The sequence below is a fragment of the Chrysemys picta genome, unplaced genomic scaffold (assembly GCF_011386835.1).
Source record: "Chrysemys picta bellii isolate R12L10 unplaced genomic scaffold, ASM1138683v2 scaf79, whole genome shotgun sequence".
Lineage (NCBI taxonomy): Eukaryota > Metazoa > Chordata > Testudines > Emydidae > Chrysemys > Chrysemys picta.
The window spans coordinates 1-55,131 of NW_027052786.1; the positions used below are offsets into that span (position 1 = coordinate 1).

General features: G+C 47.2%; 3 protein-coding genes across 4 annotated transcripts; 1 reads left to right on the forward strand and 2 right to left on the reverse strand.

Moving 5' to 3' along the window:
- The first annotated feature begins 3,419 nt into the window (after nt 1-3,419).
- LOC135977924 (olfactory receptor 5AR1-like) lies at nt 3,420-5,890 on the forward strand. The gene is made up of 2 exons (XM_065579077.1): nt 3,420-3,733; nt 4,922-5,890. The coding sequence occupies exon 2, from the start codon at nt 4,946-4,948 to the stop codon at nt 5,888-5,890; it is 945 nt and encodes a 314-aa protein (XP_065435149.1). The 5' UTR covers nt 3,420-3,733; nt 4,922-4,945.
- Nucleotides 5,891-8,541: 2,651 nt separating this feature from the next.
- On the reverse strand, nt 8,542-9,480 carry LOC135977925 (olfactory receptor 5AR1-like). The gene has a single exon (XM_065579078.1). The coding sequence runs from the start codon at nt 9,475-9,477 to the stop codon at nt 8,542-8,544; it is 936 nt and encodes a 311-aa protein (XP_065435150.1). The 5' UTR covers nt 9,478-9,480.
- Nucleotides 9,481-18,733: 9,253 nt separating this feature from the next.
- Nucleotides 18,734-25,766, reverse strand: LOC101938381 (olfactory receptor-like protein COR8). Of its 2 annotated transcripts, XM_065579076.1 has the most exons (2): nt 25,284-25,766; nt 18,734-19,663 (listed from the first exon to the last, which is right to left on the reverse strand). In XM_065579076.1, the coding sequence occupies exons 1-2, from the start codon at nt 25,293-25,295 to the stop codon at nt 18,734-18,736; spliced, it is 942 nt and encodes a 313-aa protein (XP_065435148.1). In that variant the 5' UTR covers nt 25,296-25,766. The 2 variants fall into 2 exon arrangements, with proteins under 2 accessions (XP_065435148.1, XP_005315348.3); XM_005315291.4 differs by lacking the exon at nt 25,284-25,766 and having other exon boundaries at nt 18,734-19,672.
- Nucleotides 25,767-55,131: the final 29,365 nt, after the last annotated feature.

Below are 55,131 nucleotides of genomic sequence, written 5' to 3' on the forward strand. Positions count from 1 at the left end.
AATAAATACATTTCAATCTGAGGCAGGCAGCAGCCTTTTAAGTCAGGTCAATACCCCGACATGAAACATTTCAATTTTGGAATGTCCAAGTGTTTCATGTTGATCAAAAATTTCAAACAAAACATTTTGACGTTTCCAAAAGGCCATTTTTCAGAATTTCCATTGTGTTCAAAATGTTAATATTTTAACTTTTTTGCCTTGATTTGGGGATGCAGACACATGTTGAAAAGTCAGTTTTTCCTATGGCATGGAAATGCTGAATTTCACTCAGCGCTACCCTGTAGCATAGCCTCGGTTGCAGCACCATGGGGTAAAGGTGTTTTATTCTAGGCTAATGCTAGGGAGAAAGCACTCATGCAATGTGATAGGGAGCTTTGGGGTGCAATGGCTAGTCCATGATCCCTGCTAAAGGGCCTGGTGATGCAAAGATTGGGGGTTCACCTGAATCAAGACTTTCAAAATTTCCTTTATGGCCTGTGTTACACAGGAAGTCAGACTAGCTGGTTACAATGGTCCTCTCTGGCCTATAATGTATGGACCTATTCCAGTATATGGCACCTTTATATTGGTATAACATCATCAACACTGATGCTTATACCAGTATAATTATATCAGTAGACAAACACATCCCTAGCAGATATAGCAAGACCTGTAAATCTTTTGGCTGTAGGCTAGATCTAAGTGTTGGCATGTGGCCGAGATGAAACCTGTACTCCTAAATCTAATTGCCACTTTGGGCATCTCAATTCAGAACTAGGCCCCATTGCTATTCCTGAAATCCCCACTCCGCTGAGGCCAAACCCTATAGGTGTCTAAACTCACTTGGCACCTACATTTTTGCAGTAAAAGCTCCTTTGTGCCTGTTTTAGCCTCTGAGTATGCACACGGCTACCTCTTCCTGAGCATGGAGATGCCTGGCCCTTCCACCTCACAGAAGAAGAGATTTGACCACCTCTCCTGTGGGCACTCTAGCCGCTGAAGTATGGGATATTCTGGTGTGGTTCTCCCTCAGTCTCTCCTGTTGGAGCTGTTCTACTTTGGACTCTGATTTATTATCCCCAACCTCCAGGAGACATAAAAGACATTTTAACTATCTCTTCTGAGGTTCATGCTGCTTCAGGGATTTTGTCCCAAGTTGCCACCGATCCAAATAAGAATCACTTGTGTCAGCCACACACCATTCTACTGGGATCGGTGATAACACACCTCTTTCTCCACAGGTCGGCTTAATCCACTCAGCTCTGACAGACTAGGAATAAATATTCTCTCGATCTTTTAGACGTTAAATTAGATTCCCTGTCATCAGCTTTTCAGATATTTTGCTTGATATTTATTTTTGGCTTTTCTGCTTCAGAATAAAACACAGTGGAAAAAGGTACATGATGCTACAGGATTGCTTATGTTGACGGTATCTATTTGCAGAAAAACCAAATAGTGTAAGATAAATAGCAGACAGAGAAAACCATAAAATATAATCTCTTGTTTTCTTATGTCTTATTTTGCCATCTCATTTATTTAGTCTCAAATGTGTTCTTTTGCATGATGAATTGTGGTGCTAGCTCAAAAATTCTAGAGCAGATCTGGTGCTGGAGTGACCATTTGAAGAACTGAAGTTCTCTATTTACACACAGAATGGGTACAGCATAAATTAAAGTCAACTCAAGATTCCAGTCTACAATAGTACATCTCCTCCTGACAGTCTGCAGGGCAAGGCTGATGCACACCAGCAGGTAAGAGGACCAGACAGAGTCCTCAGAAAACTTTCTGTCACACACCTGGTTGTGTGCCTGTTCTGGGGAGGAACATAATATTTCTGTCTCCGCTTAGTATCACTTGTAACTCAGTACTTTCGGTTCTGTCATTGACACTGGGGATCAAGCCCAGGACCTCGGGATCTAAAAAAATGAACTACCTGGTTTAAAATATCTGTTTGTGTTAGCTCTGTGTGGTCCAGCCTCTGGAGGGGGACAGAGAACTATGAACTATGAAGTGTGAGCTTAGGGTTACACGATCAAGCACCTTTATCAGCTCTATATTTAATAATAAAAAAAAGAATCCAGCATTTACTACTGGGGGAGCTGGTCGGGTTCCCTGTATTAGGTTACCGAGCACTTTCCATTCTCACAGCTCCTTGCAGTCTTGTTTTCGAGAAGCTAAAACACCTCCATTGTTTGCAGCAAGTTTTTGAAATTCAGTTGGGAGAAAGCCCTCAGACTTGAGAAGAGCGTTTTTGGTTTTGTTGTTTTTTGTTTTTTCCCCATTAAATTCTATTCAGGTTTAGCTGAGTTATAGCTTTTGACAACCACTGTCACCCCTTTCTTGCTTCAGTTGTGAGCAAAATTTGAGCTTCCTGCCAGTATAATACCTGTATTCTAAACAGATGGGCCCGTGTTACCACCAAAAAAAGCAGCAGATGTTGACAATGTTGCACCTGGAATAGTGACTGCTTCTGGACCTGCTCAACCAGAGTTGATTGGGGCAGGAGAGCGCCACCTCTGCATTACATACGTGGCCCAGTGGTTCATTCCCGTCTCTGGGGATTTTATGTGGGCAGGCTCTCCCCTAGCTTCCCCAGAGGAAGAGAGAGGCAGAATACTGGGCCAGGCGCCCCACAGATCCTACCCATCTCCCCGGTCAGCTATAAGAAAACAGCCTGCTCTTGCAAAGGCCTGTAGTGCAAGTGGTAGAAGTCTGTAATGCACTGCAGGTGGTTACAGGTGCAAACCAAGAGGATGCAGAATGGAGGTGTTGTGATGGAATTGAGTTTTGCCTTTTTATAAACCCAGGAAATTACATATGCAAAACTATATTAACAGAACATCATTTAGGTTGTCTACTCAGTCACCCAAGAGTTAGTCTGTTCTATACACTGAACAAGGCAGGGATCCAGTGGTTCTAAGAAAAAACAGCCTGTGATAATGTAATTAAAGACTATCATAATGCAAACACCCACGAGGGCAGAATTAAGGTTGCATGGGCAACCACAAATCTGGCATTTCCTAATTTTCAATTGTGGAACTTTCCAACCTTAATAAAGTCTTTTGAGCAGGTTTTTTTTTTTTTTTGGTACGTTTTATTTCGGAGGGTGGGGGAGAGGTTGATTCATAGTATAAATATTAAGAACAGTTACATTAGGTATGATACAGACATTTGCAAGGGATGTAAACCTTCATGCTTCAGAGCACGAGGCAACCGCTAATTGCCTGGATGTGGGGTGAAAATACCCCTATAGGCATGTTATTGAATAACTTCCTACTGTGAGGGCTTTGCCCCTTTATCTGAAGCACACAACAAAGACTACTAATGCATAGACAATACTCAATTAGATGCATCATTTGTCTGATCTGGTATGGAAATTCCTATGTTCCCTATATTTTCTAAAAATAATTTCATTTCTTTTTACTCGTCTAGCACAGGTGTAAAGACAGAGGGAATATGCAGAATCCAGAGACCTATGTTTTTCCAGTAACTAGGAAACTCACAAATTATCTCCAACTCATTTTCTTTCTATCCTAAAGATTACAGTCGGACATGAGATGCTTTGGTCCCATCTGCACACATCTCACATTGCGTTACCATGTCACTGGCTAGATTCTGATCTCAGTCACACAAGTGTGAATGTATAGTTCAGCTGAAGTCAATTGGTTAATGAGGAGTCAAACCAGTCCATATCTTCCTCCACCAAATACAAACCACAATGGAATTTACTGCGTGTACACCTACACCATGACTGGTAAGAAATCTCATTATTATTATCTTTTGAGCATCTTTGTGCATGTAGCAGTGAAATTCCATAGAAACATAACAGCCATACTGGGTCAGACCAAAGGTCCATCTAGCCCAGTATCCTGTCTTCCGACAGTGGCCAATGCCAGGTGCCTCAGAGGGAATGAACAGAACAGGGAATCATCAAGTGATCCATCCCATCACCCATTCCCAGCTTCTGGCAAACAGAGGCTAGAGACACCATCCTGCCCATCCTGGCTAATAGCTGTTGATGGACCTATCCTTCATGAATTTATCTAGTTCTTTTTTAAATCCTGCTATAGTCTGGCCTTCACACCATCCTCTGGCAAGGAGTTCCACAGGTTAACTTAGTATTTATCCCTAGGAGATGCATTTTCTCATTTCGAGGCTCTGTGAATCTGAGTCAAAAGTAATCATAGAATCAGTTACAGTCCACACCACCTACAAGTGTTATTACCTCTAGGAGGATTTGTAACAGGGAGAAAAAATAATGCACGTGGTTACAAAGAATGTCTGTAAAACATACACTGACTCCAATAGGACAGTGACACTTTAGTGATACCAAACTTTTTCACTGGGGCTGCCTCATATTAGGCCCTAAATCTATATTTAGGCACCTATATAAACGGGGCACTGAGCATCACTTGTGCCCTTTGAGGTCATTTTGATTAGGAAGAGAAAATCAATGACCAGGAATAAACATTGATTACTTGCATACATTGATAGATTATTTGCCTCCCTTCTAAACTAAACACTCCCAATCTATATATCTCTTATTTTATAGAAGATTTGACCCACTGGATGGTTTCATACACATTAAAACAGAGTAGGGTGACCAGAGGGGAAGTGTGAAAAATTGGGATGGGGGTGGGGGGTAATAAGTGCCTATATAAGAAAAAGCCCCCAAAATTGAGACTGTCCCTATAAAATCGGGACATCTGGTCACCCTAACACAGAGTCCACAATATTTCTGTAGCTGGAACATGTCCTATCTGTAATGGAAAGCATGTGGGGAATACAAAGAGAACATTCCCTAGGAGTGTCCTTCGATGTATTTCAGCTTTCTTACGTTTATACACCGTTTCCCAGAAACAATCACAGGGATTATGAGGGATCTGTACTCAGTACTTTATTGGCCAGTGATTAATTTTAATCTTTTTTTTTTTTTCACCAGCAGAGGAGAGCGTTTCTGGAATAAATGGCAGAGAGAAACCACACCACGGTGACCGAGTTCATTTTCGTAGGATTCACAGATCATCCAGATCTACAGATCCCCCTCTTTATGTTGTTCCTAGTGATGTATGTGGTCAGCCTGATGGGGAATCTTGGGATGATAGCGTTAATCATGGTTGAAACCCGACTTCATACCCCCATGTACTTTTTCCTAAGCCAGATGTCCATTGTAGATATTGGATATTCCACTGCCATAGCTCCCAGGTTGCTAATGACCTTTCTAGCAGAGACTAGAACCATTCCTTTGATTGAGTGTGCGGCACAACTATTCTTCGTCTGTTTCTTTGTGACCAATGAATGTTGCCTCCTGGCTGTGATTGCGTATGACCGCTTTAAAGCTATCTGTAATCCACTGCTATACAGAGCCATTATGTCCAAGAGACACTGTGTCCTGTTAGTGGCTGGTACATATGTATGTGGCTCTGTGAATTCAATTGTGCAAACTCTATTTATATTCAGTCTGTCCTTCTGCAGCTCCAATGTTGTCAACCATTTCTTCTGTGATGTGCCCCCCATGCTGAAGCTGTCCTGCTCTGACACCCATGTCACTGACCTTGTACTTTTCACTTTCTCTACTGTAATTGTCACGACTACTTTCCTGGGTGTCCTAATCTCCTACATGTGCATCCTTCTGGCCATTCTCAGGATCCGTTCTGCCAAGGGGAGACGCAAAACCTTTTCCACTTGCGCCTCCCACCTGACAGTCGTCACTATGTTTTATGGGACGCTGATATGTATATATTTAAGACCCAGTTCTAGCTACGTGGTGGACCAAGACAAGGTTACCTCTGTGTTTTATGCCCTTGTGATCCCCATGTTGAATCCCCTGATCTACAGCCTGAGAAACAAGGAGGTAAATGATGCCTTTAAAAGGGTGATATACAAGAAGATTTTTTATTGGTCATTATAATCATTATATTTTAACCAATAAACAGTAGATGGAATAAGAGTGAGTTCTCTGTATCATTATCCTTATTTCTATGACTCAGCCACTCCATGTGATGTACAGAAAATCATATAATGGAACCCAGTCAAATACAATATTAGAAATTGCTGTTTTTAAGATCCATGAATGAGGGTCTGTGACACTATGCAGAATCAGCAAGATGCTCTGACATTTGGCTTAAAGGACAATTGCTGTTGCCTGTTATGTTTTAGGCCAGGTTGGAGTTCCGGTGAGAGGATGAGAAGATTGTATGTATCCTTCCTCGGTTCTGAGATTTCACCCAGTGGAGGGCACTGTTAAACATACTGAATCAAAGCAACCAGAACTGAGGTAACGATTATCAAAGCTCAGCTTAGGTCGATCGGCCATGTTCTCGGAATGTGTAATGATAAATTCCCCAGAAAAGTCCTCTCTGGTGAGCTTAGGGACTTAGTCTGAATAATGCAGAGTTGACCTTCATCATGCAGAGCTAGCCTGCACCAAATCAGAGTATCTTCTCTCACCGCTGCATCATGCCGACATGAAGAGGACATTGTTTTACTCCTGAGTTCTCAACAGAGGAGGTTGTTTCCAGTCATCACAACCAGCTGCCCTGTCTTCACAGCTAGATGGAAGGGGAGCATCCCAAAACTTAAGAGGGATCTCAAACCTTTTTTTCTGTTTAACATGGGGTCACAGGCTGGAGAATGTTGAGAACCACTGGTTTTACTCATTGAAAACTGTTGCTGTTTTATGTAGGGCTTTTGTTTATTTATCTTCTCTCCAACCTATGAAAGAGTTTCTCTGGCAGTCCTGAAATTACACCTCTACCCCAATATAACGCTGTCCTTAGGAGCCGAAAAATCTTACCGCGTTTTAGGTGAAACCGCATTATATTGAACTTGCTTTGATCCGTCGAAGCATGCAGCCCTGCCCCCCCAGAGCACTGCTTTACCGCGTTATATCTGAATTCGTGTTATATCGGGTCGCATTATATCGGGGTAGAGGTGTATATCAATGGTCTGCTTTGTTTGGCTTTCTTTGGACTTTGTAAACAGTGAGACAGGTTCGTCCCTGAAGTAACTCCCTTGTCTTGAGAGAATGATATGGGGACAGATCAAGAATGAATGTAGTCCAATCAATTTATAATGATGTACGATTGTGATGTACTAGTACACATTATGAAGTACTAGTGTGATGGGGCTATCAATATTCATAGCACTAGCAAGCTTCCTACACACAGTGACATTTGAATATTCATACTGGATATGCTCTGGTTAGTCCAAGGAAGTTTTGCCTGAATCATCGATCACTTAAATCCACTTCTTGTGCTCCTAGGAATACTGCTTATGATTTTTCCATATATGTACAAAATGGAATGACGCTATAGTGCCATAACATAAAAGGACTATTTTCCTTTCAACACGTTAATACCGGTACAGGATTGGAAACCCCATCGTGCAATCAACCACTGCCCATGAGCAAATACACATTTTCAATGAGCAGTTAGACATCCAGTTCCCTGGACAACTCCCTGGAATGGGAGTTTGGTGCCTTTATATCCCCACTTAAACTCCTGCAGTCTGAACCAATATTGACTGAAGTCAATCGGAGTCTTTTCATTGGCTTCAATGAGCTTTGGATCTGTTCCTTGTTGGGCGTGGTTGAAAATTTTCCACCTAAACTTTCAGTTGATGGGGAAGAAATGGAACGGTTGCCTGGTAGGGGTATCTGGTCATCGGAAGAGGCTGATCATGAGGTCACCTGACAGAGTAAGATGTTTATAAAAGGGCAGAAGCTGCTCTATTTGGGCTCTACCTGGCCATGTTTGACCAGCTAGAACTGAGAGGAGCTGCCTGTAGGAGCTAGATGAGGAGGGAGAGGAGCAGTCTGTCTGAACACAGACGGCTACCCAAGGGGACTCCCAAGGAAAGGATGAGCTGGTGAGGTCCATTGAAGTTAGGATGTGTGTCCTTTTCTAAATGGGCTTGTGCTTTATTGGTGGAGTATTAGCTCTACAGTGTTAGATTCTGGTTCAGAGTGTCCCTCTCTGTGTTACATTCTTTGCACATACTGTGTGGCCCTGTGGGAGAGTTCAGCTGTAACCCACAAGGCTCACACTGTTCGGTGGCATTCTAGGACAGGCAGTGTTTAAGCTACGGCAGAGTCTGAACAGTCACCCCTGAGCCCAGGGACTAGCCAGCTAGATAGCAGGTTCTAGCTCTCCAGAAAGGGCGCTAGGCTGAGGACCTGCACCCTGATTGTGTGCCTAGGAACCCAGAGACTGCAGCAGTGACTGGCTCCATTCAGTCTCTGGCAGCTTAAAACATCTGGGGATCCAAGCTGGGATTCCCCTCAACACAAGCTGGTGGGTATCCAGCAAGGTGAGCTGAAGGGGGTCTGTGACAAATGCTCCCTTTCAATAGTGATCTTTGCAGCCTCTTGGTCATTCCTGAACCTAGGAAACTGAATTTCCAAGATGAACAGGCCTGGATTCCATTTTCTGTTTTGTTTTGTTTTTGGAAGAAGCCACAGAATACAGTTAAAACAAAGGAAATCAGAGCTATGACACAGAGAATTCACTATTTATTCACCACTTGTTTATTGATAAGCACAAATCCCAATAATTATATTAACTATGAACAAAACTTCTTGTTTATCATCTTCCTAAAGGCGTCCTTCACCTCCTTGTTCCTCAGGCTGTAGATCAGGGGGTTCAGCATGGGAATTATGAGTATATAAAACACAGAGATGATCTTGTCTGGGTCTGTGGTGTAGCCGGAACTGGGTCGTAAATACATGAAGATCACAGTCCCGTAGAAAATTGTGACGGCCGTCAGGTGGGAGGCGCAGGTGGAGAAGGTTTTGCATCTGCCCTTGGCAGAGTGGATCTTCAGGATGGCAATGAGGATGTACATGTAGGAGAATAGTACAATGAGAATAGTAGTCATGACCACTATACTGGACAAGGTGAAATGCACCATGTTAGCGATGTGGGTGTCGGAGCAGGACAGCTTAAGGACTGGGGGGATGTCACAGAAGAAATGGTTGATGACATTGGAGTCACAGAAGGACAGGGTAAATATAAATGGAGTCTGAACAACTGCATTCACAAAGCCGCATATGTACGAAGCAACCACTAGTAATACACAAAGTCTCTTTGACATGACGACGCTATAGAGCAAGGGGTTACAGATGGCTATGAAGCGATCATATGCCATTACCGCCAACAGGCAAGCTTCATTGGTCAGAAAGTTACAGACAAAGAAAAACTGTGCTGCGCACGCAGCGAGGGAAATGGGTTTGGCCTGAACCACAAAAGTCATCAGCAACCGAGGAGCAACAACCGAGGAATTACCAACATCGGCAAGAGACAAATTGCTGAGGAAATAGTACATGGGGGTGTGGAGTCGGGAGTTGAACCTGATCAACATGATCATCCCTAGATTCCCCGCCAAGGTGATAACATAGATCATTAGGAACGACACAAAGAGGGGGACCTGAAGCTCCGGATGATCCATGAATCCCTGGAAAATGAAGTCTATAACCACGGTGTGATTTCCCTCCGCCATTTCTTCCAACCATGATCTCCTTTACAGGGGAAAAGTGAAATGTGCAATTAAACAGGAGCCAAGAAAAGACCAAGAGTGGATCCTCCACACTCATTCTGACTTCCCTCGTGAAATATTGCACCAACCCGAGGCAGTGGGAATACATCAGGGGACAATCCTAGGGAATACACTGTTTGCATTACATTCACACTGTCCACTACATCTCAGGCTTTGTCATGCTGAGAATTAGCGCATACTGTGTATTAAAGTGCATCCAACCTGATAGCCTATACAGTCAGAGGCAACAAAGAAAGGTAATGTTCCGTATGAAAAGGAAAGTCAATGAATATACAGAGAGACAAGTGAATGGTCTAGAGTTCATTCACTAGCCCTGCTTTTCTGTTCCTGATCCCACGGCCATCATTGGGAGCTCTGGGACTCCTCCCCTTTGAAAACTAGACCTGGAAAGAAATTTCAATTGCATTTTTTTTCCAGGAGAAATGCAGATTCAGAAACACCAAAATCTTTTTAGTTTACATGACTTGTAAGTTTCAACATATCCTTCATTTTTTTAAATTAAACAATCATTTAAAAATGCTCAAAAGGAAAACAAAACTTTTTTTTAACCTGAAACATTCTGTTTGACCCTGATTTTTTTTACTTTAACATTTGCTGAAAATTTCAAATAAATTCCATGACCCAAAATGATTTTTTCTGACTTTTTGAAATTGTTACAAACCAAAAAATATGTTATTCACACAGCTCTATTGAAAACACAGGCCAGTTTAAATGCATTAACTAAATATGGATTTAGACCCCTAACAGTGGACATCTATAACAGAGATCTGTTATAAACCCACAGGGGTAACACATACTTTTTGCAGATGTGCATTATAACTATTTTCTCCCACACACTGCAAATCTTTCTACATGGCAGTGATGCTTTTAGCTGGCATAGACTAAAAGCCTTTTCCGTGTAGATTCAGCAGGGAATGTGCTATGGTATCAGGCAACCTAGTCTGCAAGCTGCTGGTCTTGGCTTATCCAGCACTAGGCACTGACAAGTTCTTGTCTGGGTGTAGACCTGGGCAGGTCTCAAGCACTGACAGAAAATGGAAGCACATAGGCAGAATTCAGGGAGAATGGTACCACTAGTGTTCCCTGGGTGATAGGGATGGGTTAGCTAGAGCGTGCAGAGAGCTGCATGGGCAACTGGCTTGAAGATAAACCAGAGCCTGGCCTCACATCCTGTTGTCTGATAGCACTGGTCAGCCTGAGTGGACAGAGACTGCACACTGGATAGAAAATGCTTCTGTGATTAAGCTCTCCCCGTAACTCTGATGCATTGATACATGACAGCCATTGCCCCAGAACACGAGCAGAACAGGGCAGGAAATGGTTTTCCTATCCCATGACAATTTTTGAGATATTGACAGTTTTTCCTGTCTTGAATTGTGACGGAGTCAAAACATTGAAATTTTTTGCTAACCAAAAATCAGGAGAAGAACTAAATTCCGGTCAATTGAAATATTTGATTTGGATACATTCTAGACCATTTTGGTTTGGTTGCAAACATTTTTTTTAGCTGCAATTAGCTGAAATTTCAAAATGACTTTTCACGTTGAATCATGAAAATGGATTTTTTTTTATTTTGAAACAAAAACATTTCAACAATTTATAAGCTCCCCCCCAAAAATGTTGAAAAAAATTGCCCAAACCAATCCTTTCCTGCAAACAGTTCCAGTTTTGATGAATGAGTGATGAAAAATGTGTTTAGTGGGAACATACCTGACCAGCTCTGATCACAACATTTTCTCTGAAAGCGATGATACAGACAGACTCCCAGCAAATGGGTGTTTGATACGTTCCATTATGATCTCCATTTGCTTCAAGAAAAGTTTGCAGATGATACTAAACTGCTCAAGATAGTTAAGACCAAAGCAGACTGTGAAGAACTTCAAAAAGATCTCACAAAACTAAGTGTTTGGGCAACAAAATGGCAAATTAAATTTAATGTGGATAAATGTAAAATAATGCACACTGGAAAAAATAACCCCAACTATACATACAATATGATGGGGGCGAATTTAGCTACAACAAGTCAGGAAAAAGATCTTGGAGTCATCGTGGATAGTTCTTTGAAGATGTCCACGCAGTGTGCAGAGGCGGTCAAAAAAGCAAACAGGATGTTAGGAATCATTAAAAAGGGGATAGAGAATAAAACTGAGAATATCTTATTGCTCTTATATAAATCGATGGTACGCCCACATCTCGAATACTGCATACAGATGTGGTCTCCTCATCTCAAAAAGGATATACTGTCACTAGAAAAGGTTCAGAAAAGGGCAACTAAAATGATTAGGGGTTTGGAACGGGTCCCATATGAGGAGAGATTAAAGAGGCTAGGACTCTTCAGCTTGGAAAAGAGGAGACTAAGGGGGGATATGATAGAGGTATATAAAATCATGAGTCATGTGGAGAAAGTGGATAAGGAAAAGTTATTTACTTATTCCCATAATACAAGAACTAGGGGTCACCAAATGAAATTAATAGGCAGCAGGTTTAAAACAAATACAAGGAAGTTCTTCTTCACACAGCACACAGTCAACTTGTGGAACTCCTTACCTGAGGAGGTTGTGAAGGCTAGGACTATAACAGAGTTTAAAAGAGAACTGGATAAATTCATGGTGGTTAAGTCCATTAATGGCTATTAGCCAGGACGGGTAAGGAATGGTGTCCCTAGCCTCTGTCTGTCAGAGGATGGAGATGGATGGCAGGAGAGAGATCACTTGATCCTTGCCTGTTAGGTTCACTCCCTCTGGGACACCTGGCATTGGCCACTGTCGGTAGACAGGATACTGGGCTAGATGAACCTTTGGTCTGACCTGATACGGCCGTTCTTATGTTCTTATGTTATGTTCTTACCTCTTAATTAGCCCAATTACTTCAGCTGAGCGACTCTGGGTGCATATCTGTGTGCATGAGAACAGTATGCGGTCAGCAATGTTGCTGAAATTAATATGAGACGTATGCCGATGGCAGTGAAGTATCATTCCTGTTTCGGATTTTTAGTCTAGATAGAAAGTTACCTGAAAATAGCTTGGGTAATTCCTATTTATTAAACAAACTGCTCTCAATCCCGCCAGTTCCTTCTGTCATGTTACCTGCGTCAGGGGTTTAAAAAGTTAAGTTATTTAAATTAAATATACAGAACACAGGAATTTCCAGAACAGGTCCCCTAATGATCTATTTCTTCACTGTGATAGTCATTACAGTATGCTTCAGAGTTAGGTGCAAGCCACCATCATAAGCATTATGGAATAACATGGTTCTGGGGGAAGTTTCCTCCTCAGTCTAGACAGTAACCTGCATCAAGCCCCATGTCCCAAAGCCTGAGGTTTTTTATCTTTAAACGTTGTTGCCATTCCACTGTAAAATACAAATATTCTTAATATTCATACCTATGTCAAATCCTTTTTTGGATGATTAAGTAGATAGATATAAGGGTGAGTGGGGACAGATTCGATAGATTAATTACATGGCTCCAATCTACAGTGACTTCAATGGAATTATGGCCCACTTACACCAGCTGAAACTTTGACCCATTAATTCCAACGGAGCTGAACTGACTGACGCCATTCTGAGATCTGACCCATTGCTGGCTAAGGGGCTGTTGGAGGCTATTGGAATTGAAATCCTATTTTTGGTCTCAGAACAGGCACCGTGAGGAAAGCGCTTTGCACCCTTCCCACGGACTCGTCCCTGTTTTCCCTTCCTCCCAATGTGAATTCTGACCGGCGGAGAATATCTGAAGACCATGGATGTTCTGGGTCTGATTTAGGCTGCACATATGCTGTGTATAGACTGAGAACGTCCAGCCCTATGGAAGTCATTCCATGCCCTTAAACCAGTAATAAATCCACTTTCAAAAAAAGTCAGAATTCTTGGCACTTTAGGAAAAGTGAAAGTCTTTTCGACTGAATAAGTTACACAAAACATCAAATATTAGACATCCAAATGCCTTATTTTCAATTTTCTCCCTTACTCTATTTTGTTCTTGCCAAAATAAATATCTCCAACAGTCAGGAAACTGTATTTTATGCTAAAGAAAAAACAAAATAAACAAGGTTGAAATAGCCAAAAATCAGAGTGCAGAAAAATCTAACTTCAAAAGAATAATCAGAGATAATGTTTATTCCACTTCTGTTGGAGCCATACTCATGAGACTTACCAGCGGAGAGAGAGCTATTTCATTCTTCTCTCTAAACACTGGCGTGTTGATGATACAGAGTATTTATATTTGCTTCAGTGGCCATTAGGGACAGCACCTCAAGACTCAGAATCACAGCCGAGGCAGAAATGAGATAATTAAAAATCCTGTACGTCCTTCTGGAGATTGGGGATAATCACAAAGATTTGTTGTCTCCAATAGTTGGGCATAAGTTCAAGTGTCTTCTGTATTCTCCTTCTTTTAGTTTCCAGATGAGCTGCCCCCATTGCCCTGAATCAAAGAAATTCTCAACTGGTAGCCCCACCATTGCCAGGAGTACATTGTGACATATATTTGATAAAGTTTTTGATCTCAGTTGGCATGTTCTGTGTCTCTGGACTGATGGCTAGATGAAGAATTTATATCATTCTTCGCACAGGCAATATGGGACACCAGTTTCCACAGATCATTTCTTGGCCTGCAATAACCTGAGCAGAGTGGCTAATAAGATTGTGTCCCATCCCTGTGTTTCTCCAGAAGTGACACGGCAGTGAAAGTTAACACTACAGACAGAAGCTGCATTTTCTATCTTTGCTGTTCTTGTCTTTTCCTTTTTGTGTTTGTTTATCTTGTTTTGTCTTCTAAAAAGCAGGATCAGACGTCAACAACAACAGCAGCATTAATAACAGTTCTAGACCATCTCAACTAACTAAAAAGTGAGAAAGCCAAGCAGTAGGCATGAGCACAACATAACCCCGGAAAAATCTAGAGAGAGCTTCTGTCACTGCGGCTACATAAGCTGGGGGTGGTAAAGTAAAAAAATTGGTCCTTTCTTTCTTAGGCCCTCCTGAGTTCAGGGAAACAGGAGACTGCATTAAAACAAAATACCAGAGCCCATCAGTTTCTACTTCCCACTGGAACATCCCCAGGGCCCTGCAAAGTAGCTAGCTGCTTGGCCCATGTATTCCGTTAACATTAATACCACAATTCATAACACTCATTGACTGGATACAGCCGCATGCTCAGTTACAGTTGGTGTAAGAATATTATAGAACGTTGACATATTTTTCTAATAAAATTATATGGAAATTTTCCATAAGGAATTGGCTTCAGGTTTGAATACAGTATAAAACCTCTTCTACTGGAGGCTGGGGGAGATGCTTGTTTATTCACTGAGTGGATTATTTTAGTTTGGAACCAAAGATTAAACCTGGGCAGGAAATGGTTTTCCTGTCCCATGAAAATTTGGGAGATTTTAAAAATGTCCCATCCCCAAAGCTGATATTTTCCTTTTTTCCACAAACCAAAAAGCTGGGGGAAAGTTGATTTTGATCAATCAAAATATTTTGTTCCAATAGTTCAAATTAAATGAACATTAAACAAAATAATTAGCTAATTAACATTTTGAAACATTAATTTTGAACTAAAAAAAGGCAACTTTTCGTTTTGAAAATGTCAAAAATGAACATTTAGACAATTTTAAGCTTCTTTTTTCTTTCAATTTTTTTAAAATGAGTAATTCATTGAAACTGGAATTTTCCCACAAGAATATTTCGTTTTTGACTAATCAGTATTTTCCAGTGCAGAAAGCACTGGGCTTAAATTGCAGCAAGGGCGGTTTAGGTTGGACATTAGGAAAAGTTTCCTAACTGTCCGGGTAGTTAACCACTGGAATAAATTGCCTAGGGAGGTTGTGGAATCTCCATCATTGGAGATTTTTAAGAGCAGGTTGGACAAACACCTGTCAGGGATATTCTAGATGGTGCTTAGTCCTGCTATGAATGCAGGGGACTGGACTTATGACCTCTCGAGGTCCCTTCCAGGCCTATGATTATATGATTGATCCAATATTGTGCTCTAATATTTTTCATTGAAACTTTATTAATGCAAGATAAAAAGAACCCCCATGAATGGGGTTGGGTAGCAGGTCAACTCTTGAATCCCGGAGGAAGTTGCATCTGAGTGTGCTTCAGTGGATTTATGTCCTCTCACCATTAATCACAACGGGCTAAACTCTATTATCCCTTGGCTCAAGTCTACCTCGCAGAGTTTAAGTGTAAGGCATTTCCCTGGGGTAGAAAGTATCCTAACTACAGCTGGCCAAAATTCTTTGGCTGAAACTTTTTTTCAGAGAAAAATGCATATTCAGCTACACCAGAATGTTTGCTCAATTGTATCGGGTTCTTCGGGATGGAAAAACATCAAATAAATTCATTTCCCCACTGCTAAACCTTGCTGTTCAGTGTCCCACCTCTGCATGGAGGGGTGAAAGTAAAGCTCTAAATCAGTGTTGGTGAGAACAGGGGCTTGTTTGCGTTGGGAAGCTATTCCTGAGCAAGGTAATATGTGAATTTAAGGCACTAGGGCTATTCCTGAATAGCTCCTGGTATGGACACTCTTAATTTACTGGATTAAACTAAACCAGAAAATGGCATTCTTCTATGTGGCCATGTAGGGAGTTACATTAGCTAGCTGTAGAGTCCGGTTCCTAACGCAATAGAATTGTGTCAGTGGTGAGAATAGGGCTAATCAGTGTATAGCAATGATGAGAAAAAAAAATGTATGATCAAAAGAGCTCTGTGAATAGCTGATTTCTTGGGTTGCTGGCTAGTCTGAAACATAAATGAAAAACTTAGTTTCTGGTTGACCCAAATTGATTTTTTTTTTTTTTCAATTTTTTTGGCTGACTGACAAGTTGAATGAAATGTTTTGTTTGATCAGTTGGTGTTTTTGCAATTGTTATTTTTTTAAATAAAATTGAAGTAAATTTTGAAACAAAAAGTCTTTTAAATGGGAAACTTAAAATATTTAGACCTTTTAGCTTTTTCTGAGGTTTTAGATCAAAGCAAAACAATTAATTTCATTTGACACAGATTCATAAAATATTTCAGTTAACCCAAATCTGCGTTGCTCAGAAAAAAAGTATTTTGGTCCAACTCCCCTCTCCCCCCAGTTCTAATGAACAATATATCGTGTTGCTCAGAGTAAAACTATCCCAATTCAAATTAGTCACGAGGCTCATATTTTCAACAGTGAGGGTGGTTAATGGCTGGAATGAACTACCATGGGAAGTGACGGTTTATCCAGCTACAGCTGCTGTGAAATCAAGACCCGATGGCTCTCTGGAAGATACACTTAATAAATGCCAGTTAATGGGCTTAATACAGAGGGTAACTGTATAGAATTGTGACCTGAGTTATACAGTCAGACTAAACGATGTCATTGTCCTTTCTAGCCCTTAAAATATATGATCAATTTATAGCATTGGTGTAAGTAAACCTATAAAATCACTATTTGGCATTGACAACAAGGAGTCCTGTGGCACCTTAAAGACTACTAAATGTATTTGGGCATGAGCTATCGTGGGCTGGAACCTTCTGGGTTCTCTTTGCTGAAACAGACTAACATGACTACCCCTCTGAAATATATAGCATTGGTGGGAGTAACATTACATGAGCATTATTATTGATACTACTTCATTAATTCATTAGTATTGGGCTTAATCCCAACCCCATTCTGTTAGGTGCTGTACCAACATATAACAAAAAAACAACCTCTGGCCAAAGGAGCTTGTAATCTAAGCTGAAAATAAGAGACAACGGTACAGATGACAAACAGATGGGGAGCAACACAAGGTGACAACAAGATGATTGAGAATAAAGCTGAATAACAAGTTGCTAGAGCCTTGTCAGAATTTGATTTTTAAGTTTTTTAGAATTTTAATTGATAATATCAATGTTTTATTTTTAAGCCTTTTTTATTTTAAATGTTTAAATCTTTACAATTGCGGGAAATTATGGGGGATCAGACAATGGGAGGTCAGACATAATTTTGTTAATGACAGCCGACACTGAGATTCAAAAAGTTAAAGCTTTATAACTGTTAAAACACAAATTGTCAACATCACATGTCAAAATATACAAAATAAATATCCTTAAATCAAACTCTAATACATTCTCAAGCTGCAGTTTTTCTCATTCTGCCTATCTGTAAATTTCAATTATTACTGATGGCAATATTTTTTTCATGGTTTGTGTGCATATGATGAAATCAATAATGACCAACATTTATTGAGAAAAATCTATTCCTTCCAAGCCTAAGTATATACGATAACACTGGTTAAGAATAGATGGATATAGCACTAGTATGAATATAGATGTGATCAATATAAAGACAAGTGCAAAGTACTTCACTCTAGAAGGAAAAATCAAATGCATAATACAATGTGGGGAGTAACTGGCTAGGAGAAGTGCTGCTGAGATGGATCTGGGAGTTCAAGTGGGTCACAAGTTGAGTATGAGCCAACAATGAGCTGCAGTTGTGAAAAGGGCTGTCTGGGATGTATTACCAGGTGTGTTGTGTGTAAGACCAAGGCAGTGATTGTTTGGCTCTGCTTGGCACTGGTGAGGCCTCAGTTGAAGTTCTGTGTCTAGGTTTGGGAGCCACGCTTTAGAAAAGACGTGGGCAAATAGGAGAGAGTCCAGAGGGGAACAACAAAAATGACAAAAAGGGTTTACAAAACCTGATCTATTAGGAAAGTTTTAAAAAAATGGACATGTTTTGTTTTGAGACAAGAAGACTGAGGAGGGACCTGATAACAGTCTTCAACTACGTTAAGGGCTGTTCTAAAGGGGATAGAGATCAAATGTGGCAGCCCGTATGAGGCCCAGACACTAACGAGAGCACAAGCTTTGAATTCTCATAGTGCAAGTTACATACTGAGCATTAATTAAAGCAACACATTAAGAAATTAAACCTAGAAGCAAGTTTATTTTATTTTTCATCTCAGATAACCTTGCAGGGCACCATTTCAAATAGATTAATGGTCAAGAAACAAGGAAGGGTGTCTATATTCCAACAGCCACATAATGACAGGACATTAGGTAACATTGTTCCTCTCAAGCAATTGTAAAACATAATTTCCACATGCCACATCAGTTCTTTGAGTTTCATTTAATTCTTGTACAACATTTGTGGTACACAAATCAAGGCAGTAACACATAGACCATACTCCTACCCTTCTTCCAATTGTTCTTCTCAATTGACTGGAATTGTCATGGTGACAAATTAGCTGAGAATGTTTTTCCAGTCTATCACCCTCTTAAGAGCATCCTTTACCTCCTTGTTCCTCAGGCTGTAGATCAGGGGGTTCAACATGGGGACCACCAGGGTATAAAACACAGCAGAGATTTTCTCCTGTTCCAGTGAGTAGCTGGAACTGGGTTGTATGTGGCTTAAGCTCACAGGTCCATAGAACATGGTGACAGCTGTCAGATGAGAGGCACAGGTGGAGAACGCTTTGCGCCTGCCCTTGGCGGAGCGGATCCTCAGGATACAGAAGAGGATGTACAGATAAGAGATTATGACAAACAGGAGGGTGGCCATGGCAATAACTCCAGAGAATGTTACAAGCAAAATCTCATTGATGTGATTATCAGAGCAGGCAAGCTTCAGCAATGGGTTAGTGTCACAAAAGTAATGATTGATGATGTTGGGCCCGCAGAACGACAACCTCAGCAAGCCACATGTGTGGGTCAGTGAGTTCATGAGCCCCCCTACATATGAGCTGGCCACTAGATGAATACAGACTCTCTTAGACATAACAGCGGTGTAGAGCAGAGGGTTACAAATGGCTACATAGCGGTCGTATGCCATCACGGCCAGCAGGACCCCTTCTGTGGTCACAAACACGACGAAAGAGAAGCGTTGGGCAATACAGGCAGAGTAAGAAATGCTTTTACTCCCCACTAAGAAATTCACCAGCATCCTTGGAGCGAAGACTGAGGAGTAGCAGAGGTCAACCACAGACAGGTTACTGAGGAAGAAGTACATGGGGGAATGGAGTCGGGGATCAACCCTGATCAACACAATCATCCCAAGATTCCCAACCAGCGTAAGAATGTAGATCACCAGGAACGCCGCGAAGAGGGGTATCTGCAGCTCCTGACGATCCGTCAGCCCCAGGAGGATGAACTGGGTCACTATGCTGTGATTGCCCTCAGCCATTTATACAGGGGTGCATGAAACCATACCTGCTGGATAACAAGAGTGAGCAGCATGGAAGAAGGAAATTTCATGGCATGAATTAAATCTGAATGACACCGCCGGGCTTGAATGTGGGTAGTGAATATCTTACAGGAAACCAGCCGCCGTGATGTCTGGGAAGAGTTGGGATGGACCTTTAGATTTACACTCACTTTTTAATAGGGCTGAGATTTTCAAGGCTGTCTAGGAGATTTAGACATCCAAGTCTCCATAAAATTGACTGGAATTAGGCATCAAGTTCCCCATAGGGAGTTTCCAGATTCATGTCCATTATCACAAATGTTCTCCAATGAAATATGCCTGGCATGTGTTTGAGTTTGAGCTTGGTACTTTATATTGTCTGCTCACTGAGGGTAAATTAGAAAGCACTCATACTTTAAATCCTTCCAGATTAGGGTGACCAGACAGTAAATGTGAAAAATCGGGACGGGGGTGGGGGTAATAGGAACCTATAGAAGAAAAAGACCCAGAAATCGGAACTGTCCCTATAAAATCGGGACATCTGGTCACCCTATTCCAGATAATCCTTTTAGATGACTACAATGTCTGTTATGTCCTAGTCACTTGGTTACTACTGCTTTGTAATACATCCCCTGGCAGTGTTGCTAATCTCAAGCATTTGAAAACCATGAATTAGGCTTCCAAACATCATGCAATTGGCTTAAAATCTTGAGATCTTTAAAAAATAATACACACGGGGTTTAGAGATGGGGCAGGAAGGATAATTCTGTTTTGTGCAAGATTTTTATTTTTCAGAATTTGGTTTAGGAACAAACCCACGGTTTTTGAAAAGTTTCTGAAAAAGGGAACGGATCCCTGGAGTCATGGACACTGACAATTTTGGATGTTCCCAGCCCCTGGAAGCTCTGAGGTTGCTAGCAGGCCACTGGGCAGGTTGCAAAGGAGCTGGGCAGGTGAACTAGCAGAAACCAGGCAGGATTCGGATGCAGGCAGAGTTTCCTCAATTCCATGGTGCTGCAGTGAAATTGGCCCTTCTTCACGAAATGTCCCAATTTCACTCAGTCAGCAAATTGCAATGGAACAATGTTTCTGGGCCCTGGAGAGAGTCACGTTTTCAAGCTTTTCTTAGCAACCCTTAGGGCTAGAAACATACTTAAAAAAAATCGGAGATTCTTAACTGATCACATGACTGAAGGACCTGGGGCTTTAAGAGAAGCACCAAATATCATGAGAATTGGCAACTGTGCCTTCAATCTATGCTATCCTTGCTCTAGGAGATTTCTGGCCACTTGACTCCAGTCCCAATTTCTTATGCCTACTAGTGGTACACACTGCCAGGTCCTTCATCTCTCTAGGTCATTCGCCGTGACACAGGAATATGATACAGGTGGGAAATGGTGAAGAAATAATTTTGGCACAGAAGCGACAATGGAAAGCAATGTGCAAGGCAAGGATCTGAAGGAGGGGGAGGGAGGATGCTTGAAGAGGGAGCATAGGGGGGTTGCATGAAGCCACAGGTGAGAGAATGAGATAAAAGGAGAAATTGCTGTATAGAAGAGGAGTGTGGGGAGAGTGGAGAGAGAAAGAAAGAAGAAATAAGGCTGAAGAGACATGAAGGCAAAACTATGTAACGCCTCAAAAGTGAGACTTTCTCCATTTGTTTCCTTCTTCTGGCTTCCCCTTCCCCATTTTATCAAACACAACCAGCTTGTTTTCAATCCAAGGCCCTTCACAGGCTATCAACACCGTGAGGCTCATCTGCTATTGCAGTGTCATCTACCACCTCCGCCCTTCCAATGCTACCCATTGGTTACATTTTTCAAACAAACACGGGCATGACTGGGGCTGCTGCAGTGCAAATAATTATTGTTATTTCCCCCTTATGGTTCGAGATCGGCCACACCAGAACCCACCGGATCCCAGTGTCCATCTTCCCCCCTCCCCCACTCACACGCACACACAACACTGGATAATGGTCAGACTGGCACTAGGGGCACGATTCTGAGATCGGCCATTAATTCCTGGCTCTGCTACAGGCTTCCTATGTGATTCTGGACAAAGCAAAGATTTCCTCTTTGCCTCAATTCCCTCTTTGTAAAATTTGGGTAATAATCTTTCCTTTCGCCCACCCTCTTCTGTCTTGTTTAATAGACTGTAAGCTCTTGAGGGGGGGAACTCTCTCTTACTATGTGTTTCCAGAGAACCTAGTACAGTGGGGCATTGACCTCTAATTGATAACACAACAACAATAAATTACAGCCCTGACATATCTCTATAATTGGCTGTAGCCAAAGCCCAGAATCTGAAAATCCTCAAAGGTTGCAGAAGTCGGATCTGAATCTGATTCCAGATCTGAAGTGTGTAACTCATATTCATCTCTATGTATAATACCGGATTCTTACTTAATATCCATCTGGACCTTTCAGGGTCTTCCATGAACCATATCCATTGCCCCTGTAATTTATCCTGAGACAGAAAAATGAACAATGTCTGTCTCAAGTTGCAAAAATGTTGCAAAAACAGCACATTTCCAAGTAAATGGAGAAAATGGAAAGTTATGTCCAGGAATCAGAACTGAAGGAAAATAGCTATCCCACCTCCACTGAAGGAAAGAAGTATTGTATCATAGCTACTGGTGGAAGAGAGAGTTCAATCACTCTTCATCCCTAAGGGATCATGTTAGGGCACCAAATACCTTTATATATTCATTTCTGTGTCATTTAGAGATCAAGTCTCTGAAGTCACACCTCCAATTACAGTCTCAAGCCAGGCACAGAGGGGCTCATTACAATGCCCTCCTTGGTGCCCTAACATGCTACGTAGATTTGTTTATTTGCCTTTGCTTAGTTTTACGGAAAGCTCTCGCTGTTTTGCGAAGCCACAGGAAGAAGTCTCAAGAGCAGTGTAACTGCAAAGGAATGGCTCAGTCTCTTTCCGTAGGGAGCACTCAGTGAATTCAGTGTCAAAGTTAGGCTTAAAAGAAATCCAGACATGTTAAACTATGGAAAAAGCGCAGTTACAGCAAACAAACAACTGTAACTTTGTTCTGTGTAGATGCCAAGCAATCACCCTACCCTTACAATTAGTGCCTAATAATGCCTTACAATTTACTGCCCCTGATTGGGTCAATCTGATTTTTCATACAGTTTAAGGCCAGAAGAGGTCAATGTGATCATCTAATCTGACCTCCTGCATAACAAAACCTTGCCCAATAATTTATGTATCAAGCCCATAATTATTATTTTTTTTAGCTCTTACACATCTTTTAGCTAGATACCCAGTTGGAAAGACTTCAAGTGACAGACAATCCACCATTAGCAGGAGTGTTGTAAGCAAGACAGGAGAAGTAATTCTTCCACTCTACACAGCTGCAATAAGGCCTCAACTGCAGTATTGTGTCCAGTTCTGGGTGCCACATTTCAGGAAACATGGGAACAAATTGGAGAGAGTCCAGAGAAAAGCAACAAAAATGATTAAAGGTCTAGAAAACATGACCTATGAGGGAAGATTGAAATAATTAGGTTTGTTTAGTGTGGAAAAGAAAAGACTGAGAGGAGACATAACAGTTTTCAAATACCTAACAGGTTGTTGCAAGGAGGAGGGAGAAAAATTATTCTCCTTAACCTCTGATGATAGGACAAGAAGCAATGGGCTTAAATTGCAGCAAGGGAGGTTTAGGTTGGACATTAGGAAAAAAATCCTAATCGTTAGGGTGGTTAGGCACTGGAATAAATTGCCTGGGGAGGTTGTGGAATCTCCATAATTGGAGATTGTTCAGAGCAGGTTAGAGAAACACTTGTCAGGGATGTTCTTGATGGTGCTTGGTCCTGCCATGAGTGCAGGGGCCTGCACTTGATGACATCTCGAGGTCCCTTCCAGTCCTATGATTCTGTCATGGGTTAAGTGATGCTTTTTGTTAAGATGGCTGGTGCTAGTAGCTGGGTATGGCTCTGTTTTTTGCCCCCTTCCTCTCCCTGCACAGTTCTCAGCTCTAGGATACCGCTGCTTCTGTAGGCCACGCAGCAGGCTCCCCAGCCTTTAGAATTGCTTTTCCCCCTGCCCTGGGTCTGAGCTGTGTTGGGGGCAGGGGAGTGAGATGAAAACTCCACGGTGTTTGGGTGAGGGCAGAAAGGGTAGGGTTACCATACGTCCGGATTTTCCCGGACATGTCCGGCTTTTTGGGACTCAAATCCCCGTCCGGGGAGAAATCCCAAAAAGCTGAACATGTCCGGGAAAATCCGGCGCCGCTGGGCCGGGGGCTGGCCCGGGGCCGGCATGGGGCCGGCGGTGCTGGGCGGCCGGGGGGTGCGCCGGGCCGCCGGGGGCCGCCGGGGACCAGCGGTGCCGGGGGGTGCGCCGGGCCGCTGGGGACCGGCGGTGCTGGGCGGCCGGGGGGTGCGCCGGGCCGGCGGTGCCGGGTGGTGCGCCGGGCCGCCGGGGGCCGCCGGGGACCGGCGGTGCCGGGGGGTGCGCCGGGCGGTGCGCCGGGCCGGCGGTGCCAGGCGGCCGGGGGGTGCTGGGCGGTGCTTGGCCGCCGGGGACCGGGGGTGCTGGGCGGGCCGGGGACCGGGGGTGCTGGGCGGGCCGGGGGTGCTGGGCCGGGGACCCGGGGGCTGGGCCGGGGGTGCTCGGCCGGGGGCCTGGGGGCCGGCAGTGCTGGGTGGGCCGGGGGTGGTCGGCTGGGGGCCGGGGCCGGCACCCCAGGGCCCGAGCCGACCCAGGCTGGAGTCGCCAGGGGGGCCAGCCGGGGCCGCGCCTCCTCCCCCCACACTCCCCTTACCTGCTTCAGGCTTCCCGCGAATCAAATGTTTGCGGGAAGCAGGGGAGGGGGCAGAGACTTTGGGGAAGGGGCGGAGTTGGGGCGGGGGCGTGGACGGGGCTGGGGGCGGAGCCGGGGCCCCGTGGAGTGTCCTCCATTTGGAGGCACAAAATATGGTAACCCTAAGAAAGGGAGTGGCAGCAGTAGGAGGCAGAAGGGAGCAAATTGCATGGAAAAGAGGGGAAATGTTTGACTGGGCGTCATGGGTCTGAAAGGCAGCGGGCCTAGGGTTTAGGCTGTGATACCTCAGACCACTTCAATCTCTCCATTCCTGAGGAGAGCCCTGTTGGGTCATACATATAAAATCAAAGGATCCTAGAAGGAGCCTGGCATGTGGTTGAAACTTGCCCGTAGCTCAATGTTATTAGTTTTACAGTAGCGACTGGAGGTGCAAACTGAGACCAGAGCCCCAGAGTCCTTGATTTCAATGGGGCTTCTTACAGTCTAAAGCATGTTAAGCATGTGCTTATGTTTCCTTGGATTGGGGTTAGCGAGCTCAGTACCTTGCTGGTCTGAGCTCTTATTCTGGGTGAGCTGAGAAGTTGGGAAATGTCTGTAGATCCTAGGAGAGCTGTTAAAGCAGAACTGCAAAGAAACTGGAGGGATTTGACAGCTTTATATGGCATAGTGTATGGATGCGGTTGCTTAAGGGATACTAAACATCACACTTCAGGGCTTAAACCAATCTCTAATTATTAGAGATCATGGCAGGATGTGGGGAAGGGCTGATTATTCCACACCTGCCTATTGAAGGTTATTAAACCTTCTTTTGAAACCTCTGATACTAGCCACTATCAGAGACATGATACTGCACTAGATGGAGCTCAGGTCTGATCCAATCTGGCAATTTCTATGTGTTTATCCAGGATTTCATAAAAAGACCGGTGAATCCAAATGCTTCTGCAGACCAAAGTCCTTCTAAAGAGAGAATCTGAACCAGTGGGTGCTGCCCCATTCCAAACGGAGTGACCGTAGGCACTTATCGGCCAGAGAGGGGGTGCTCGTGACAGGCGGGTGTCGAGGCCGTTACACTGAAAACTGAAATCTGAAGTCAGATTTGATTCAGGTCTCTCTTAAACAGCTATAAACAGATGCAAATCAAGAGGAACTGCATTGAAATCCCCTGGAGTTCCATCTATGTAAAACCTGTGCAAACCAGATCATAATAATCATAATAATAATAAAAACCTCAACCACAACAATATACTCCACTGGACAGAGCTTTCTCCATGGGGTACTCCTGGGGGAATTCTGCAACAAAACAATATTTTTAAATTCTGCGTATTTAATTTGTCACAATAACACTATATAATCACACCGGTTTCAATTATTTTGGTAATTTTTCAGAATACCTGCCAGCCACAGGGCCCCCCTGGCCCAGACACCTGCACCCCCTGCCATCCCCCAGAGCCCAGCTGCAGCCTTCCAAGCCCAGACACTCACACCCCTCCCTTTCCAAAGTCCAGGGAGCCAGAGGGAGAAACAACCTGATGCTGGGCCCTGTGCTTGTATGGAGTTTCCTGCATGTCACCTCCTCCTTTCAGGGTGTACCAGGAGCCCTTCATCTCCATTTCCCTACCCTGGCAGCATCTCCTGTGTGCAAGCTGGGAGCTGGACTCTGCTGGGTCCAGCGGCCCCTAGTGGCAGCCAGCAGCTCTGCAATGCCAAATCTGGGGGAAAGGGAGGAAATTCTGCACAGAATGTTAATGTGGTGTGAATTCTGCACTGTGCAATGGTACAGAATTCCCCAGGAACAATGGGGAGAAGAAGTGAGAACAAATGATCATGTCACTTAATACACTGCTGGTCGGTGCTCAGATATGATGGTGATATAAGACTATATAGACTAGAATCAGAAATTGGAGCTTTATTTTGGGCCTCCTTCCACCCAAATGCGGAAGATCAATGATCCTTGTGCAAGAAAACGGGAATAGAAATAGTGGGCATGTGAGTAAAAATCTCTTCTCGCACCCCCACTCCCAACAGAACAATAGATCTGAGGGCAATTAGTCTGTACCCAAAATGTCTGGCTGCAACGTGAGTCTTAGTTACTTAATTGTGCGATTCTGTCATCAAGAGATCTGAAAACTCCCGGGAATCTGTCTTGGCTTTATAAAATAGCAATAAACACTTCACCTTAAAACTCCGTCCTTTTACTAATGTAAATCCTTCAAAGTCTTTCAGTAAATGCCAGCTTTCATCAGCAGGTAGGGTTAGATTTGAATCAAGCTGGGATAAATTATTAGAGTTCAGGTAGTTTGAAGTCAATTGAAGTTTTGCCACTTGTCTTTAATAAGATCAGGATTTAGTGCAAAATATAGTCATATATGCAACTGACATGAAAATTATCAATATATTTCTAACCGGTAAAGCAGAACTAAATGACAAACTCACTTTTCTTCAACACTAAAAAATAATGTCCATGTGGCTCTAAGTTAGTGGTTCTCAAACTTTTGTACTGGTGACCCCTTTCACACAGCAAGTCTCTGAGTGCGTCATACATTAAAAACACTTGTATATATTTAATACCGTTATAAATGCTGGAGGCAAAGCGGGGTTTGGGATGGTGGTTGACAGCTTGCGACCCCCATGTAATAACCGCGCGACCCCCTGAGGGGTCCCGACCCCCAGTTTGAGAACCCCTGCTGTAAGTACAATGTATGTACTGTATAGCAGGGAGGTAGTGCCACAGATAAGGCTGAGTTTGCTTCCACTTAAGCAGAGATTCACTGTGGTGTGCTGAGGTCACTGCCTTTCATGCTGATCATATTAACTCGTTTCCTTGTACTCCCCTACTAATCTGTCTGTGTCCCGCTGTTCCCTCTTGACATATTTAAGCCATGTCCTCCTCATATTTACAGCACTACGCCCTGACTAAAGAATGAATTTTCTGAGAATTTGCTAGTGAATCTGTTAATTAATTTCTGAGTTAAAATTAATTTTAAAAATATGTCCTTTAAAAATTTAACAGAGTGTCAATCCATTTATTTCTCCCTAAATAACCCAACCCAGGTCCTCCCTATTTCAATGGAAATGACCAAAGAACTAAGTCTTGGGTGGATCTGGGGCAGTGGGTGGTTTTTGAGAAGAACTTTTTAGGTCTTTTTCCCTGTTATTTTACTTAACTGAAAATGTCCCCTTCACAGCAAGATGTATTAACAAACCACTATTGATAGTGTCATAATCTTTGAAACAATTCACATAGTAATTTATTTCGAAATCACGGTGCATGCAAGCTCGTTTTCATTAGTACTGTCTAAAGGGTCACCACTTTTCCCAAGGGCAGGACACACAGCCTCAAATGCTCTGGGACTGGCTGGTGGAGCTCCAGCACCCCCTGTGTCCCGTTGTGAGCTCCTCTAGCAACTCCACCTTAGTTCAGACTCTCGGGGAGATTTTACCTTCCTATGGGGTGATGCAACCCAGCAAGTGTTTACATTGACCCGGGGCAGCCTTTTCAAAGCAAGGTAGCATTTCATAGTCACCTGGAGTTTTGCATGAGCAAGTCCCAAGGCTAGCAGAGGAAAACCAAGCTTAAGAGAAAGTGAAGTGTAATAATAAAATCCGGCAGGCCATAAAAGGATTTGAAGAGCAATTAGCAAAAGACACAAAAACAGAAAGTTGTTTTTAAGTACCTCAGCAGCAGGAAGCCTGTTAAACAACCAATGGACAATTGAGGTGCTAAAGGATCACTCAAGGAAGATAAGGTCATTGTGAAGAATCTCAATGAACTTTTTGCATTGGTCTTTACTGCCGGACCAGATGGTATTCACGCACAAATTCTGAAGGAACTCAAATATGAAATTTGCACAACTACTAACTGTGGTATGTAACCTATCCCTGAAATCAGCCTCTGAACCAGATGACTGCAGGAAAATAAATATAACCCTGATTTCAAAAAATGATAGAAATGATCCTGGCAATTACAACAGTAAGTTTAATTTCATTACCAGGCAAATTGGTTGAAACTATAGCAAAGAACAGAATTATCAGATACATAGATAAATATGATTTGTGAGGGAAGAGTCAACATGGTTTTTATAAAGGGAAATCATGCCTCACCAATCTATTAGGATTCTTGGAGCGAGGTCAACAAACATATAGACAAGGGTGATCCAATGGATATAGTGTACCCGGACTTTCCAAAAACCTTTGACCAAGCCCATCACCAAAGGCTCTTAAGCGAACTAAGCAGTCATGGGATAAGAGGGAAGGTTCTGTCATGGATCAGTAGCTGGTTAAAAGACAGGAAACAAAGGGTAGGAATAAATGGTCAGCTTTCACAATGGTGAGTGGTAAACAACGGGGCTCCATAAAGAACTGTATTAAACATATTCATAAATTATCTGGGAAAAGGGGTAAAGAGGGATGTTTCAAAGCTCGCAGATGATACAAAACTACTCAAGATAGTTAAGTCCAAACCTGATTGCAAAGAGTTAAAGAGGGACCTCACAAAACTGGACGATCAGCCAAGGACATGACAGATGAAATTCAGTGTTGATAATGCAAAGTAATGCACATTAGAAAACATAATCCTAACTAGACATACAAAATGATGGGTCTAAATTAGCTGTTACCACTCAAGAAAGAGATCTTGGGAGTCAGTGTGGACAGTTCTCTGAAAACTAAGTGACGTGGTGGTTCAAAAAGCCAACTTAATGTTAGGAACCATTAGGAAAGGGATAAATAATAAGAAAGAAAAGATCATATTGCCTGTATATAAATACATTGTATCCTCAGTCCCTGAATACTTTGTGCAGTTCTGGTTGCCCTATCTAAAAAAAAAAGATATATTAGAATTGAAAAAGTCCAGAGAAGCAAAATAAAAATGTCCAGCATTCAAGCTTTATTTTTTTTTTTGAGAAAAAGCTGAAATTTTCTGCTAAAATGGTTAATGCATAAGAATTTATGTGTATGTGTGTAAAAACTCCATAGGCAAGGGGAACATGTTCCGAAAGTTTTAATGGTGAATCGTTCCTCTTCAGAGAATTGCAGCCTTTCAAAATGGCCACCAGCTCTCATAATTGTTGACAGGAATGAGGCTAAAGCTGTCTTTAAGGAAAGACATCCTCTTTCAATATGAACACCTCTGCCATTATTTCCAAAGCAGTAAAGTCAAGCTGCCCTCACAGAAGCTGGTAGTCCATGTCCGCACAGAGAGCCGTCCTTGAGAATAGAAGATGCAAGCTGTTTTGAAAGAGGGCCGTTCCTCTTGGTATCTTCTGAAGAAGAATTTTACTCTGGAAATATTTTGATTCAAATTGAGGGCTAGGGACAGAGCATCTTTTGGGGAGAGAGAGTCACCAGCTTTCAAACTCACTTCTACTTTGGTCCACAATCCCTTGGATGTGTTAACATTCTGGGAATGTGGTCAAGCACATCTTCTTTCCCAGGCTAGATTTGGGAAGATGTGTGGATGAGCTGATGCCTCCAGCATGTCTTTGGTTGAAGCTTGTAGGTTACTTTTATAGTTACAAAAGACAATTCTCTAACCTAGGACTTGTTTTTCAGATCTTCAGTTTTGACGTACCTGTTTCAAATTAGGAAGAGCACCTACAGCCTGTGATACAACCCCCACCTTTTCATGTTCTCTGTATGTATATATATCTCCTTACTATATGTTCCATTCTATGCATCCGATGAAGTGGGCTGTAGTTCACGAAAGCTTATGCTCAAATAAATTTGTTAGTCTCTAAGGTGCCACAAGTACTCCTGTTCTTTTATTAAAAAAATCAGCTCCTCGCTAGAAGCTGATGCTGCATCACTGACCACCAAGTTCAATGAATGAGAACTGCATGGGACAAAAAAAGCTCGAGGGTTTAACACTCGGATCAGTGTCTGCGCTCCTCTCTTCTTTCCTCTCATGTTGGCACCATTATCGTAGACCTGACTTCTCATGTCAGCTATCGCAATTCCCATATCTTCCAGCTTTTTAAGAAGCATATTTGCCATTCCAGCTCCTGTAGTATCATCAGTGTCAATACATTCTAGAAAATGCTCTCTGACAGCCACCATTGCAGGGACATTTTCACTAGGTTCTGTTGTTGTTACAACACGCACCATTAAAGTCAAAAAGAAGAACAGGAGTACTTGTGGCACCTTAGAGACTAACAAATTTATTAGAGCATAAGCTTTCGTGGACTACAGCCCACTTCTTCGGATTCATTTGTTCCGTACGGCTGATGTCGGTGTGCAGTCCAGAATAACAGAGTTATATCTTGCTGACTTCAGATCTGCCACAATCTTCTCTTTGACTTTTGTTGCCAGTAATTGTATGATCTCATTTTGAATTATTTTTCCAAGGTCGTGGGGTGTGTCCATTTCTTGGGTGGTGACTCTTCTTAGATGCTCCTGGAGTACAGCATCAAACTCAGCCATCAGCTCCACAATTTTAAGGAAGTTTCCATTGTTTGGCACATACAGCTGATCTGAAGTGCCACGCAGTGCTAGGTTTTGGGTAGCAAGCATTCTCACAATGGCAATGAGCCTTTTCAGAACATTTTGCCAGTAAAGAGACTCTGATGCAATCTTCTCTTGATGCTGATCATCTATGGTGGCCTTTAACCTTAGTCTCATCTCAAGTTCTTTCCACCTATGGAATGCTCTCGCTTGATTTGCTGCCTTCTCATGGCATGCCAGATTTCTAGCCAGATTTTTCCAGTCCTTTGCTCCTGTAGAACCCAATGTGGCTGGAACATTAAACTGGAAGAGTTTGCAACAAAAACAGTATGCAGCATTCTGGGTTTTTGAATACATAAGCCATGGCCTCTCCACTTTGTCACCATTGGGGATTTCACACAAGTAACGTGTTGGAAGGAAACTTCTATTTTCATTGTCTTTGGGGAACATGACGTTTTTCACCTGCTGTGGCCCATGCAGTACAAGGAAGTCCCTCAGGCTACTGCTCAAGTGGGTCCACCGTCCTGGATCATCTAGATTTAAGGAACTAAACTCAGCAGCAGCTGTTTCTTGCACCTCCACCACACTCTTCTCTGATCTACACTTTTCTTCAGGAATGTGCCTGGTTACATCCATTGGAGATGGAGATATGGATGCTGCAGTAGCTGCCAGGTCACCTGCACTCTGACTAACTGGACGATCAGGCATCTCCTCACCACTCACATCCTCACTGGGGCCGGAAGGCTCACCGTGAACATTTGTGTCTATGTATCTCAGGAGAGCTCCTTCCTGCTTAGATAGAAAAGCTTCTTTTGCTTTCTTTCTTTTTCTGAATGCTGCCCCAGAGGACAAATAAGCAGGCTGGTAGCAGGACCTGAGTGAGGGAAGATATCAGCGTCTTAAGGGCCTAACTGGCTCCTACTACCTCAATTCACTGCCTGTTCTCCTCAAGTGGGTTCAGGGAAGCAGCAGGAAACAGGAAGCTCCCTGAGAAGCTGGTGTGACTCAATCCAGGCTCCTGAGGGTGCTAGAGAGGTACATAAGAGGCTCCTCCTCCTCTCTCTTCCTGCAGCTTCTGTTGCTTTCTGTTATTCCATCTCACCTTTTCTCCTGCCTGCCTGTTATATCTCTTGTGCCCTCCTTCCTCCAGCCCAGCACGCCACCATCTCTGTGCGTCTAGAGCAGAGAGGATACATATGCACCAGCAGCAGACACAATTTTCTACACTCTGGGTCCTAGTGGCGCCCTCCACAGTCTGTCACCTGAGGCAGCCGCCTCAGTTCGCCTCATGGTAAGGCCAGCCCTGTCCTGTGGGCACGGAGAACCTAACTCCCACTGAGGTCATCCAGGGAGGCTGGATGTGGACTTTACAGGAAATAGACAGTCAGGACAGCATAATCCACTGAAAAAATGGCATATTGCTAATTGCAACCCAGGCTCTCATTGTGTGGCTCTTTGTCCTGCCTCTGCTGTCTAGAGCGTGAGCAGAGCTTGATGAGACAGCTGCTGCGGCTGTGGCCCCCATCGAAGCGCGTTTCCCGTCGTCTCTCTTCTGGCTGTGGATGCTCGACTGCAGCAGCTCTGCAGAGGTCCCAGCCTCGCTCTCTAATGTCCATTCTCCCCTTGCTCGCATGGTGCTTCATGGACCATTGAGTAGCCTCATGAAAACATCCCAGTTGTAGACACAGGCACCAGAACTGATTCCCCAAGCCAAAGTCCCCTTTGCAATCCAGGGAAACAGCCTGGGTTGTCTGGAGCGCAGGGTTTGGCCCATGGTGACTGCAGACATTGCACCTGCCGCACAGCGACTCCTGGGACCCCTCTAGCCCATCAGCACTCGGCTCTCCTGCATTCTGCTGAGCGGCTGAGATCTGGGGGAACAGAAACCCTTTGTTAGAGACGGAAAATCTCCTCCCAGGAACACTCTGTCAACGGCTGCCAGAGGCCTTCCCTGTGAAACCCCAAATGTGCAGCCCCTCGGATTCCCACAGGGGAGATCTCAGCTCATTCTCTTGTCACCCATGGCTGCAGTCTCTGACAGGGGGAATGAAGAGGGGTTTTTGCCAATGGTCCCTTCTACAACGCCCATAATGGGAGGCGGTTTGGTCTGGTGATGTAAGGCCTGGGTCTGAGAATCAGGGCTCCTGGGTTCTGTGACAATGGACAAGGATGTAATCTAGTGGGTGGAGCTGGATTGGTTGACACTGAGTGAGAGGGGCTTGTGCTGAAGGACCCTGGTTCAATCCCCACCAATTCCTGGGATGTCTACACATGGCCATGATTTTACTTACCTATCAGTGTAGGTTGTTTAGCCTATTCCTGGACACATGTGTTACATCTGCTGCTGGCCATCCCTGAGATGTAGGTCCTTCATCCACACAAGGACATGGCACATCAAGGTCAATCCAGCAGCACCCATCCGGTCTTCACTTCCACAATGCACGGCGAGTCTGAGCTTGACCAGAGAAAGACAGGGTGGTGTTCTTCAGGGGAATCTGCTGGAGCGCCCGTCTCCCCTGCTCCACCTCACACCCCAGCACCCTAAGTGTTTTCCAAAGATACCACTAATCTCGGATAAACAAAGCAGCTGAGATGAGGTCAGTGTGAGTGGATTTACTGAGCAGTCTCATTCTAATGGAAGAACAGATTTCTCCCCTGCTCTAGGGAGATTCCCATAGGAAAAAGTCTCTGATGGTGGAGGCAATGCAAACCCTCAGCCCCTTGAATTGTAGGAAATCGGGACTCGGGGAGTTAAGGGGTGTCTCTGTCCTGCTGGAGGGAGCAGATCTGGAGAGCAGAAAGAGCACTAGTGGCATTGTAGGAAAGACAGTGACTTCTACCTGTGAAGGTGGCTGAAGCTTCTTGCAGACATTAGAGTCCAGGATCCTTACATCTCTGTTGGGGATCCTTTCCCTAGGAATAAAATAAGGACATCACACAGAGAATGACGTCTGTAGCCCAGGTCTGGGATCCAGGGAAAAGGTATGATCTCAGCCAGGCTACATACCAGGAACCTGATTTTTGTCCCAAGAGCCACAATTACCCAGATGAGCTTTTCTTCTCCATTTGCTTTCAGGTTATTTACTCATAGTAGTCATTTGTTTGCTTTGCCGTGTTTCCACTCTCCGCATCTGTTCATTGGTTTCAGTAACATTCTTTCAGTTTTTGCTTCTGTTTCCTCTTATTACAGTGTAGCATCTGCTTAGCACTTTTTAAACAAATCAATTAGAAATAAAATCCTGATCCTCCATTGAAGAGGAAGGTTTCTGAGAATTTGGCTGCAGAACTTTAGTGTCTGCATATTTCATTCACTATTATTTATTCAAGTGCAGGTCTGATGCAATCTGCCCACCCAAGAATGCCCATATGAAGCACGGGATGCCCTTAGAATACCTGTTAAAAGAGAAGAAGAGAGTAGATTACAAGGTGGGGAAATCAACCAATGCATCAGCACTTGTCTGCATCATTGAAGCACCAGTCATGGGAGCCAAACAGGTTAAAAATCCCCATAGTTTTTCTCCACTAGACAGCCATCCAAAAAGAAAAAAAGGCCTTCAGCCAATTATTTCCTTACACTCTGAAGAGGTGAAATTCAGGCCTGTGCAGACAGCAGGGCAAGGTCTGTGCATCACAGCGGGTTTAAGTGGCACTTCACTGCACAGGGGCTGTGAGATTTCAGTGGCAGAGTTTTCCCCCTGGATTGGAACAGCCGGCTGCAATCCTGCGAGGTACAGAGCAGAGAGAGGTTTGGGCCACAACGTTCACCTCAGAGGCTGAGCTTCTGCAGACATTTGGGATGTTCCCATCTGAGGAGGATGCTTTCAGCCAGCCCCAGTTCAGAGCTTTCAGTCACCTCAACCGGTGATTCTCTGGCACAACTCATCTAAAGTAGCTGAACTTTTCAGGCCTTGCCCCCATCTCCGACACCCCTTGCACCTCGCATTGCCTCTAATAGCCCCGTCCCTTCTCTTGATCCCTGCCAAGCCCAAATACAGAGCCTAGCTCACCCTCCTCCTCTCTTAGACCCTCCCCTCACACGATCCTCCCCTACCTCTGACAGACTGCTCACTGTGCCCTTCCCCAGCTCCTGGAGGAATCATGGCTCCTCAGAACAACCTGGGAATGGGCGGTTCCTACCTCTGTGTGGGGTGCGTGGTTTTCCGTCTAGCATCGCTGAGAGCCAGCACGTCTCGATTTCACAGGATGAGGTCATGGCTCCCCAAGCTGGGCCAGCTGCAGGCTGCATTGCTGGGGACAGATCCCAGACATTGGAAGACAGAGGAGGAGGAAGCCCCTGCTCATTCCCGGTTCAGAGATCCCCATCGAAGACGGGCCAAGGAGGGAGGAGAGAACGAAGGGCAGAAAGTGAAGCTGCCTCTGTGGGGAGGGCACTCCTGTAAAACCCAGTCCAGTTCCCAGATCTCCTCCACATTTCCAGGTGTGACTTTGGAGAGGTCATTTCATCACCTTCATTCCCTGTCTGTAAAATGGGGGTAGTAGTCCCCCCACAAGGAGGAGAAGGTAGGACAGTCCCATTGTCTGTGAGGGGCTCGGTCCCTCTAGGCACGGATTGTGCCAGAGTGAGGGAAGGGACCCAGAGTTTGCTCCCTAGAGCCAGGGGAGGAGGATGGGATCAGAAGGTCATCCAAGGGGGATGGGTCAGGAACTGCTGCAACAGACGGGGCTTAGGGATTCGGTCAGTGCCAGGGACTTGCTACCTCCCTTCAGCAAATGGCTTCCCTCTTCTATCTGACTCCTTCCTAGTGTCCTCGAGGGGCTCCCTTCGTTCTTCTTGAATGTGGTGGATTCATTGACCCAGGTCGATAGCTGGGAAGTTTGGAGAGGCCATTAGTAGTGTGGCATGAAATCAGTGGGAAATCTATAGTTAGCAAAACAAAGGTGTCATTGGCCTTTGGAAATTTGGAGCTGATCTTTCCTCTTAGCCGAAGGTACTCGTGCACAGAGGGATGAAGCTCGCGTAGTCCACGAAAGCTTATGCTCTAATAAATTTGTTAGTCTCTAAGGTGCCACAAGTACTCCTGGTTTTTTTGCGGATACAGACTAACACGGCTGCTACTCTGAAACCTGTCATCTTGGTCAGGTGATCTATGAGAGTCAGTTCCATCATGTGGCCATTTGAATGAGTGAAATTCCTGGCAATGGCTGCCATGGATGGAGCAGGGTCTTCAGAGGCCTGAGATGCCAAGAAGTTAGGTGCGTGGTGCCTTGGTGAAAGCACAGAAGTCACGTGTGTCAAGCTAAGTCTGAATTTCAGTCCACATCTGGCAGCACCAAACAAAGCAGGCCCTGGTGGTCATAGTAGATGCATCTACTTCCATGAAGAATGCTGTGCGTCAAAATAGATGCAGTGGTGAAGGCAATTCTGAGCTGTTTGCGGGTTTGTTGGAACTTGGATGACCAAACGAATGTGGCCATTATGTGGAGGAGAGCTCTCGTGGGGTTTACTGGCTCTGAGAACCCTGGGCCAATGCAGCAGTAAAGCTGGTGAAGTCTAGGAAGCGCAGCTCTTCTTGAGGACTTCAAACTTTGTCCCATTTATGAATGGCTTCCACCTTATTTGCATCAATCGTAACATCTTCTGGGGAGAAGATGTACCCCCTAAACTCTGTGGAGAGTTCGCTGGAGATACGCTTTACCAATTCTGTGTTGAGACCACGCTGCCGAAACCTCTCCAGGTCCGGATGAGGTGTGTGTGCTGCTCTGGGTTCTCCGAAAAGAGGAGTATGTCACCTGAATAGATGACACTGTTCCCAGATACATCACTGATGAAGGATTGCAAGGTCAGGGGACCATTAGTTAGCTCCAATAGCATATCAGACAGTTAAAATGTCCATAGTGTGTTTTGAAATCTGTCTTCCATTTGTCCCTTGCCCAAATGAGTGTTAGATTGGAAATCCTCGCAGATGAAGTTTGAGGAAAACCTTTGCAGATTTCCTGGGAGCCAACAATTGTGAGATTCACAGCCGGGTGTAATGGCCTGGACTTGGACACTGGCTCTGGTTCTGCTTCTGCTTTGTTGATGGACTCTGATCTCGGTTTTGATCCTGGTGTGTCCCTGGATCTTGATTCTAGCACCAGTCTTAGCCTCACTCTCACACTTCTTATCAAACTGTCTGTACTGGGCTAGCTTGATTATCACTTCAAAAGTTTTTTTTCTCTTAATTAATTGGCCTCTCAGAGTTGGTAAGACAACTCCCACCTGTTTATGCTCTCTGTATGTGTGTATATATATCTCCTCAATATATGTTCCATTCTATATGCATCCGAAGAAGTGGGCTGTAGTCCATGAAAGCTTATGCTCTAATAAATTTGTTAGTCTCTAAGGTGCCACAAGTACTCCTGTTCTTCTTTTTGCGGATACAGACTAACACGGCTGCTACTCTGAAACCAGTCTTAGCCTAGGTGCCATCCTGCACCTCGCTGCGACCTAGGCTCCTACCACTGGACCTAATTATCAGATGCAGCATGTGACATCAGGTTGTGCAACTTTTTGCATAAAAGCAGGCTCTCTGCAAGTAAGTAGCCAGATCACTCCAGGTGTGAACCATGGCCTCACTACATGATCCTGGCCCGGTTCTGCCCCTACTGGAGTTGTGCAATGGAAAAATCATGGAGCAGGTCCTCAAGGAATCAATTATGAAACATTTAGAGGAGAGGAAAGTGATCAGGAAGAGTCAGCATGAATTCACGAAGGGGAAGTCGTGCCTGACTAACCTAATTGCCTTCTATGATAAGATAACTGGCTCTGTGGATGAGGGAAAAGCAGTGGATGTGTTATTCCTTGACTTTAGCAAAGCTTTTGATATGGTCTCCCACAGTATTCTTGCCACCAAGTTAAAGAAGTATGGGCTGGATGAATGGACTGTAAGGTGGATAGAAAGCTGGCTAGATCGTCGGGCTCAACGGGTAGTGATCAATGGCTCCATGTCTAGTTGGCAGCCGGTTTCAAGCGGAGTGCCCCAAGGGTCGGTCCTGGGGCCGGTTTTGTTTAATATCTTTATTAATGATCTGGAGGATGGTGTGGACTGCACTCTCAGCAAGTTTGCAGATGACACTAAACTAGGGGGCGTGGTAGATACACTAGAGGGTAGGGATCGGATACAGAGGGACCTAGACAAATTAGAGGATTGGGCCAAAAAAAACCTGATGAGGTTCAACAAGGACAAGTGCAGAGTCCTGCACTTAGGACAGAAGAATCCCATGCACTGCTACAGACTAGGGACCGAAGGGCTAGGTAGCTGTTCTGCAGAAAAGGACCTAGGGGTCACAGTGGACGAGAAGCTGGATATGAGTCAACAGTGTGCTCTTGTTGCCAAGAAGGCTAATGGCATTTTGGGCTGTATAAGTAGGGGCATTGCCAGCAGATCGAGGAACGTGATCGTTTCCATTTATTCGACATTGGTGAGGCTTCATCTGGAATACTGTGTCCAGTTTTGGGCCCCACACTACAAGAAGGATGTGGAAAAATTGGAAAGAGTCCAACGGAGGGCAACAAAAATGATTAGGGGTCTGGAGTACATGACTTATGAGGAGAGGCTGAGGGAACTGGGATTGTTTAGTCTCCAGAAGAGAAGAATGAGGGGGGATTTGATAGCACCCTTCAACTACCTGAAGGGGGGTTCCAAAGAGGATGGAGCTCGGCTGTTCTCAGTGGTGGCAGATGACAGAACAAGGAGCAATGGTCTCAAGTTGCAGTGTGGGAGGTCCAGGTTGGATATTAGGAAATACTATTTCACTAGGAGGGTGGTGAAGCACTGGAATGCGTTACCTAGGGAGGTGGTGGAGTCTCCTTCCTTGGAGGTTTTTAAGGCCCGGTTTGACAAAACCCTGGCTGGGATGCTTTAGTTGGGAATTGGTCCTGCTTTGAGCAGGGGGTTGGACTAGATGACCTCTTGAGGTCCCTTCCAACCCTGATATTCTATGATTCTATGGTTCCTTTAACCAACCTCCGTCCCTGGAGCTACTCCACCATTCTTGACTCGGACACCCGGCAGTACTATAAGGGTCCTACCATCAATCAAACCCTAACCCCCGCCTCTTGACCCCTTAGCCCCACCCTTTGACCCTTAGTCCCTCCCTTCTGTCACTGGAAGTCCCACCTCATGGGGGTGTTACTTCCGGGATCAAGGTGACCACATGACCGGAAGCAAGGTGTGTCATGTGACCCCTCTAAGAATTCCTCCCACCACCCTCTACCAATCAGGATGGGGTTCATCCCAAAAGGACCACCCCGAGAGGAGATTTGACCAATCAGGGCGAGTTCCGGAGTGGGGTGACCCGTCTGGAAGTGGCTTGTGTGATGCCTCTAAGAGCTCCCCCCACCGCCCTCACCAATTAGGATGTGTTTTGCCCTGATAGGACTGCCTCAAGAGGAGAATTTGACCAATCAGAGCGAGATCCTGGGTGGGGTGACCCATCCGGAAGTGAGCCCTATGACCCCACTAAGAACTCCTCCCAAAGCCCTCTGCCAATCAAAGTGCAGCACCATTACCCCATAAGTCCCAGCGCCGGACAGAGGAGGCCATCTCTTACCAAGAACACGTGTTTTAGAAATCGTGGAAAGGCTGCTGAATGGAAACATGGACTCCTTCACTACCCCCGTGAGAACTTTGGACTTTGTTTTAGCCCCGAGGCCTCTCTTTGTCCACCCCCTTACAAGTGGAATGCGATCACGGCTTGGGGGAGTCACCGGCGGACAAAGTGAACGGAAAAGACGTCGCACAGCTAAATGAATGATTAAGAAGCGATGGTCGAGGAGGAGGTGTAATGGGTTAGGAACTGGGGGTTGTGTAAATCGAAAAACAAGCAGTGGGGTGCTTACACTATTTCTTTTCTGAAAGTTTTCATGAAGCATCTTGGTTTGTTTTCAAGGAGCTGTATGTCTTTTAAATAACAAATCAATTGTTTGTGAGCACCTAGCTCTTGTGGGGTTTTTTGTGTAAAAGTGACCCATTTACAGCAAAAAGCTGAAATGTATGTTGTGGGAGGGGGAAAAAATCCTAAAAAAATGTGCTTACAATAAAACAAACAGGGCTTGTTCAGACATGTGTTTGAGTACAATAGAGTTGAACTGAATGGGTTTAACTACACCTCCCCCCCTCACTGAATAGCCAGGTCACTGCGATTACTTACCCTTGTTGCCATAGGGTTAAATTTGATGGGGGTGCACCCATAGTAAGGGGGGTGGGTGGGTGTGGATGGTGAGTTCTGATTAATATGAAATGAAATAAAACCTCAGGAATTCGCAGATGTGACTGGAAAGTTTAAATATAACCCCTGGAGTTGGCAGAACTCCATTGGACAGTTTAAATATGACCCCAGGAGTTGGTGGGACACTATTGGACGGTTTAAATATGACCCTGGAGTTGGTTGATTGCTATGGGTCATTCTTTCTAGGAACCCCCCCCCCCCAAACTTTAAGCATGAAAGACATGTTTAATAAAAAAGCCCCAAGACATTCATTAATATCTGCAAAGGGCCCCCCACTTGGAAATGGGTACTGTTCGATACTGTAAGATGGCCCTACTGAAAAATTTATTTTAACTTACTTAAAAAAATAGCCCTGTTGTGCAGACAACTTGTTTCCCCCACCCCAGATCACAAAAGGGTGTGCTATGGGAGAGGTGCCTAAAGTCCTTAAGGATCTATTCTTTCGGAGCTGTGGTGATTAAATTAACATGCTAGCTACTATGTTGAAGTCTGTTTGAAACAATGGGCTAAGATGCTATAAAAAGCTCAGGTATGTTGGAGACTGTCCTTTTCAACAGAAACGTTCTTGAATGGCTGCTGGACTGCAGAAAGAGGTAAGGCTTGCTGTCTTTAACTCTGAAATGCCACTCTTTGCCCATGCTGTCTTTGGAAAATAATGGTGTCTAGGGTTACCATACGTCCTCTTTTTTCCCGGACATGTCCGGCTTTTCGGCAGTCAAACCCCCGTCCGGGGGGAATTGCCAAAAAGCCGAACATGTCCGGGAAAATGGCGGCTCTGCTCCTCCCCGACTCTTCGGCTCTGTTTAAGAGCCGGGCTGCCCGAGGCGCTACCGGCTTCAGGCAGCCCCCGTGCCTCCAGACCCTGCGCCCCCGGCTGGGCGCTTCCCCTCCCGGGCTCCAGCTGCGCTGGGGAAGCGCCGGCTGGGGGCGCAGGGTCTGGGGGCTGCCCGGCAAACCCTGAAGCCGGTAGCGCTGGGGCAGCCCTTTCCCCCTGGCTGGGAGTGGGAGGGAGGAAGGGGCGGGGTTAGGATGGGGAAGGGGCGGAGTTGGGGCGGGGCTAGGGGTGGGGAAAGGGGCGGGGCCAGGGCCCGTGGAGGGTCCTCTTTTTTTATTTATGAGATATGGTAACCCTAATGGTGTCTATCTTCCTTGCAGTGTGATCTGCTTAGCATGGAACCAGTAACTTTAAGCTGCAGTTCACCAACAGGCCAAGGTAAAAACCATTTTAACTATAGTTGTGCTTAATACTTTTTTTTAAAACTTTAGGTATTACGCAAGTTGTATAGGGATTTGGTGGCAATACTAACTACAATTTGTTCTTGTTCTTTAACCTGAAGGCCCAAACACAAATGGGGGGGAACAGAACAAGCATGTGCTTGCAACACTTTATCCCATAGTGAAAGGGAACTTTTTTGAAATTGGCTTTTAAATGCGTGGGGGCGTTATTGAAAAGTATTTTTTTTTTAAATGTGCTGCTTTGTGTGAGAGAGGGGTCTGTGCAAGGCATAGGTGTAGGGTTTTTAAAAGTACTTGGTTTGTTTCAAACTAACAGGTTTTTTTACTGTGCATAATGTGTTGTTTTTAATGGGTTTGAGGCAATTGGGGGAATAATAGTAACTAACCCAAAGGCCCAAGCACACGTGGCTGAGGGACAGAACAAGCATGGGCCATTTAAATGCATGGGGGGTTATTGAAAAGTATAGGGCTGCAAACTTGGTTTGGTGTGTTTTATAAAGCTGCTGTTTTGTGTGTGAGAGGGGTCTGTGCAAGGCATAGGTGTAGGTTTTTAAAAAGTACTTGGTTTGTTTCAAACTAACAAGGTTTTTTACTGTGCAAAATATGTTTTAAAATGGATTTTAAAAGCAGTTTAGTTTTTTATTCTGCAAAATGAGATGTATTTTTAAAAAAAAAATTGTGGGTTTTTTGTTGTTTGTTTTGTTTTGTTTTGTTTTTTAAGTGGTAGAAATAAACTCAAAACCTGTGTTTGTTGTACAGCCTGAAATGGATTATTTGTTTTAAAGCTGTGACTTTTTAAATAGAAAAACACCTTAATGAATATTTTATTTTTTAAGTTTACAAGACGGTTTCATGTGTTTTATAATAATGTTGTTTGCTCCGCAGTACGGTATTGCAACAACACAACCACAACTCCAGTTCCTTAGCGGCCGCCGCCACACCAAACCCTGAGGAAACTGTGAGTGAAAACGCCCACATTCACAAACCCAGAGCATGCGCTCTAGGGGCTCTGAACGTGCGCAGAACCACACACATTCACAAACCCAGAGCATGCGCTCTAGGGGGTGTGAATAAAAAACGAAGGACTGAAAACTCCTGCAATGCTGGAGTTTGCTAGGGAAAAAAGAGTCGCCCGATTAACCTAAATACAAAGTACATGGTTCTGTTCAAAACCCCAGGGATAAATGAGAAATCGCTACGCTCGCTCGGCAAATGTACCCCGGCAAAGCTCAATTCCTTCTAGAAGCTTTTGAGGATGCTACCAAAAGACCTTATGGCTACCTGGTGGTGGATTTAAATCCTTCCACACCAGAAGCTTATAGACTAAGAACTGGTCTTTTCCCTCCAGACTGGCCGGCGGTTTATACTTTGAAAAGAACAACAGGGGGTATAAAAAGAGATGAATTATTGCCAGGCGCCCTTTTGACAGCCAGGGCTGCCGACCGAAAACCTGTCTAGCTGCGTGAAGAGCAACCTGGGCCTTTTAAAATGACTTAGCAAATCGTCCCCGCAGCAAAGGAGGGCTATACTGTGTTAGGCCTCTCACGATCTAGTAGTGGCCATCTCAGAAATAGCGCTCAATACCTTAAAAGGAAACGTACCTTTAACACAGAATCAAGTGCGCGTGCTGAAAAAGAGACGCACGCTTTCTTGTTCTTTTTGTAATAAAAGTGTTTCACTTAAAAGAAAGAAACATCTGGTGAAGAAGTCTGGGGTGTTTATCGGCCCTCTGTTAAGTTTTGCTATCCCTCTGATAACGGGGCTTTTAACTAATCGATAATGGAGTATGCAGAAAAAATGTACCTGGTGCCCAGCCACCCGTTGGAGCAATTAAGGGCTCCCCCTCTGGCAGAGGAAAATATTAGAACGACCGCAACTCGCTTACTGGATGCTGAAATGAAGTCTGTACTTCAAAGAACTGATGTAGCCGAATACAAAAAGGCTAAACTTTACAGCGCCGGGCTTCAAAAGTACCTAATGTACGTGAAGCAGAACGATGTGGATAAAGGGAAAATAAGTCTGTTTCTACCAGAACAGGAACAGAGTGTAACTGCCAAACCTCCAGAAACACCAAAGACCTCAGACTCTGTTGCTCAGGAGATGTTGGATAACGTGAATAAGCGTTAGTATTGCTAAATAAACTGGGCCAGGACGAAAATATCTCTTCGTGGAACGATAAAGGGGCTTTTGTGTATAAAAGTTCTGTGGATAATGGTTCTAACATGCTCGACTTAGGCAGGGCCATCACCCAGACGCGCTCTGTTCCTAGCAGACATGTACCTAAACAATGGGGTGTGTTTCTGAATGCCATGGCAGAACTGAACGTACTATCTTCCGTCATGGGCAATGAGGTGTTCCAAAAGATCTATGTTGGCCGCAAGACCTCGACCGTCTCTTCTTAATCGTTCATTTACCTGAGCGCTGTCTTTTCCGTTCACCTTGTCCGCCTGTGACTCCCGCAAGCCGTGATCGCATTTCACCTCTAAGGGGGTGGACAAAGAGAGGCCACCATGCTCATCAGGGTGTCTCACAAGCAGTTTGGTTCGGGTTCCGGCATATCCATCAATAGCCGGGCCAAAGGGCTCCCCTCGGTCGCTCCCTCCTCCTCCTCCTCAAACTGTTGCTGATGTAGCGCTTTCTCTGCGTATGGTCAAAGACAGTCGGGGCTAAAACAAAGTCCGAAGTTTTCACGGGGTTGGTGAAGGAGTTCATCTTTCCTCTCAACAGCCTTTCCACAATTTCTAAAACATGTGTCGTTGGTAAGAGATGGCCTCTTCTGTCCAGCGCTGGGACTGATGGGGTAATGGTGCTGCACTCTGATTGGCAGAGGGCCTTGGGAGGAGTTCTTAGTGCGGTCATACGGCCCACTTCTGGACAGGTCAGCCTGTCCCGGACCTCGCCCTGATTAGTCAAATCTCCTCTTGGGATGGTCCTTTCAAGACGAAACCCAACCTGACTGGTAGAGGGTGGTGGGAGGAGTTCTTAGAGGGGTCACACGGCCCACTTCTGGACAGGTCACCCCCACCCTGGAAGGCACCCTGATTGGTCAAATCTCCTCTCAGGGTGGTCCTTTTGGGATGAAACCCATTCTGATTGGTAGAGGGTGATGGGAGGAGTTCTTAGAGGTGTCACATGACATCCCTTTGCATCTGGTCATGCGGCCGCCTTGACCCCGGAAGTAATACCCCCATGGGGCGGGATTTCCGGTGACAGGTGGGAGGGACTAAGGGGTCAAGGGGTTGGGCTTAAGGAATCAAGGGAGGGGTTAGGGTTTGATTGATGGTAGGGCAATTATACTATGGCCGGGTGTCCAAGTCAAGAATGCTGGTGGAGGTTGTTTAAAGGAACCCCTACATTTCCATTGCACAACTCCAGTAGGGGCAGCACCGGGCCAGGCTCATGTAGTGAGGCCATGGTTCACACCTGGTGTGATGGGTCCCCTTTTGCACATGGATGGCACTTGGCTAAGAGTGATGCTAGACACACCAGGATCAAAACTGAGATCAGAGTCTATCAACAAAACAGAAGCAGAACCAGATCAGTGTCCAAGTCCAGGCCAGAGGTCGAAGCCGGGTGGTCAGACCAAAGATCATCCAAGTCCATTCTCAAGCCAAAGTCCATAGACACGCCGAAGGTCAAATCCAGGTAGTCAAAATCCGACGGGTTGGGGAAGATCAGGAGGAGGAGGCAATGCTGGAGCGGGTGGGTGGAGGGACTGGAGCGAGGCTAGAGAAAGGCAAGGAAAATACTGAGGCGGGGTTCATAACCAAAATCTGGAGCCAAGAAGGGTCATACCAAAGTCATAGCCAGAGACCTGAGTCAAGAGTCAAGCCAGAGGCAACAGCGAGGAAACCGGAGGGCAGGGCAGGGCAGGGTGGTACATGCGGGAGGGAATGAGGATGGCTTACTGGAGCCCGAAAGACCCCTCATCGGTGGACTCCCTTCCTAGCAATAGAAGAAGGACAGCAGGATGACCAAGATGTCTCTGACCCTGGGGTCCAAGCCAAGGGGAGCTCCCATCCAGGCTATATGCCAGGACCCCATCACCCTCCCTGTTCATTTCACGCTCACAGACCCCCTAGCTGGAGAGGAGAATAAAGGGCAGAAAGTGAAAGTGCCCCTGCGGGAAAGGCTCTAGGCTGGGACCCAGTCCACTTCCCAGATCTCCACCCAGGATTGTGTGACCAGGCCCACAGCCCTTCCTCTACGTCTCAGTTCCCACCTGCCAGATGGGGAGGATCCTTCCCTGCCCCAGACTGTTAGGGGCGAGTTTCATTCCTGGCTGGGAAGGGTTCAGATACCAGGTGGGTGGATTGGGCCCGAGGTGGGGGATGGGCAGACATTTGCTGCGTCAGGGGTGACACGGGCCATGGGAAGGTCTGAGCAGTGACGAAAGGGGAGGGGCTCCATGTCAGGCCACCCCTCCCAGACTGCAACGGCTATTGAGCATAACCCCTGGTTCTGCGGATGCTCTCATTTCTGGGCCAGCCCCACAGCCTGATTCTTCCGAACCATTATCTGGCCTGGCCCCAGCTCCAGGGGTCGGGGTGGGGCAGGGTGGTGAGATCGAGGTGCTCGGCCTGGCTTTCTCTCAGTGCTGTGGGCTCTATGGCCGCTCCCCCCAGCCCTTCCCCCCCAGGCACAGTGAGACAGAGCAGTACCTGTGGCAGGGGCTGGGGGCTTCTAGTCATGTGAAGCGGGGGGGGGGGTCTTCAAGGCTGCCACGTGGAGCACTGCCCCTCCAGTCCTTTGGGCACCAGGCCAGATCTCCTGATAGCAAAGAGCCTGTACATCACGTTTGTTCTAATGTCCCCCTATTGCCAGGGAACAAGGATCAATCAGAGACTCGGACACCCATGAGAACAAAGGGATTAACGGCACCGGGAGCCAGCAAAATTTCCTCCCTACCCCGCATGTCTGAGGGATGGATTCCCCCACCCAACCCCCGAGACAAAATCTCGTCTCTTCTCCAGTGACTCCCATCCCCTCTCCCACCATTGGGGAATGAACTCCTGCCCCTAGTCCTCTCAGTCCCCCCGAGAGCTGTTCTACCTCCCAACACAGCTGAGGATTCAGCTCCACTCCCCAGAATCCCCTCAGCCGCCCTCGCCCCCTCCAGCTGCGGGGCTGGGAGGCTTTGGGCAGTAGTGCCGGGGGGTGAGAGGAAGTGGACACCTTTCCCCAAGGGATCCCCCATCCTTAACATGATGCCATGGGCAGTAGCTCTGGGGAATGGGGCACTTAAGCAGCCTCCGCTGACTGACTCCTCCAGCTCTCCCAGAGCAGGTGGTTGCTGGGATAACATGATCCCAGAGCACTAGGAACCGGCCTGAGGCCCGGAGGGGATGAAAGGCTCACAGAGGTGGCTGGGGGAGTTGGCAGCCCCTAGCATGAGCAATGGCAGCGTGGCATGTTGATGTGATGCCTGTTAGGAAATAGCCTTGCTGGAGAGCTGGGTCTGCCCTGCTTTGAGCTGCTCAGGGGACAAGCTGGCACCTACCAATGGCACCTGCCTGGGTTCATCCTCTCCTTGCTCCCAGGTCAGCGCGTGGGGATGGGATGGGAGTGACTGTCAATGGCCTGGAGGTGAAAGGCCCTGGGGTTCCCTCCCCAGTTGATCCCTCTTTGGTTACCTCGTCCCCTAGCAGCTGGTCGGCTTCCCCAATGATGGAGTAGGTCAGCAGCAGCCCAGCCTGGCTGACATGGAGCAGGGGGTGATGTATGGCCTCCAGCGCCCCGTGAAGAAAATTTTTTTTCTGCTCTTCAGTGAATATCTCACCAAAGACCTAAAACCAACAGAACCAGAGCCCTTGCAATGGCTCAGAACCAGGCTCCAAATCCCTCTGGTGGCTCACAAGGTGGAGAAGAGTCCTGGGGCAGCCAACCTTTGGGGTCCCATGGACCAAAGAACCCCCTTCAGTAAGAGGCTGCAGGCACTGAGGCCTCCAATAGCTCTTTCTGGAGCAGGATTCAACCCAGGTGCCATGAGATGCTGGAAATGGGTCTCCGCACTTTGAAACCAGCTCACCCAGACACTCTACTGCTCCCAGCAGCGATATCTCCTGCAGCTCACCCGCTAGAGGTGAGGGGTCTTTTAGATCTGGTTCATTCCCACGCCTCACCCCACTGACATTCCCAGGAACCTCACATACTCTGCTGCAAATAAGTAGCAGGCTCTTGCCCTGTGTCCATGACACACTCACTGCAGGGGGAGACAGCTCCACACCTGAGCTGCTGCAATGCACCGGCAGAGAGTCCTTACCTCTCCCACCCTGGCCAGGTTTCTATAGCCCAGGCGCTCGGTATCCTGGAGCCCTTCCCGGCACCACAGCTCTCTTCCCTCGGTGATGTTGAGCCCTGGGGGAGAAAGACACACCCATTGGGGAGGTTTGGCATTCCGCTTTCACTGCCGGTTTCCGTCTGGGTGCACACTGGCCAGGGTCCTCGTGGCATCCACAGCCCAATGGAATCGCAGGGTCCATACCAGGCGGTTTAGTACCAGAAGGGGGATTTGTTTTAGTCATCACAGTAATCATGTGACCCTTAGAGTCATTGTGCTCTGGGAGTGGGTGCCTGTTAATGGTGGTGTCTAATACTGATAACCCCCCACACCCACTGAAGTCAGGATCTGGCCCTGACTACCCAACTGGTGACATCCTACAAGCTTTGTGTCCTTCCCCTGTGGTCTCTGCTCCTACCCCTGCCCTCATGATGGGCTCTTTCCCTCCATGTCTCTCAATAGCTCTGTTCCTGTCCCCTCACGAGCTGGCTGCCCTGTGGGTGGGCTATTTCCCTGGGCTGGCGACAGAGCCGGGCTCTGAAATAAAGCAGCCAATTTCCCTGGCATTTTCACACTCATCTCCCTAATTCAGAGAGAGGGGAAGAGAAAGAGTCATCATCTAAGGTGGGATTGGTCTCAGAGGAGGGGGCTTCTTTCTGTAGGGTCCCATTGCCCAGCAGAGGGAGTCTCAAAGGAGGGGCCTTGTTACTATTGGGGTTCCTCTTCCCTGCTACAGTGGGTCTAAACAGAGAGGCCTTAGTCCTCTAGGCGTCCCAATGGCCAGCTGGAGCTAGTCTCCGAGAGGCTTGTTTCCATGGGGTCCCATTGCCCAGCTGGGTTCTTACCCCTCTTCCGCACCAGGAGCCTGTGCAGCCAATATATCCCACCCCTGGCTTGCCGGCTGATGTCCTCGGCTGGGTGGGATATATGGAGACCCAGCTGCAGCACAAAGTCGCCTGCCATGGAGAAGTCGGAGGAGGTCTGGTGGAAGGAGGAGGAGAGGGGAATCCATCAACCTTCTCCCTTCAGCTCTCCAGCACCCCTGGGCCAGAGCTCTGCTCCCACCCCTCTGTAGGAGGCGCTGGGCGAGAGGAGCGAGAGCTCTCTGCCCCCAAGGGAGCTTGGAGCAAAGGGACCAGGGCAAAGGCCCTCTATGAGCACTTACTGCCTAGCTGCTCCAGAATAACAAGGGCCCTGAGGCCAGGCACAAATCTGCCAGCCCGTGGCCTATGGAACGCAGTCCCTTGCGGACCCAGGGGGGACCAATTAGCCACGGGATGAGGAACTTGACTCAAGCCCTGACTCTGCAGGATGCTGGGGTCAAAGGTCACTTACGTCAAATCCAGGCAGGGAGGTGGCGAATTCGAGCAGGGCAGCGCTGCTCTGTATGGCCCTAGCTCTCTCCAGGGCCCTTTTTGATGGGATCCAGACATGGATGTGCTGCGGGAGAAGGAGGCAGGGGAGGGTCAGTGGGCAGGCGTACATGCTCTACAAACGAGCCTCTCCCGGTCCCCATGGGGCTTACATCTTGCGCTCAGGGTGGAACAGCTGACCCCTGGTCGCAGAGCTTGAAAAGGGGGTCCATGACACTGCCCACGTCTTGCTGAGCACAAGCTCATCGTCTCTCCAGGCTGGGACAATGGTCAGTCTTAGGGCTGGTCCGTTTGCCCTGAACCCCTGATCCATGAACAGCACGTCAGGATCAAGGCACATGCCCTGGACCCCAGACCCCAGCTGCAAGGGCCTTGGTAGGATGGATGGAACGGCCGTGAGGACAATCCCTCCGGGAACTGCAGTGTCCCTAGGACAGAAGAGCTGATTCCCTGAGGCTCCTCCTGTATCTCAGGGTCTCCCTAGAAAGGAGCCAGAGACTTTTCTCAGAGGCCCATGTCCTGCATCTCACAGGGGTTTCAGTCTCTCAGTCCCCAGCCAGGCCTGCTGCTCACTGTTAGTGCTTAATGCAATCGGGCAGAGCGCTGGCTGACAGTCCCAGCTCCTTCCCCCTGCACTGGCAGCTCTGGGAAAGTGTGGCCGGCTGGGTCCAAGCTGGAAGGACACAATGGAAATGTGGCTCTTCTAATCTCTCGTTTGCTGCCCTCCCACGGGGTTCAGGGGCAATTCCACCCCAGACCGTCCCATTCTACTCACCTCCAAGAGGTGCTGCAGCTTCTCCAAGCTGGGGGTCTCTGTCAGCAGGCCCCTGAGCATGCTGTCCAGGCTCTGCAAAAAGCTCTTGTGGAGAGCCTGCAAGAGGAGGGAGCACCCGCCAGTCAAGGGACATGGGGCCACACCAGTCAGGGGACAATTAGGTAGGGTTACCATTCGTCCGGATTTACCCGGACATGTCCTCCTTTTTGTGCTAAAAATAGCGTCCGGGGGGAATTTGTAAATCACTCAAAATGTCCGGGATTTCCCCCTCCCCCGGCAGAGCAGAGCGAGCGGCTGGGAGGGCTGCAGGAAAGTCCCGGGCTGGACTCCGGAGCAGCTGTAGAGGAGCCGGATCCGCCCTGCATTCTGAGCCGGCAGCTCTCCCCTGCAGCCCGGTCTGGCAGCACTGTGCAGGGCCAGGGACCGGGTTTTGTTGCGCTGGGGAGTGCAGCCACGTGTCCGGCTGGCACAGAGCCCAACACCCTGTTCTGAGCAGCAGGGTAAGGGGGCCAGGGGGCAGGAGAAGGGGCAGGGAGGTTCTGGAGGGGGCAGTCAAGAAACGGGGGGGGGTCGGGAGTTCAGGGGGGGGCTTTTTGGGGGGAGTGGAGAAAGTTTTGGGCAGTCAGGGTACAGGTAGGAGATAGGGTCCTGGGGGGCAGTTGGGGGGGGTCTTAGGAGGGGGCAGTCAGGGGACAAGGAGCGGGGGGGGTTGGGAGTTCTGGGGGGGGCTGTCAGGGGGCAGGAGTGGGGAGAGGGATCGGAGCAGTCAGGGGACAGGGAGCAGAGGGGTTTAGATGGGTTGGGAGTTCTGGGGCGGGGGCTGTCAGGGGGTGGGGAGTGGTTGGATGGGGCGTGGGGGGGTGGATAAGGGTTGGGGCAGTCAGGAGACAAGAGGCAGGGAGGCTTAGGTAGGGGGTGGAGTCCTGGGGGGCAGTTAGGGGCAGGGGTCCCAGGAGGGGGCAGTCAGGGGACAAGGAATGGGGGGAGGGTTGGGGGTTCTGGGGGGGTGGGAAGTGGGAGGGGCAGGGGCGGGGCTAGGGCGGGGCTCCTCCTGTCCTCTTTTTTGCTTGCTGAAATATGGTAACCCTACAATTAGGAGGATTCTCTAGGAGCCCTGGCAAGACTCAAAAGGCACATCCTGGCCTCTCCCATTCACATCACTCCAGAGAGACTAAGCAAAAGTTCATGGCCGGATGCCTGCTGCCTCTTCAATCCTTGCTCTTAGCAGTTCTCTGCACAGCGCCTGGTACCCAGCAGACTATGGAACAGCCAAATTGCAGTGGGTGGGAAGTAGGATCCCCGGGAGAGTCCAGGCAGCAGAGCACAGAATGAGGAGAGGAGGGAAGGCTGGGATCAGCCACGGAGGGGTAATGCAATCCTCTCTGGAGGGAAGGGGCCCCCACTGCCAGTTTCTTGCGGGCCTGTTCCCAGCTCTGCTCACCCCTCCCCTATTCTCAGCAGCTCTATCAACGTGAGGGAGCAGGGACCAGAGCCTGCTCCTGCTCCGGGGACAGAGAAGTAGGATCAGGACCTACCTGGAAGTGGGTGGTGTCGTTCCCAGTGCCCATGGTGAAGATCTGGTGGAGGAGCGCGCTCAGGAGGCGAGATTCCAGCTCCAGGGACAGTGGTGGTTTCAGTTTGCTGGCAGAAGAGAGGAGCCTGTCGTACACTTTGCAGCACCAGCGTGGTGCTGGCACTGGCATGGACATCACCCCCTCCCCCACAGTGATCCCCTCCCCACGGCCACTGTAACGTTCCTGGAGTGAAATCCACCCCCCAGCCAGGAAAGAGGGGACATTCCCGCCTCCTCTGCTGGGGGATGGGAACAGCCACAGCTGGGGGTAACCTAGGCTGAGGAGGATCTGTGACTCCCAGCTCTGGGCCCGATCAGCACCAGGGTTAGGGCAGCTGGACGGGAGGGTCCTGATACCTGAGGCTGCAAACCACGTCCATGGAGCTGGAAATGATGGAGCTCGGCTCTGACACCTCAGGTAGAATTTCAATCAGCTCCTGGGAGATCCCAAGGAAACAAAACCATGTGTGAGACCAGGCCCCGCAGACCCAGAGGCACTTCCCAGGGTGGAGGCCAAAGTGCTCTGCAGAAATAGCCAGTGTCACCCCCACCCCCAACCAGCTGGGCCCCCCCATTCCTCCCATCCATCAAACTTCCTTCTCCCTCTCCCACCCAATTCCCCCCTCCCCTCCCCTCCTTTCCCCTCCGGGCTTACAATTCCCCACTGCCAGCTCCTGATCAGTGTCACAATTATCCCCTTCCCTGCTCCCCAGCCCTCACCCCAGGAACCCCTGTCCTCTGCTTCCCCCTCCAACCCAACTAACGCTTCCTCCCATGTCTGGCTCCCTAGCCCCAGGGGCCGGGCACGGGGTCCCACTCACCGCAATGCTCTCCACAAGGGCCGCTTTGGAAATATAGGGCTCCAGGGTGTCCCACCCCTGCTGCTGTGCCAAGACACACAGACTCAGCACAGCGTCGAGGAAGCGGAGCTGATGGGCCCTGTTCCCCATCAGCTAGGAGTGGGGTGGGGGGAGAGAGAGAGAGCCTGTTACATAGGGACCTCCCCGCCCAACCCAAACCAACTCCAGGGCTCAGGACCTCCATGGGGTTGGACAGGGAAAGCCGCCCCTTCCTGAAACCAGTGTTGCCCGGCACAGACCGGGGTTGTAACTTGGACAGTGTCTGCGGGGAGCTGAAACCTTGGCCTGTGTGGGACAAATGTCCCCACTTTGGGGTGCCAGAGAACAGAGGAGACGTGTCCCCCCATTGGGGGTGAGGGATTCTCTTGGACAAAACCCCCCTGCCTGGGTGGAGATGGAACAAGGGGCAGGACGGACTCGGTGGCAGTGCAGCTGGGGGATTTTTGTACCTTATCTCTGCCCTGGAGATACTCCTGGATCTCTGTGATGATGTCTTGTTCCAGGGACACATCTTCCTCCTCCTCCTCTTCCTCTTTCTCATCCTCATGGGCACTGGGGGGCTCTGCACCAGGGAGGGAAGGAGAAAGTATAATCCCTTCTGCTGCTGGGGGGATGCAGTGGACAGAGAAGGCTCCATGTTTCCCCCTTCTCTGTAAGAAGCCCCATGGCAGCGCGGGCCCCACCCTGCCCCTGCGAGAGACGCCCTCAGCCCCATGAGCCTCAGGGCCCCGTGGCAGTCACCCCCCCCGCCAACATGATCAGGGAAGGCTGGAGATCCCCAACTCCACCCAGCATCCCCTGCCGCGGAGTGTGGCTGTGCCCCCCCCCCCACTAGTGTTAGTGGGGCTCACATGGGTCAGTCCCGGCACCTTGGCGAGCCGATGGGCACAGGGGGTTACTAGTCCCCCACCGCCCCAGTCCTCCTCCCTTTCCCCTGGGTCTCCCCTCACCTGCAAAGAGGGAGCATTCATCCGCACGCCTGTCAGACCATGCAGAGGAGCTGCTGGCCCCTCGGGAGTACGAGAAGCTGCTGGTGTTGGTCCCAGAGTCGCTCAGCTCCTCCTCCTGGCTGGCGGGGGGCTCCTCAGGGACCAGGGTGGGGCTGGCGCAGGGCTCCTCAGGGGCCAGTGTGGGGCTGGCGGGGGGCTCCTCAGGGGCCAGGGTGGGGCTGGCGCAGGGCTCCACAGTTGCCAGGGTGGTGGGTGGCTCCTGCTGGGCCCTGGGGTGCAGCTCCTGGCTCCTTGGCTTCCTGTGAAGGAAGCCCCAGAGCTGCCTTGCCCGGCTCCTGCCCTCTCCTGGCTCCCTCCTCCGTAGTTGTACCCGGGGCCACCTCCATTTGGGCCCAGAAGGTGCCTCAGGGTCAGCTAGGGGAGCTGGTGTCATCCACTTCCTGCAGCATGCCAGGCAGCTCCTCTGTTTATGCTGGCCACCAGCCTCTTCCCCGCCCGTGGGGCCAGAGGGGCCGCTCTCCTCCTCAGAAAGACGGATGTTCTTTCCCTCTGGCTCTGGAGCCACCTGCCTGGCCTTCCTCCTGAGCATCTGCCTCAGCCGCTCCATCCTGGAACTGAGTGGGGAGCAGCCGTGAGTCTGGGTTCAAGGCAGCCTCTCATTAATGGGGCCTGCCTGCTCCCCTGCCCACCTCCCCTCCGCTGAGGCAATTCCTCCTCCCCACACATCCCACCCCAGGGCACAGGAACCCTCATCCTGGGGAACAAACTCTGCCAAGGGACGGGCTGGGAGCCCTATTGGTGGGATATTTCCACCACACTGGGGATGGCTCTGGAGAACTCCACTTACTTACTCTAGATGGGATGGAGCTGGATGGCAGATGCTTGCTGTTGGTCCTTCCTTTACCCTCCTCCTCGATCCTCTGCACCCAGCTGGCCTAGAAGGGGTGCTGCAGAATCCCCTGCCAGCAGGGCAGGGGGTAGAAGTGGGGAGATCGAAAGTGGCTGTGAAAACAAGACAATGTTTTATTGCCAGGGGATGGATAAACTCAGGCGAGCAGCCAGGGATTCACAACACTGACCGACGAACAGAAGGACACCTCCCATCTCAAGGTCTCCTAGTATCTCACGCACATTCCTGAAATGTGAGGGCCCAAGGGCTCTAGGGGAGTGTCTCCAGCCCCACTGTTGGAAACAGAGGCCTTGGCAGGAAAAGCCACTGCCTCAGGGTTGCACTGGGAGTCAGGGATAGAGCCGAGGATGGAGCCCAGGAGTCCTTTGTCCAGGCTCCCGCACTAACCGCTAGAGGAACACTCCCTTCCAGAGCTGGGAAGTGCTAGTCTCCCTGGCTCCGAGGGTGACCTGTTGTAGTGACTGACGCATTTGCTACTTGTCCCCCATCCAAAGCCAATAACACATCTCTGTGTTGGCAATCATGAGTTAGACCTTCTCAGCACCCCTCTGTCTCCCGCAGCTGTCAGGTATTCCTTGGATTATGGAGGCTTGGATGCTAACAGGACTGGAATTTGTTACTGGCTCCCTGGCTGGTTCTAGCCAATGAGGGTCTCAGTCTAGCCTCAGAGGCCCACACCCCCAGACACTAAAGATCAAGGTGGATTGATTTCATTCCAAATGATTTGTATTTGTATTTTTGAGTGATTTTCCTAATGAAAGATTGATTCTCATGAAATTCTAAGTGGTGGCCGATGACAGAACAAGGAGCAATGGTCTCAAGTTGCAGTGGGGGAGGTCTAGGTTGGATATTAGGAAAAACTTTTTCACTAGGAGGGTGGTGAAGCACAGGAATGGGTTACCTAGGGAGGTGGTAGAATCTCCATCCTTACAAGTTTTTAAAGGTCAGCTTGACAAAGCCCTGGCTGGGATGATTAAGTTGGGGTTGGTCCTGCTTTGAGCCGGGGGGTTGGACTAGAGACCTCCTGAGGTCTGTTCCAGCCCTAGTCTTCTA

What these genes read in the sequence shown, in the direction of transcription:
- LOC135977924 (XM_065579077.1), top strand. Translation starts at nt 4,946, where the DNA reads ATGGCAGAGAGAAACCACACCACGGTGACCGAGTTCATTTTCGTAGGA.
- LOC135977925 (XM_065579078.1), bottom strand. Translation starts at nt 9,477, where the DNA reads ATGGCGGAGGGAAATCACACCGTGGTTATAGACTTCATTTTCCAGGGA.